The 62008-nt window shown below is 40.0% G+C and overlaps 8 non-coding genes across 8 annotated transcripts; 2 read left to right on the top strand and 6 right to left on the bottom strand.

The window, feature by feature from the left end:
* The first annotated feature begins 8826 nt into the window (after positions 1 to 8826).
* LOC145677593 (5S ribosomal RNA) lies at positions 8827 to 8945 on the top strand. Its single transcript, XR_014129895.1, has one exon. It is a non-coding gene; the product is annotated as a 5S ribosomal RNA (ribosomal RNA).
* Positions 8946 to 9122: 177 nt separating this feature from the next.
* Positions 9123 to 9241, top strand: LOC145677586 (5S ribosomal RNA). The gene has a single exon (XR_014129888.1). It is a non-coding gene; the product is annotated as a 5S ribosomal RNA (ribosomal RNA).
* Positions 9242 to 15864: 6623 nt separating this feature from the next.
* On the bottom strand, positions 15865 to 15983 carry LOC145677590 (5S ribosomal RNA). The gene has a single exon (XR_014129892.1). It is a non-coding gene; the product is annotated as a 5S ribosomal RNA (ribosomal RNA).
* Positions 15984 to 16160: 177 nt separating this feature from the next.
* LOC145677587 (5S ribosomal RNA) lies at positions 16161 to 16279 on the bottom strand. The gene has a single exon (XR_014129889.1). It is a non-coding gene; the product is annotated as a 5S ribosomal RNA (ribosomal RNA).
* A 14821-nt stretch (positions 16280 to 31100) lies between these two features.
* Positions 31101 to 31219, bottom strand: LOC145677591 (5S ribosomal RNA). Its single transcript, XR_014129893.1, has one exon. It is a non-coding gene; the product is annotated as a 5S ribosomal RNA (ribosomal RNA).
* Positions 31220 to 31396: 177 nt separating this feature from the next.
* LOC145677588 (5S ribosomal RNA) lies at positions 31397 to 31515 on the bottom strand. Its single transcript, XR_014129890.1, has one exon. It is a non-coding gene; the product is annotated as a 5S ribosomal RNA (ribosomal RNA).
* Positions 31516 to 55384: 23869 nt separating this feature from the next.
* LOC145677592 (5S ribosomal RNA) lies at positions 55385 to 55503 on the bottom strand. The gene has a single exon (XR_014129894.1). It is a non-coding gene; the product is annotated as a 5S ribosomal RNA (ribosomal RNA).
* A 177-nt stretch (positions 55504 to 55680) lies between these two features.
* LOC145677589 (5S ribosomal RNA) lies at positions 55681 to 55799 on the bottom strand. Its single transcript, XR_014129891.1, has one exon. It is a non-coding gene; the product is annotated as a 5S ribosomal RNA (ribosomal RNA).
* Positions 55800 to 62008: the final 6209 nt, after the last annotated feature.

The following is a 62008-nucleotide window of genomic DNA, read 5'->3' on the forward strand; positions in this document are numbered from 1 at the left end:
TAAGTGTCTGTTTGTACTTAACATCAGTTCAATTGTACACCTACATTTCTGCTGGTGTTACTATTTTTCTTTATAGCAATATTACGAATTATAAGACGGTATCCGTGGTTATTAGCGTGTTCCCTTTTCCTAACACTTTCTCATTACACCAGTATTTCCATCATTCATTAGGCGTAATCACCCGTCTCCTTTATCATAAAAATCATAATAGTACGACGTTAAATTGAAACATAGTCTACTTCACTTTCACGAGTTGTAATAAGTTCGAACATTTCTTTCACCCCAGCCTTGAAAAGAGTTGATTTTAGTTTAGTGTCCCTTTCAGCAGCAAGGCTGTTTCAAACGTGGACCTACTTATTAACGTGCAATGCGAAACATTTGAGCTCCCACCGAGAATCGAACCCAGTCAGCCTGCAAAAGTTTTTCTAACAAATGCATTAAGTGCGTTTTCTGTACTGTTTCGCTACTTGAAGATAGGAACAAGGAAAAAGTAAGTGATCACAAATTGACATTACGTAATGTGTTCCCCATTTTTTTTCGAGTACACCATTCTTGACACCCGTGAAAGCTTTCTTTCCCCACCCTCAATTCCCCTCTGTTATAAAGCACTTACATCAAGAAGTGCTTCGGTTAAAAAGAAAACTCAAAGTCCCTTGCGTGTATACTATACATTGCTATGAATGAACATGTGATAATGATAGGAAAAGCACAATTTTACTCTTCTCAAAGTATTTGATGGCTCTAAAAAGAGCCGTTTTAAAATGTCAGATGATTTACTGACACATTTACTTCTTCTTTGGTGCAGCCTTCTTAGCACTTTTCGGTTTTGCTGTAGCCTTCTTTGGCTTCGGGGCCTTTGGCTTCTTGGGAGTTTTTGCCTTCTTCACTTTAGATGGTGATTTCTTAGGTTTGGGAGCAGCAGCCTTTTTCTTTTCACCAGTCTTCTTGGGACGTTTAGCTGCTGGCTTTTTCGCAGGCTTCTTCTCCTTTGATGCTGATCGTTTCGCCTTGGTTGAAGATCCACCTTCAGGCTTCTCCTTCAGCGATGAAGCACTAAGCTTAAACGATCCAGATGCACCTTTTCCCTTGGTCTGAACCAAAGACCCAGAAGCAACTGCACTTCTCAAGTATTTCTTGATAAATGGAGCAAGCTTCTCGGCATCCACTTTGTAGTTCTGAGAGATGTATTTCTTAATAGCTTGCAGTGAACTTCCTCCCCTTTCCTTCAAATTCTTGATGGCGTTGTTCACCATTTCTGATGTTCTTGGATGAGAAGGTGTTGTTTTTGGTTTCTTAGGCTTTGCAGACTTCTTAGGAGAAGCCTGTGCCGGGGCTGCAGGTGCTGATGCCGTATCTGCCATTGCTTTCTGCAATAAACTCAACGATACTGAAGAATGAAATTTTCGCTAGCAGGCAGCGTTGAGTTTGGTTACGGAGCGCGGACCGGATAGAAAGCACTTGCTGAGGCGGGCTGAGGTAAACAGAAGTTCGTAGTTGCCACAACGATAAGTGTGTTTCCTTCTATTTTGATAAACGATTTTTTTCAGGTATTCAATGAATGCACCAGATCCTATTCTTCCTTACTGGCTAGAAGAAACTTTATTCCACATAACTCAAAAGGCATTTGTTTTTATTCGCTTTTCTATTTTATGTTTCAGTCATTGCTAAGTCGGTCACACTACTTTTTCACCCTCCTTGTGCTTATAATTTTCATAATTTAACATGGAAATACTTATCAATAAATAATTATATTACCATGGTAATTAACTTCAATCCTTCCTGTGATTATACGCAAAGTACCATCTTCGTACTGCTTACTATAGTTCAATGAAGGGAATCTATAAAGTAACGCGTGTCGCACACATCTGCCTTGCAAACTCCCTGGCCTACTTCCAATGTATAGACTTTTATTTCAAATCCTGATTTAATTTCATAATTTTCTGTAGATTTTAACATTTTATTACCCAGCTTCTTAATACGAATGACAATCAAGCCTAAATATTTATTCCCTTTAACTTTATTTTTCTTTTTTATTTTGTGCCTTGTTTCATATTTGTTCTTACGTTAGCAATTAACGCACTTACCGTAGTTATGTATGAACAGGTTGTTTCTATATTTATTTTATTCCAAATAAATTAAATATATATACGGATTATTTTATGGTAGTTGATATTTTCTGTTGTTTCCTACGTGAATTGAGGAAACGCACGGACTTTCGCCTAATTCTTGTGCTACTTTCATATGTCTGTATCTGTCGAATGCTGTCGATCTGTCGAAATGTGTATTACTATCTGTCGATTCATCGAGTGAACTGAATTCGTTAACCATTTCACCAGGCGCGCATGCATTTTTTTTTCTTCTAAGGGATCCAAGCTTCGGGGGGCAAGGTTCCAATACTACAAGCCACTATGTCTATATACTATTATTCTGCATTCGAAAACACGATAAATATTCCACTTACTTTTTCACAAAAACATGATACAGACAGAGTACAGATGAAGTGTAAGATCAGATTTATATTGATGATACATCAATATTTTCCCTGTTAATAACTACATTTAATGAGAAAGTCTGCAAATGTATGTTCACTTAGGAACTTTTGCGAGGAGTCCGCACCCGGTGGACACCCCGTGAGTACGCCTCTGCACTTGACTATACTTCGAATTATACTGCAAACAGTTGTATTTTAGTTTCCCCGTTTAGTTCATCGATATCATTAACACAAAGAAAATAGATGTTATAGATGCGTATTCTCAGTTCTCGCTTTATATCCGGACGTCTGCAAAAATCTACTCCTTTTCTTTCTTTCACGCATCCACCAAACTAACAATGATTTGTATTATAATATTTGCGCATAAAATGTATATCTCATACCTTCCATGTTCTCAAGTATTCATAGACAAAAACGGTTATTTTCTGCGAACAAATTGTCCAAACACAGTGCAAATGTCATCTATAGATTGTCCTGGTTCCGTCTGCGTGTACATAACAATGCGTCATAATCATACATTGCACATTAAGGATATCAATTAATCTTCCCAAATTCCTAGATATGCCTGGCAAAAGTTCCGCGTGTTGTAAGGATATTACATTTGTACTACCGACAAGGTGGTATCTTCCAACATTGAAGTTCAATAAACCCCAAATGTGTCGGATATAGTATTTGATTTCTTGTCTCATTGTTTGCGTCAGAGATGTCTTCTCAAGTTAGGATTTACGATACATACAGGATGAGTTGTATATATTGTTGCTGCCAGCTCTATATTAATCCCATATTTGTAAACGAATAAAAACAGTATTCTAATTATAACAATGTGCTCACAATTAATTTTATTCTTAATTGTTATACGTATTGTTGATTAAAAATGAAAATGTTGCTAAGTGAATTTTATTAATATTTTCTGTTGCGTGATATAGGAAGTGAGTGAAATATTGGAGGAATATAGTGTGCGTAGCAGATGATGTGCAGTGGCTTTGGATCGCCTGTGATAAGGTAAGGCATTTGCTATTTTAATTAACGCATTTTATATACTGTAATCCTAATTATTTTTATGTGAATGTGCTTACTACTTGTGTATTCAGTGGGACCGATGTTTTAATATGTATGGTCAAGCAGTGTCGAGCCTGGTCAGTGTGTGGATAGGTGACCATTTTTTGTAAATCGATAACATTTAACTTTGTAAACACGGATGAAGTAGAAGTATATTTATTTTATTTTTTACCTCAAATATGTAGGACACTTCTCCTTTGTACATCAATTATTATTATTAGTTCAACTTGTTTACAAGTTAAATGAAAAGAATAGTCGTTATCGTGTGATGATTGTGCTCATTAGGCTAAAGAAGACTCGTGATAAGAAAGAAAAGAAGAACGGTGCTCAAGTTTCGTCACAGCATATTCTCAAAAATTTACAGGCAAAATTCAGTGTTCTGCATGAAAAGGCATATTTGTACGAAAAAAAAAAAAATTCTGCAGACGACAGAATTAAATAAAGTAATACACATGTATTTTAGAGTTACTGGTGTAAAATCATTACAAGTGCTTTGCCAGGTGGCCAATAAAAAGCACGAATACTATTTAAGGGAGCCAAAACAGGAGAAAGCTGGGGGCCTGAGCGATAGCAAGAATGTGCGTCCAAAGTGAACAGGAGCGAAGGCGACGCGGGTATACGTATAAGCAAGGGTAGTGGAAACCAGTTAGTTTTCGAGTTTCAATAGCACTTGTCATGCATCCATACTAGTAGCGCCCCGCTTGTAAACATTAAGTACACTATGCAAGAATACACCGCCGGTGGAAAATAGTACCTAATACAGTTATCTTTCATATATACTGACTTATTTTACAGTAGTAACCCAACACTAGTAAACGTAAAATAAAAGTGTATAACTTTATATTTAATTCTATCGCCTGGCTTAGTTTTTCACCTGTAAGATGTACTTATTTAGAGCAAGTTTCTTAACTAGCAAATTAAACCGAGAACCACAGCAACCATATATATATTCTTATGATGTACTTTTCTTTGAGTGGTGTTCTCTGTCTATTGAATAACATTTTCTCAGTTTAATGCTAGCAAAAAACAAAACAAAATCAAAGTGTTTCTATATAAATTTAGTTCACCGTGTTGTAATATCACATGGAATTGAAAAACGAATAGTCGAACCTCTGCTATCTCGATCAAACTTCTCAGGATGATATACTGACTTACCGCAGAAGTTCGACTGAATACGTTTCTCAGTTCCATGGGAGAACCTGGAGAAGCAAAAGCCTGCGCAACGGAAAATACTAAATAAACTTGTAGAGCAGGTCAAGATGTATCATCATGCCAAGTTTCATTCAGATCAGAGAAGTTTGGCTGCAGCCATTTTCATTACAAAGCACAAAATGGATGGTCCCTAACCTCGAGAATCTTCACAATTGTCGACGAGTTGAACTGCACTCATCTGATCAAAATCAAACTTAAAATGACAGTTCACTTTCAACTGTTAAATAATATGATATGCAGGCTTCTGCTTTCCTAGTTACAGTCTATCCACTGTGGTATGCATATTAGTACAAATGTGAGAGTGCATATTTATTAAAGATTTGCTTCAAAAAGCGATGAAAGACATAGGCATTGCCGCGGGCGGTGATAACAAGATGCCGGAAAACGAACAAGCAGAAAGAATATGGGCTGAAGAAGTGTAAACGACGACGCGGCGGCCCGTAAAGGTGTTGCCGTCCTATTAAATGAATAATATCAAAAGAAAGAAAAAAAAAGTAAAAAATTTCGCGCTCGTAATCAAGACAGAAAGCAACTAAAGGAAATCTTTGTTTTACGTCCCACGTTATGCCGCTTAGGCTAAAAGAGGCGCTGATTATGAGAAATGATTGAAATGGTGGTGGAATGAAGAAAGTGGGAGGAAACGGGAGAACCCCGCGGTAACCCACCGCACATAGTTTTTGTCCACCATAAAGTTAACTTGGCGGGGGCTCAAGACAGAAAGACGGTTGGAAAAACAAATAAACGATGTTGCATCCCGTAAAAATGTTCGCGACCTATGAAATCAATATTTTTTCTTAAAGAAAAAAAAGAATTAAAAAGAGAAAAAAAGGTCAAAATTTCGCGCTCGCTTCGCTCGCGATCAGCAGAGAAAAGAGGACGTGACGCACCCCTAAAAGTGTTGGCGACCGATTGAATAAATATTGTGGGTAAAAAAAAAAAAAAAAAAAAAAAAAAAGTCAAAAATTTCGCGCTCGCTTCGCTCGCGATCAGCACAGAAAGAAGGACGTGACGCGCCCCTAAAGGTGTTGGCAACCGATTCAATACATATTGTCGGTAAAAAAAAAAAAAAAAAAAAAAAAAAAAAAAAAAAAAAAAACGCTCGCTTCGCTCGCGATCGACATGAAAAAGGCAACGACGTGACGCCCCGTAAAATTGTCGGCGACCTATTCAATCAATATATTCGGTTGAAAAACAAAGTCAAAAGTTTCCCAATCGCTTCCCTCCCGATCGACATAAAAAAAAAGGCAACCCCTTCACCTCTCCTTATGCATTCATCAGTAAACATACAACCATAGATCACAATACCACTCACATCACCTATCAGTTCTCCACGTCCATCAAGATCCAATCATCGCCCTGGCCCTTTATGATGATACACAACATTACATGTTATTGTGTGCATTGCCCCGCGTTACAATACATGACCAAAAAAAAGAGAAAAAGAGCTGCACTGCCTTCAGTGTAGACATGTTCGTATTCGTAGAAAATGATTTTAGGTACACGATAGTACAGTAATCTATCTTCACATGCTTCAGATGTGAACGATACCTACACATGAAGAGGGCTCCCGAGGTTTCCTTTTCCAATAGGATGGAGCTCCACCACACTTGCAGAATGACGAGAAGTTATGTTAATAAATATATCCCAGAGTGTTTCGTAACTCGCCCTTGGTCCTAATGATGAAGCGTTCTTCAGATGGCCCCGATGTCTCCACACATGATACTATGCGACTTCTTTTCACGAGGCTCTCAAAGATCACGTTTGTGTCCTAACATTCTCTGCAGATATGACACAGCTGCGATAGCGGATCACAGAAGCCTTTCCTCTCCTTACAAGAGACGTGTTCATTCGAGTATGTGAGTAATTCGACTATCGATTAAATATCTCCCGTGTCACGATAGTAGTCACTTTCAATTCTTCTAACGAAGGTAAGAAAAAATGCTATACAAACTTCCTTTCGGTATATAAAGGATTAGGGGCCCAGAGAATATTTTCTTTCAAGAGGATACATTCTTTTTCGAACACCCTGTATATAGATCCTCTAATTATAACTGCAAACAAAATGTTGATTTTGCAATTGCTTCCATGAGAGAATATTCTGTGCACTTTCTTTCTGAAGGGCCGGGCCTAAACGTTTTCCTTAATCATTAAATTTAGTAGTTATCTACAATTACATAGTTTTCCATTGTTCTCAAAATAAAGATTTTTCTCTATGAATTGTTGAATGTTGCTAGGGATATTGAAGTAATTCTTTTTAGTGTTTTTTTCTTTACAATAATGTACTGAACGCCTGCATTAAGGAAGTTCGTGTGTCCATCTTGCAAAATGTTTCGTCTTTTTTCATGCCCACTAAGGTAAATATTCATTTTGCTCTTTTCTCTGTATGCAAACCACATTTCTTAAAGGCAACATTTTCATACAAATGTAGTACTAAAAACTTCTAATTGGCAACATCTGGGCTGCGAAGAGGAAAAAGAAAGAAATCTCGTACGTATTCGCGCGCAATTCGGAATTAGCCAATGAAAAGCACAAAAGCGGCCACCATCTCTCTCTCTTTCTTATTAACGGTTTTGTACTTTCTGCAGTTCTATCAGTGCTGCTAACCTCTTACTATATCATTGAATATGTATGTTTAGATATATATATATATATATATATATATATATATATATATATTTTTTTTTTTACAAAAAATCATACTACTACGGAATAATATTAAATGCCTTTAAACCCTCATTTCTGTTTGCACTTTCTGTTACACTACCTTCCCCGAACTTCTTTCAAGTTATTAAGTGCAGAACGGGGAGTTATACATATTTACTTGCGCTTTGACAATATCTGCACATTGTGTAATAATAGGAGACGTATAAAATAAAACTATATACTAATACGTATATATATATATATATATATATATATATATATATATATATATCAGTACACATTCCACTATCCGAGGCTTTCCTTTTCTTTTCTTGCTGACGATAAATTACGCTTTTAGAAATGTTGTCTGAAAACAATAAGAATATGTGCAAAAAATACAATCAGAGGTAGAGGTCTTTAACAGGAAATAAGCAAGGGAGTTGAAAAATTTTTTATGCATGTAAAAAATATAGACATGAACCAACTTGTGAAATAAAAAGACCAGAAAACTACTCTTTCTAAATTATGTGTAAACTTTTTACCGAAAACGAAAGTTGCACGAAAGACTTTTTGTCCGTTTTTTGGCCTCCGGTGCTTGGGGTCCCTGATTCAATCCCAGCTCGTGCCGTGTGAACTTTGTCGTGCATAAAGACCGTGCTCATGGGTTTTCTCGGGTTTCTCCCGTTTCCTCCCACTTTCTTCATTCAGTACTCATCATCACCGTCTCCTTTAGCGTAACCGGTATAAGTATGCGACGTAAATCTAAATATTTCATTTCATTTCCCTTTTCTGCTCATACTGCTGATTATGCGCGATTATGCCAACATCCAACTCCGCGGATAATCGTGCGATTACTGTATATACAACTAATACAGATACAACTAATTATATTATCAGTTACAGTATCGGTTTTTATTTACTAATTTGCCTCACTTTATTTGCATCCCTGCAGTAAATAATTCTTATCGATAATAGTTAAAATGTATATTACATTTTAGTGCTTCACGACTGAATGATCATCTGCCTTACGTTATCTCGCAGCTGAAGAGAATGCTACACTGAAAACTACCTTGCGTTATAAAGGGTAAGTGAAACATATCTTAAAAATATCTTTCATACATTTCATTGTGTACATTAAAGAATGTAAGTTTGCCTTTTTCCTGTAATCAATACTTAATAAAGGATTTATTTTTATTTATTTATATACAATTTCATACGTGGTTCGTGATAGTAAACTCGATAGGACACAGTGGCACTATGAACATCCGAATCACTCATCATTCGAACATTCAAATATTTATTCGAATATTAGTATATTCCAAGTAATGTTAACGACGTTAATATGCTTGCCTTTATAGTTAATAATGTCAATTCTTACTTAAAACATACTTCCTTAACAGGACATTGAAGAAAAGGTAGTTGCCAACGGCCATACCATGCTGAATATACCGGTTCTCGTCCGATCACCGAAGTCAAGCAGCATCGGGCCTGGTCAGTACTTGGATGGGTGACCGCCTGGGAACACCAGGTGCTGTTGGTATACTTTTTCTAATTTTGTTTTTCACAAAGACGAATATTCTCACATCGTTCACCACGATAATTTCGTAATCATGCATTACTTAAAACAATTAGCAACGCTTTCCACGCGCTGGTCTTTTTGAGTATTCACCGACAAACCTACGTAGCTACAATAACTCACTCGAAGCCATATGCATTCGCCAACGGCCATACCATGCTGAATATACCGGTTCTCGTCCGATCACCGAAGTCAAGCAGCATCGGGCCTGGTCAGTACTTGGATGGGTGACCGCCTGGGAACACCAGGTGCTGTTGGCATCTCTTTTTCAAATTTCATTATCCTTCAAGTACGAAAATACTAGAAACATTAATTTTATAGTACTTTCAAGAGATAATTTATCAACATTATTTCATAGCGATTAATCGATATTCTAAGCGTTATACCCACTATTTCTTACACTAACAGCCTGTTTATTTGCACGGCACATTAAAATAACCTGATTTCCGATCCGTGTGCACCTACTACTATACTTAACACGGAATGTATTACCACTTTTTAAAAGTAAATTATTATGACTAAGTGTAGATCTCCGGCGAGTAAATGCCTTTCGTATACAAGCACGACACATCTCCGCTATGTGCTTTACTTTTTTACTAACAGCATATAGAAATTGGATTTCAACGTGTTTCTACATAACAGAATGAAGCAAATTTCGTGATTTAACTCTTTCGAATAATGTGTTGGTCCTGACAAGGACCGTTTGAAATGAAAAATCTTGAAGAAGATTTTTACTTAGAGCTTGTGTACTTGGTAACAGCCTTCGTACCCTCACTTACAGCGTGCTTGGCAAGTTCACCAGGCAAAAGAAGGCGCACAGCTGTTTGGATTTCCCGGCTGGTGATAGTTGACCGCTTATTGTAATGGGCCAAACGAGAAGCTTCAGCAGCAATACGCTCGAAGATGTCATTAACAAAGCTGTTCATGATACTCATAGCTTTGCTAGATATGCCAGTGTCAGGATGCACTTGCTTCAAAACTTTGTAGATGTAAATGGCATAGCTCTCCTTCCTCCTCCTCTTCTTCTTCTTATCTCCCTTGGAGATATTCTTTTGGGCTTTACCAGCCTTCTTTGCAGCCTTTCCGCTAGTTTTTGGTGGCATGATGACTCACTCGTTCAGCAAAATTAGATGTGTCCGCCGATTTATCGACTTCATTTAAATTACAGTACGTGTTTCAATTCGCGCCAACTGCCTTGCTTTTCATTTGATGCACTCGGGTGCACGCTTGAAGTAGTAACAAAACTGACTTGATTCATGGGAGGCCGCAATTTTTCCTCTCATCTTATTACGAAAGAATATTGAACAATGTCTGGTCGCGGCAAAGGTGGAAAAGTCAAGGGAAAGAGCAAGTCCCGCTCCAGCAGGGCTGGCCTTCAATTCCCAGTAGGCAGAATCCATCGTCTTTTGCGAAAGGGTAACTATGCCGAACGAGTTGGTGCTGGCGCTCCCGTGTATTTGGCTGCAGTCATGGAATACCTGGCAGCTGAAGTTCTTGAGTTGGCAGGCAACGCTGCTCGTGACAACAAGAAGACTAGGATTATTCCACGTCATCTGCAGTTAGCTATCCGTAACGACGAGGAATTAAACAAGTTGTTGTCTGGAGTTACAATCGCTCAGGGTGGTGTTTTGCCCAACATTCAAGCTGTACTTCTGCCCAAGAAAACTGAGAAGAAGGCATAAATGTAAGACCTATATCTCATACAAATCGGCCCTTATGAGGGCCACAAACCCCTTTATAGAGGAGATTTACGATTGAAATGAATTGTTTTCGATATACAGACTCATCAAAAGTGTCTGAGATAGTTGCTTAGTTTCATTCGAAATTCTCGCTGCTATTCGATTAATTAGTATATGTGTAGTCGTCGATCGTAATTGAAGCCCATAGGAAGTCACACTAACTTTAGAATACTCCAAACAGCGATGTGCTTAGTTCCCACTACATTATTAATTATAAGATCATTACCTTTTGTATTGTCGCTAGCTACATTTTTTTGATATTTGCGTACATCGGGCTCATATTACCCAGAGGACAGGACAGTCGAGCCCAGATTCTCAGCAATGGAAGAAAACCTCATACCACATATTCTCATGTACTTCATGCTAGACAAAGGAATTTCCAACATTCTTAAAGCACTCATGTTTCTCTCTTGCGTTGGCTTGGCTGAAATTACTCTGTTCAATATGTTCTCGACATTTATTATTGTTCATTACTATGCCCCAATGACATCATGAACAGAGCGGATCAGAAAACTTTCCTAAATTTCTTTTGCAACATAGTAATGACATTAAATGCACACTTAAGTACGATTTATTCTTTGCAAGGTCGATATTCATATTTGTGTGATATGTGTTATATGTATATGGTTTGTAATACGCAACTACTCTTATTCTCTGATCTCAGAACTCATTTGCTACTGTGCCCAACGAGCGAGCCTAGGTTTCTTGTAACTACTGCCTTTCTTTAGTAAATAATGTGAAGTATACAATGCATTAACCTACATCTCATATTTGTATTACTCTTTATTTTAGTAACCCGCTACGAAGTGTCATTAATTTACATGTAAATCACAATAGACACTACCGCAAAAGAAAGAAATCGAACCCAAGACCACGTAAACAAGATAAAGGACAAGATTCAGGTTTCTAACGCATTATTCGCCCCTCACAGCACAGTATAGAAGTTGTATAAGCCTCTATACGTACATCCTACTGTCAGAACAGAAATTCCGACTTGCGTTTCGCATCTCTCATGCTCGCTACTTCCAACAAATCGCCAATTTCCAACCAGAACCCCTTCTCCAGCATTAATACTGCTACATGATATGAATACGTATACATGAACGTACATAATGTAAAAAAAAACGTATGATTTTCTCAAATTAATCTCTCTACGTCTGTAATTTAGTGTGCATCAAAAGGCTTTAATGTAGTTACACGAATTCTTATAATCTAACAGAAAATCGCACAAAGTAAATCTTTCCCTTTATATAAATTTGTTGGCTCTGAAAAGAGCCGTTTATGCCAATTTTATATCCAAAATAGGAGGAACCCCAACTTAACCTCCGAAACCGTACAGGGTTCTTCCTTGCCTCTTCAAGGCATACACAACATCCATAGCTGTCACTGTCTTCCTCTTGGCGTGTTCTGTGTATGTAACAGCATCTCTGATTACGTTCTCCAGGAATACTTTCAATACTCCTCGGGTCTCTTCATAAATGAGACCAGAGATACGCTTCACACCACCACGGCGAGCAAGACGCCTAATAGCGGGTTTGGTGATACCCTGGATGTTGTCACGAAGAACTTTACGGTGGCGCTTGGCACCTCCTTTGCCAAGACCCTTGCCTCCTTTTCCACGTCCTGTCATTTCGATATGTTACTGCTTCGCTCACCACACACGAGAAATACAAGCCCAAGCAGCCCAAGACTCGTGGTTTTGTTCCTTCGATCATGCAGGGAAAGCACGGAGGAAAAACACAAAACGTGTCTAAGCCAATGAGAACTGTCCTTTTCGACTGACTTTATCCAATGAGAAATAGCTTGATTTAACGGTTTTGCTCTGAAGTCAAGTTATATAAAGAGCAAAACCGTTAAATCAAGCTATTTCTCATTGGATAAAGTCAGTCGAAAAGGACAGTTCTCATTGGCTTAGACACGTTTTGTGTTTTTCCTCCGTGCTTTCCCTGCATGATCGAAGGAACAAAACCACGAGTCTTGGGCTGCTTGGGCTTGTATTTCTCGTGTGTGGTGAGCGAAGCAGTAACATATCGAAATGACAGGACGTGGAAAAGGAGGCAAGGGTCTTGGCAAAGGAGGTGCCAAGCGCCACCGTAAAGTTCTTCGTGACAACATCCAGGGTATCACCAAACCCGCTATTAGGCGTCTTGCTCGCCGTGGTGGTGTGAAGCGTATCTCTGGTCTCATTTATGAAGAGACCCGTGGAGTATTGAAAGTATTCCTGGAGAACGTAATCAGAGATGCTGTTACATACACAGAACACGCCAAGAGGAAGACAGTGACAGCTATGGATGTTGTGTATGCCTTGAAGAGGCAAGGAAGAACCCTGTACGGTTTCGGAGGTTAAGTTGGGGTTCCTCCTATTTTGGATATAAAATTGGCATAAACGGCTCTTTTCAGAGCCAACAAATTTATATAAAGGGAAAGATTTACTTTGTGCGATTTTCTGTTAGATTATAAGAATTCGTGTAACTACATTAAAGCCTTTTGATGCACACTAAATTACAGACGTAGAGAGATTAATTTGAGAAAATCATACGTTTTTTTTTACATTATGTACGTTCATGTATACGTATTCATATCATGTAGCAGTATTAATGCTGGAGAAGGGGTTCTGGTTGGAAATTGGCGATTTGTTGGAAGTAGCGAGCATGAGAGATGCGAAACGCAAGTCGGAATTTCTGTTCTGACAGTAGGATGTACGTATAGAGGCTTATACAACTTCTATACTGTGCTGTGAGGGGCGAATAATGCGTTAGAAACCTGAATCTTGTCCTTTATCTTGTTTACGTGGTCTTGGGTTCGATTTCTTTCTTTTGCGGTAGTGTCTATTGTGATTTACATGTAAATTAATGACACTTCGTAGCGGGTTACTAAAATAAAGAGTAATACAAATATGAGATGTAGGTTAATGCATTGTATACTTCACATTATTTACTAAAGAAAGGCAGTAGTTACAAGAAACCTAGGCTCGCTCGTTGGGCACAGTAGCAAATGAGTTCTGAGATCAGAGAATAAGAGTAGTTGCGTATTACAAACCATATACATATAACACATATCACACAAATATGAATATCGACCTTGCAAAGAATAAATCGTACTTAAGTGTGCATTTAATGTCATTACTATGTTGCAAAAGAAATTTAGGAAAGTTTTCTGATCCGCTCTGTTCATGATGTCATTGGGGCATAGTAATGAACAATAATAAATGTCGAGAACATATTGAACAGAGTAATTTCAGCCAAGCCAACGCAAGAGAGAAACATGAGTGCTTTAAGAATGTTGGAAATTCCTTTGTCTAGCATGAAGTACATGAGAATATGTGGTATGAGGTTTTCTTCCATTGCTGAGAATCTGGGCTCGACTGTCCTGTCCTCTGGGTAATATGAGCCCGATGTACGCAAATATCAAAAAAATGTAGCTAGCGACAATACAAAAGGTAATGATCTTATAATTAATAATGTAGTGGGAACTAAGCACATCGCTGTTTGGAGTATTCTAAAGTTAGTGTGACTTCCTATGGGCTTCAATTACGATCGACGACTACACATATACTAATTAATCGAATAGCAGCGAGAATTTCGAATGAAACTAAGCAACTATCTCAGACACTTTTGATGAGTCTGTATATCGAAAACAATTCATTTCAATCGTAAATCTCCTCTATAAAGGGGTTTGTGGCCCTCATAAGGGCCGATTTGTATGAGATATAGGTCTTACATTTATGCCTTCTTCTCAGTTTTCTTGGGCAGAAGTACAGCTTGAATGTTGGGCAAAACACCACCCTGAGCGATTGTAACTCCAGACAACAACTTGTTTAATTCCTCGTCGTTACGGATAGCTAACTGCAGATGACGTGGAATAATCCTAGTCTTCTTGTTGTCACGAGCAGCGTTGCCTGCCAACTCAAGAACTTCAGCTGCCAGGTATTCCATGACTGCAGCCAAATACACGGGAGCGCCAGCACCAACTCGTTCGGCATAGTTACCCTTTCGCAAAAGACGATGGATTCTGCCTACTGGGAATTGAAGGCCAGCCCTGCTGGAGCGGGACTTGCTCTTTCCCTTGACTTTTCCACCTTTGCCGCGACCAGACATTGTTCAATATTCTTTCGTAATAAGATGAGAGGAAAAATTGCGGCCTCCCATGAATCAAGTCAGTTTTGTTACTACTTCAAGCGTGCACCCGAGTGCATCAAATGAAAAGCAAGGCAGTTGGCGCGAATTGAAACACGTACTGTAATTTAAATGAAGTCGATAAATCGGCGGACACATCTAATTTTGCTGAACGAGTGAGTCATCATGCCACCAAAAACTAGCGGAAAGGCTGCAAAGAAGGCTGGTAAAGCCCAAAAGAATATCTCCAAGGGAGATAAGAAGAAGAAGAGGAGGAGGAAGGAGAGCTATGCCATTTACATCTACAAAGTTTTGAAGCAAGTGCATCCTGACACTGGCATATCTAGCAAAGCTATGAGTATCATGAACAGCTTTGTTAATGACATCTTCGAGCGTATTGCTGCTGAAGCTTCTCGTTTGGCCCATTACAATAAGCGGTCAACTATCACCAGCCGGGAAATCCAAACAGCTGTGCGCCTTCTTTTGCCTGGTGAACTTGCCAAGCACGCTGTAAGTGAGGGTACGAAGGCTGTTACCAAGTACACAAGCTCTAAGTAAAAATCTTCTTCAAGATTTTTCATTTCAAACGGTCCTTGTCAGGACCAACACATTATTCGAAAGAGTTAAATCACGAAATTTGCTTCATTCTGTTATGTAGAAACACGTTGAAATCCAATTTCTATATGCTGTTAGTAAAAAAGTAAAGCACATAGCGGAGATGTGTCGTGCTTGTATACGAAAGGCATTTACTCGCCGGAGATCTACACTTAGTCATAATAATTTACTTTTAAAAAGTGGTAATACATTCCGTGTTAAGTATAGTAGTAGGTGCACACGGATCGGAAATCAGGTTATTTTAATGTGCCGTGCAAATAAACAGGCTGTTAGTGTAAGAAATAGTGGGTATAACGCTTAGAATATCGATTAATCGCTATGAAATAATGTTGATAAATTATCTCTTGAAAGTACTATAAAATTAATGTTTCTAGTATTTTCGTACTTGAAGGATAATGAAATTTGAAAAAGAGATGCCAACAGCACCTGGTGTTCCCAGGCGGTCACCCATCCAAGTACTGACCAGGCCCGATGCTGCTTGACTTCGGTGATCGGACGAGAACCGGTATATTCAGCATGGTATGGCCGTTGGCGAATGCATATGGCTTCGAGTGAGTTATTGTAGCTACGTAGGTTTGTCGGTGAATACTCAAAAAGACCAGCGCGTGGAAAGCGTTGCTAATTGTTTTAAGTAATGCATGATTACGAAATTATCGTGGTGAACGATGTGAGAATATTCGTCTTTGTGAAAAACAAAATTAGAAAAAGTATACCAACAGCACCTGGTGTTCCCAGGCGGTCACCCATCCAAGTACTGACCAGGCCCGATGCTGCTTGACTTCGGTGATCGGACGAGAACCGGTATATTCAGCATGGTATGGCCGTTGGCAACTACCTTTTCTTCAATGTCCTGTTAAGGAAGTATGTTTTAAGTAAGAATTGACATTATTAACTATAAAGGCAAGCATATTAACGTCGTTAACATTACTTGGAATATACTAATATTCGAATAAATATTTGAATGTTCGAATGATGAGTGATTCGGATGTTCATAGTGCCACTGTGTCCTATCGAGTTTACTATCACGAACCACGTATGAAATTGTATATAAATAAATAAAAATAAATCCTTTATTAAGTATTGATTACAGGAAAAAGGCAAACTTACATTCTTTAATGTACACAATGAAATGTATGAAAGATATTTTTAAGATATGTTTCACTTACCCTTTATAACGCAAGGTAGTTTTCAGTGTAGCATTCTCTTCAGCTGCGAGATAACGTAAGGCAGATGATCATTCAGTCGTGAAGCACTAAAATGTAATATACATTTTAACTATTATCGATAAGAATTATTTACTGCAGGGATGCAAATAAAGTGAGGCAAATTAGTAAATAAAAACCGATACTGTAACTGATAATATAATTAGTTGTATCTGTATTAGTTGTATATACAGTAATCGCACGATTATCCGCGGAGTTGGATGTTGGCATAATCGCGCATAATCAGCAGTATGAGCAGAAAAGGGAAATGAAATGAAATATTTAGATTTACGTCGCATACTTATACCGGTTACGCTAAAGGAGACGGTGATGATGAGTACTGAATGAAGAAAGTGGGAGGAAACGGGAGAAACCCGAGAAAACCCATGAGCACGGTCTTTATGCACGACAAAGTTCACACGGCACGAGCTGGGATTGAATCAGGGACCCCAAGCACCGGAGGCCAAAAAACGGACAAAAAGTCTTTCGTGCAACTTTCGTTTTCGGTAAAAAGTTTACACATAATTTAGAAAGAGTAGTTTTCTGGTCTTTTTATTTCACAAGTTGGTTCATGTCTATATTTTTTACATGCATAAAAAATTTTTCAACTCCCTTGCTTATTTCCTGTTAAAGACCTCTACCTCTGATTGTATTTTTTGCACATATTCTTATTGTTTTCAGACAACATTTCTAAAAGCGTAATTTATCGTCAGCAAGAAAAGAAAAGGAAAGCCTCGGATAGTGGAATGTGTACTGTATATATATATATATATATATATATATATATATATATATATACGTATTAGTATATAGTTTTATTTTATACGTCTCCTATTATTACACAATGTGCAGATATTGTCAAAGCGCAAGTAAATATGTATAACTCCCCGTTCTGCACTTAATAACTTGAAAGAAGTTCGGGGAAGGTAGTGTAACAGAAAGTGCAAACAGAAATGAGGGTTTAAAGGCATTTAATATTATTCCGTAGTAGTATGATTTTTTGTAAAAAAAAAAATATATATATATATATATATATATATATATATATATATCTAAACATACATATTCAATGATATAGTAAGAGGTTAGCAGCACTGATAGAACTGCAGAAAGTACAAAACCGTTAATAAGAAAGAGAGAGAGATGGTGGCCGCTTTTGTGCTTTTCATTGGCTAATTCCGAATTGCGCGCGAATACGTACGAGATTTCTTTCTTTTTCCTCTTCGCAGCCCAGATGTTGCCAATTAGAAGTTTTTAGTACTACATTTGTATGAAAATGTTGCCTTTAAGAAATGTGGTTTGCATACAGAGAAAAGAGCAAAATGAATATTTACCTTAGTGGGCATGAAAAAAGACGAAACATTTTGCAAGATGGACACACGAACTTCCTTAATGCAGGCGTTCAGTACATTATTGTAAAGAAAAAAACACTAAAAAGAATTACTTCAATATCCCTAGCAACATTCAACAATTCATAGAGAAAAATCTTTATTTTGAGAACAATGGAAAACTATGTAATTGTAGATAACTACTAAATTTAATGATTAAGGAAAACGTTTAGGCCCGGCCCTTCAGAAAGAAAGTGCACAGAATATTCTCTCATGGAAGCAATTGCAAAATCAACATTTTGTTTGCAGTTATAATTAGAGGATCTATATACAGGGTGTTCGAAAAAGAATGTATCCTCTTGAAAGAAAATATTCTCTGGGCCCCTAATCCTTTATATACCGAAAGGAAGTTTGTATAGCATTTTTTCTTACCTTCGTTAGAAGAATTGAAAGTGACTACTATCGTGACACGGGAGATATTTAATCGATAGTCGAATTACTCACATACTCGAATGAACACGTCTCTTGTAAGGAGAGGAAAGGCTTCTGTGATCCGCTATCGCAGCTGTGTCATATCTGCAGAGAATGTTAGGACACAAACGTGATCTTTGAGAGCCTCGTGAAAAGAAGTCGCATAGTATCATGTGTGGAGACATCGGGGCCATCTGAAGAACGCTTCATCATTAGGACCAAGGGCGAGTTACGAAACACTCTGGGATATATTTATTAACATAACTTCTCGTCATTCTGCAAGTGTGGTGGAGCTCCATCCTATTGGAAAAGGAAACCTCGGGAGCCCTCTTCATGTGTAGGTATCGTTCACATCTGAAGCATGTGAAGATAGATTACTGTACTATCGTGTACCTAAAATCATTTTCTACGAATACGAACATGTCTACACTGAAGGCAGTGCAGCTCTTTTTCTCTTTTTTTTGGTCATGTATTGTAACGCGGGGCAATGCACACAATAACATGTAATGTTGTGTATCATCATAAAGGGCCAGGGCGATGATTGGATCTTGATGGACGTGGAGAACTGATAGGTGATGTGAGTGGTATTGTGATCTATGGTTGTATGTTTACTGATGAATGCATAAGGAGAGGTGAAGGGGTTGCCTTTTTTTTTATGTCGATCGGGAGGGAAGCGATTGGGAAACTTTTGACTTTGTTTTTCAACCGAATATATTGATTGAATAGGTCGCCGACAATTTTACGGGGCGTCACGTCGTTGCCTTTTTCATGTCGATCGCGAGCGAAGCGAGCGTTTTTTTTTTTTTTTTTTTTTTTTTTTTTTTTTTTTTTTTACCGACAATATGTATTGAATCGGTTGCCAACACCTTTAGGGGCGCGTCACGTCCTTCTTTCTGTGCTGATCGCGAGCGAAGCGAGCGCGAAATTTTTGACTTTTTTTTTTTTTTTTTTTTTTTTTTTACCCACAATATTTATTCAATCGGTCGCCAACACTTTTAGGGGTGCGTCACGTCCTCTTTTCTCTGCTGATCGCGAGCGAAGCGAGCGCGAAATTTTGACCTTTTTTTCTCTTTTTAATTCTTTTTTTTCTTTAAGAAAAAATATTGATTTCATAGGTCGCGAACATTTTTACGGGATGCAACATCGTTTATTTGTTTTTCCAACCGTCTTTCTGTCTTGAGCCCCCGCCAAGTTAACTTTATGGTGGACAAAAACTATGTGCGGTGGGTTACCGCGGGGTTCTCCCGTTTCCTCCCACTTTCTTCATTCCACCACCATTTCAATCATTTCTCATAATCAGCGCCTCTTTTAGCCTAAGCGGCATAACGTGGGACGTAAAACAAAGATTTCCTTTAGTTGCTTTCTGTCTTGATTACGAGCGCGAAATTTTTTACTTTTTTTTTCTTTCTTTTGATATTATTCATTTAATAGGACGGCAACACCTTTACGGGCCGCCGCGTCGTCGTTTACACTTCTTCAGCCCATATTCTTTCTGCTTGTTCGTTTTCCGGCATCTTGTTATCACCGCCCGCGGCAATGCCTATGTCTTTCATCGCTTTTTGAAGCAAATCTTTAATAAATATGCACTCTCACATTTGTACTAATATGCATACCACAGTGGATAGACTGTAACTAGGAAAGCAGAAGCCTGCATATCATATTATTTAACAGTTGAAAGTGAACTGTCATTTTAAGTTTGATTTTGATCAGATGAGTGCAGTTCAACTCGTCGACAATTGTGAAGATTCTCGAGGTTAGGGACCATCCATTTTGTGCTTTGTAATGAAAATGGCTGCAGCCAAACTTCTCTGATCTGAATGAAACTTGGCATGATGATACATCTTGACCTGCTCTACAAGTTTATTTAGTATTTTCCGTTGCGCAGGCTTTTGCTTCTCCAGGTTCTCCCATGGAACTGAGAAACGTATTCAGTCGAACTTCTGCGGTAAGTCAGTATATCATCCTGAGAAGTTTGATCGAGATAGCAGAGGTTCGACTATTCGTTTTTCAATTCCATGTGATATTACAACACGGTGAACTAAATTTATATAGAAACACTTTGATTTTGTTTTGTTTTTTGCTAGCATTAAACTGAGAAAATGTTATTCAATAGACAGAGAACACCACTCAAAGAAAAGTACATCATAAGAATATATATATGGTTGCTGTGGTTCTCGGTTTAATTTGCTAGTTAAGAAACTTGCTCTAAATAAGTACATCTTACAGGTGAAAAACTAAGCCAGGCGATAGAATTAAATATAAAGTTATACACTTTTATTTTACGTTTACTAGTGTTGGGTTACTACTGTAAAATAAGTCAGTATATATGAAAGATAACTGTATTAGGTACTATTTTCCACCGGCGGTGTATTCTTGCATAGTGTACTTAATGTTTACAAGCGGGGCGCTACTAGTATGGATGCATGACAAGTGCTATTGAAACTCGAAAACTAACTGGTTTCCACTACCCTTGCTTATACGTATACCCGCGTCGCCTTCGCTCCTGTTCACTTTGGACGCACATTCTTGCTATCGCTCAGGCCCCCAGCTTTCTCCTGTTTTGGCTCCCTTAAATAGTATTCGTGCTTTTTATTGGCCACCTGGCAAAGCACTTGTAATGATTTTACACCAGTAACTCTAAAATACATGTGTATTACTTTATTTAATTCTGTCGTCTGCAGAATTTTTTTTTTTTTCGTACAAATATGCCTTTTCATGCAGAACACTGAATTTTGCCTGTAAATTTTTGAGAATATGCTGTGACGAAACTTGAGCACCGTTCTTCTTTTCTTTCTTATCACGAGTCTTCTTTAGCCTAATGAGCACAATCATCACACGATAACGACTATTCTTTTCATTTAACTTGTAAACAAGTTGAACTAATAATAATAATTGATGTACAAAGGAGAAGTGTCCTACATATTTGAGGTAAAAAATAAAATAAATATACTTCTACTTCATCCGTGTTTACAAAGTTAAATGTTATCGATTTACAAAAAATGGTCACCTATCCACACACTGACCAGGCTCGACACTGCTTGACCATACATATTAAAACATCGGTCCCACTGAATACACAAGTAGTAAGCACATTCACATAAAAATAATTAGGATTACAGTATATAAAATGCGTTAATTAAAATAGCAAATGCCTTACCTTATCACAGGCGATCCAAAGCCACTGCACATCATCTGCTACGCACACTATATTCCTCCAATATTTCACTCACTTCCTATATCACGCAACAGAAAATATTAATAAAATTCACTTAGCAACATTTTCATTTTTAATCAACAATACGTATAACAATTAAGAATAAAATTAATTGTGAGCACATTGTTATAATTAGAATACTGTTTTTATTCGTTTACAAATATGGGATTAATATAGAGCTGGCAGCAACAATATATACAACTCATCCTGTATGTATCGTAAATCCTAACTTGAGAAGACATCTCTGACGCAAACAATGAGACAAGAAATCAAATACTATATCCGACACATTTGGGGTTTATTGAACTTCAATGTTGGAAGATACCACCTTGTCGGTAGTACAAATGTAATATCCTTACAACACGCGGAACTTTTGCCAGGCATATCTAGGAATTTGGGAAGATTAATTGATATCCTTAATGTGCAATGTATGATTATGACGCATTGTTATGTACACGCAGACGGAACCAGGACAATCTATAGATGACATTTGCACTGTGTTTGGACAATTTGTTCGCAGAAAATAACCGTTTTTGTCTATGAATACTTGAGAACATGGAAGGTATGAGATATACATTTTATGCGCAAATATTATAATACAAATCATTGTTAGTTTGGTGGATGCGTGAAAGAAAGAAAAGGAGTAGATTTTTGCAGACGTCCGGATATAAAGCGAGAACTGAGAATACGCATCTATAACATCTATTTTCTTTGTGTTAATGATATCGATGAACTAAACGGGGAAACTAAAATACAACTGTTTGCAGTATAATTCGAAGTATAGTCAAGTGCAGAGGCGTACTCACGGGGTGTCCACCGGGTGCGGACTCCTCGCAAAAGTTCCTAAGTGAACATACATTTGCAGACTTTCTCATTAAATGTAGTTATTAACAGGGAAAATATTGATGTATCATCAATATAAATCTGATCTTACACTTCATCTGTACTCTGTCTGTATCATGTTTTTGTGAAAAAGTAAGTGGAATATTTATCGTGTTTTCGAATGCAGAATAATAGTATATAGACATAGTGGCTTGTAGTATTGGAACCTTGCCCCCCGAAGCTTGGATCCCTTAGAAGAAAAAAAAATGCATGCGCGCCTGGTGAAATGGTTAACGAATTCAGTTCACTCGATGAATCGACAGATAGTAATACACATTTCGACAGATCGACAGCATTCGACAGATACAGACATATGAAAGTAGCACAAGAATTAGGCGAAAGTCCGTGCGTTTCCTCAATTCACGTAGGAAACAACAGAAAATATCAACTACCATAAAATAATCCGTATATATATTTAATTTATTTGGAATAAAATAAATATAGAAACAACCTGTTCATACATAACTACGGTAAGTGCGTTAATTGCTAACGTAAGAACAAATATGAAACAAGGCACAAAATAAAAAAGAAAAATAAAGTTAAAGGGAATAAATATTTAGGCTTGATTGTCATTCGTATTAAGAAGCTGGGTAATAAAATGTTAAAATCTACAGAAAATTATGAAATTAAATCAGGATTTGAAATAAAAGTCTATACATTGGAAGTAGGCCAGGGAGTTTGCAAGGCAGATGTGTGCGACACGCGTTACTTTATAGATTCCCTTCATTGAACTATAGTAAGCAGTACGAAGATGGTACTTTGCGTATAATCACAGGAAGGATTGAAGTTAATTACCATGGTAATATAATTATTTATTGATAAGTATTTCCATGTTAAATTATGAAAATTATAAGCACAAGGAGGGTGAAAAAGTAGTGTGACCGACTTAGCAATGACTGAAACATAAAATAGAAAAGCGAATAAAAACAAATGCCTTTTGAGTTATGTGGAATAAAGTTTCTTCTAGCCAGTAAGGAAGAATAGGATCTGGTGCATTCATTGAATACCTGAAAAAAATCGTTTATCAAAATAGAAGGAAACACACTTATCGTTGTGGCAACTACGAACTTCTGTTTACCTCAGCCCGCCTCAGCAAGTGCTTTCTATCCGGTCCGCGCTCCGTAACCAAACTCAACGCTGCCTGCTAGCGAAAATTTCATTCTTCAGTATCGTTGAGTTTATTGCAGAAAGCAATGGCAGATACGGCATCAGCACCTGCAGCCCCGGCACAGGCTTCTCCTAAGAAGTCTGCAAAGCCTAAGAAACCAAAAACAACACCTTCTCATCCAAGAACATCAGAAATGGTGAACAACGCCATCAAGAATTTGAAGGAAAGGGGAGGAAGTTCACTGCAAGCTATTAAGAAATACATCTCTCAGAACTACAAAGTGGATGCCGAGAAGCTTGCTCCATTTATCAAGAAATACTTGAGAAGTGCAGTTGCTTCTGGGTCTTTGGTTCAGACCAAGGGAAAAGGTGCATCTGGATCGTTTAAGCTTAGTGCTTCATCGCTGAAGGAGAAGCCTGAAGGTGGATCTTCAACCAAGGCGAAACGATCAGCATCAAAGGAGAAGAAGCCTGCGAAAAAGCCAGCAGCTAAACGTCCCAAGAAGACTGGTGAAAAGAAAAAGGCTGCTGCTCCCAAACCTAAGAAATCACCATCTAAAGTGAAGAAGGCAAAAACTCCCAAGAAGCCAAAGGCCCCGAAGCCAAAGAAGGCTACAGCAAAACCGAAAAGTGCTAAGAAGGCTGCACCAAAGAAGAAGTAAATGTGTCAGTAAATCATCTGACATTTTAAAACGGCTCTTTTTAGAGCCATCAAATACTTTGAGAAGAGTAAAATTGTGCTTTTCCTATCATTATCACATGTTCATTCATAGCAATGTATAGTATACACGCAAGGGACTTTGAGTTTTCTTTTTAACCGAAGCACTTCTTGATGTAAGTGCTTTATAACAGAGGGGAATTGAGGGTGGGGAAAGAAAGCTTTCACGGGTGTCAAGAATGGTGTACTCGAAAAAAAATGGGGAACACATTACGTAATGTCAATTTGTGATCACTTACTTTTTCCTTGTTCCTATCTTCAAGTAGCGAAACAGTACAGAAAACGCACTTAATGCATTTGTTAGAAAAACTTTTGCAGGCTGACTGGGTTCGATTCTCGGTGGGAGCTCAAATGTTTCGCATTGCACGTTAATAAGTAGGTCCACGTTTGAAACAGCCTTGCTGCTGAAAGGGACACTAAACTAAAATCAACTCTTTTCAAGGCTGGGGTGAAAGAAATGTTCGAACTTATTACAACTCGTGAAAGTGAAGTAGACTATGTTTCAATTTAACGTCGTACTATTATGATTTTTATGATAAAGGAGACGGGTGATTACGCCTAATGAATGATGGAAATACTGGTGTAATGAGAAAGTGTTAGGAAAAGGGAACACGCTAATAACCACGGATACCGTCTTATAATTCGTAATATTGCTATAAAGAAAAATAGTAACACCAGCAGAAATGTAGGTGTACAATTGAACTGATGTTAAGTACAAACAGACACTTAAAGAAAGTTTAGTTTAACGTTTGCATTCAACAGCAGCGACCTCTGACAAAATAATATTACTTTTGCTACCTTGGAAGAAGTACATATTTCGCCTGCGAGTTCTATCAGATTAATAACGTTGAGAAGGGCAAACAGTGGTTGAATCGAAGTTAAGTTATGCAACATATGGCAAAATCGAACCCTTGACCACATAAAACGAAGATAATCAATCGGTAAACATAGGGGAAAACTAAAGAATATACTTGAAAGATAGGATGATATACGAAACGACAGGAAAACGAAGGTAGATGTATTAACTATGCAACATACGGCGTGAGAATTTAAAAAAAAAAGATAACAAGTATGGACAAGATCCTTGTTAGGATAACAGCATCTCTAAGTAGTGTATTGGTCCTAAAAAGGACCGTTTTTGAACTCAGTGCCAGAACTTCAAACTTAAGCACGTTCCCCACGGATGCGGCGAGCAAGCTGAATGTCCTTAGGCATGATTGTGACTCTCTTTGCGTGAATAGCACACAAGTTGGTGTCTTCGAAAAGCCCTACAAGGTAAGCTTCACTTGCCTCCTGTAAAGCCATGACAGCTGAGCTTTGGAAGCGAAGATCTGTCTTGAAATCTTGTGCAATTTCTCGGACGAGTCGTTGGAAGGGCAGCTTGCGGATGAGCAATTCAGTGCTCTTCTGGTAACGACGAATTTCTCGGAGAGCCACAGTACCAGGCCTGTAACGATGGGGCTTTTTCACTCCACCGGTAGCTGGAGCACTCTTTCTTGCAGCTTTGGTGGCAAGCTGCTTTCGAGGAGCTTTGCCTCCAGTAGATTTCCTAGCTGTCTGCTTGGTACGTGCCATTGCAACTGTCACGACTTGTTTCAAATAATTGCGCGCTGAATGAAGTCAAGTTATATAAAGAGCAAAACCGTTAAATCAAGCTATTTCTCATTGGATAAAGTCAGTCGAAAAGGACAGTTCTCATTGGCTTAGACACGTTTTGTGTTTTTCCTCCGTGCTTTCCCTGCATGATCGAAGGAACAAAACCACGAGTCTTGGGCTGCTTGGGCTTGTATTTCTCGTGTGTGGTGAGCGAAGCAGTAACATATCGAAATGACAGGACGTGGAAAAGGAGGCAAGGGTCTTGGCAAAGGAGGTGCCAAGCGCCACCGTAAAGTTCTTCGTGACAACATCCAGGGTATCACCAAACCCGCTATTAGGCGTCTTGCTCGCCGTGGTGGTGTGAAGCGTATCTCTGGTCTCATTTATGAAGAGACCCGAGGAGTATTGAAAGTATTCCTGGAGAACGTAATCAGAGATGCTGTTACATACACAGAACACGCCAAGAGGAAGACAGTGACAGCTATGGATGTTGTGTATGCCTTGAAGAGGCAAGGAAGAACCCTGTACGGTTTCGGAGGTTAAGTTGGGGTTCCTCCTATTTTGGATATAAAATTGGCATAAACGGCTCTTTTCAGAGCCAACAAATTTATATAAAGGGAAAGATTTACTTTGTGCGATTTTCTGTTAGATTATAAGAATTCGTGTAACTACATTAAAGCCTTTTGATGCACACTAAATTACAGACGTAGAGAGATTAATTTGAGAAAATCATACGTTTTTTTTTACATTATGTACGTTCATGTATACGTATTCATATCATGTAGCAGTATTAATGCTGGAGAAGGGGTTCTGGTTGGAAATTGGCGATTTGTTGGAAGTAGCGAGCATGAGAGATGCGAAACGCAAGTCGGAATTTCTGTTCTGACAGTAGGATGTACGTATAGAGGCTTATACAACTTCTATACTGTGCTGTGAGGGGCGAATAATGCGTTAGAAACCTGAATCTTGTCCTTTATCTTGTTTACGTGGTCTTGGGTTCGATTTCTTTCTTTTGCGGTAGTGTCTATTGTGATTTACATGTAAATTAATGACACTTCGTAGCGGGTTACTAAAATAAAGAGTAATACAAATATGAGATGTAGGTTAATGCATTGTATACTTCACATTATTTACTAAAGAAAGGCAGTAGTTACAAGAAACCTAGGCTCGCTCGTTGGGCACAGTAGCAAATGAGTTCTGAGATCAGAGAATAAGAGTAGTTGCGTATTACAAACCATATACATATAACACATATCACACAAATATGAATATCGACCTTGCAAAGAATAAATCGTACTTAAGTGTGCATTTAATGTCATTACTATGTTGCAAAAGAAATTTAGGAAAGTTTTCTGATCCGCTCTGTTCATGATGTCATTGGGGCATAGTAATGAACAATAATAAATGTCGAGAACATATTGAACAGAGTAATTTCAGCCAAGCCAACGCAAGAGAGAAACATGAGTGCTTTAAGAATGTTGGAAATTCCTTTGTCTAGCATGAAGTACATGAGAATATGTGGTATGAGGTTTTCTTCCATTGCTGAGAATCTGGGCTCGACTGTCCTGTCCTCTGGGTAATATGAGCCCGATGTACGCAAATATCAAAAAAATGTAGCTAGCGACAATACAAAAGGTAATGATCTTATAATTAATAATGTAGTGGGAACTAAGCACATCGCTGTTTGGAGTATTCTAAAGTTAGTGTGACTTCCTATGGGCTTCAATTACGATCGACGACTACACATATACTAATTAATCGAATAGCAGCGAGAATTTCGAATGAAACTAAGCAACTATCTCAGACACTTTTGATGAGTCTGTATATCGAAAACAATTCATTTCAATCGTAAATCTCCTCTATAAAGGGGTTTGTGGCCCTCATAAGGGCCGATTTGTATGAGATATAGGTCTTACATTTATGCCTTCTTCTCAGTTTTCTTGGGCAGAAGTACAGCTTGAATGTTGGGCAAAACACCACCCTGAGCGATTGTAACTCCAGACAACAACTTGTTTAATTCCTCGTCGTTACGGATAGCTAACTGCAGATGACGTGGAATAATCCTAGTCTTCTTGTTGTCACGAGCAGCGTTGCCTGCCAACTCAAGAACTTCAGCTGCCAGGTATTCCATGACTGCAGCCAAATACACGGGAGCGCCAGCACCAACTCGTTCGGCATAGTTACCCTTTCGCAAAAGACGATGGATTCTGCCTACTGGGAATTGAAGGCCAGCCCTGCTGGAGCGGGACTTGCTCTTTCCCTTGACTTTTCCACCTTTGCCGCGACCAGACATTGTTCAATATTCTTTCGTAATAAGATGAGAGGAAAAATTGCGGCCTCCACAGGTTCCACAGGTTATCTTGACAAATTGGTCGAGTTGGAGTTCCGGGCTATAAGCCCCTGCCTCTTATATGAGATGATAATCCATTTGAAGTGACGGCATGTGAAGTGATGACCAAATCAGCCACTGTCGCTGATCGCCAGGGAATGTGGATTCTGGTAGAAGTCCTGTATGATGCCTGGGGAGCTGTGAGTCCGGTCGTTGCTGTTGAGAGAGTTTTAGCGCTGGAAGCTGAGACGAGTCTTGATTGGCAGCAGCGATGACCAATGAGGCGGCCTGGAGTGGCCCTCATAAGGGTGTGGTCCTGAATGTATGGAAAGAACGTGATTAATTGAAGAATTCACTAAGCATGTCAATGAAGATTGACAGCTTGCTGAACAAGTCTTGTTCTTCTTTCAGTTTCGGCATATACTTCTTGAGGAGAGGGAGTAATTTGAAGAGTTCAAAGTCCTTTAAGAGTTGAAGAAGGTCCTTTAAGGAATTGGCAGCAGTGTCTCCCATGAATCAAGTCAGTTTTGTTACTACTTCAAGCGTGCACCCGAGTGCATCAAATGAAAAGCAAGGCAGTTGGCGCGAATTGAAACACGTACTGTAATTTAAATGAAGTCGATAAATCGGCGGACACATCATAGAAAATGAGCTGAGTTTTGACGGAGACGGACGTGTATTCCTTCGCTCTCCAATGTCGAATCAAGCTGATCCTATACAAGAACTCCGTGAGCGCCAAGCTGCGATTAGTTTGTTGCACTCAAAAGTCCAGTGGGCACCGGCACATTTGACACAGCGAGGTTGTGCATTACAAGTGCTTTGGCCGTGGCCAAAACGTTGGCACTTGTAGCATTGCAAATAAGCTTTAGAACGATATGGTTCAATGCGGATCTTCATGTGAAGTAGTAGGTCTTCCTTGAAGATTGTTGTGGCTCGCAAGGTTTTCCTCATTGTCACTAAGAAAAGGGGAAAGAAAGTTTTCCCCAACGGGTCTTGTATGTTCCGTTTAGATAGTTGGGTGACTGAAAGGACTGGGTAACCTTTGTCCTTCAGTTCAGAAATGATGGCATCAACATTGGTGTCAAGTGGCAAATGACGAATCACTGCCTTGACGTCGTCATTCTTTTTCTGAATTTCCGTTGCGTATTCAAGCTTTTCTTCTGAACAAATTTCTTGTATAACAGAAAAGTCTTCCTGCAGACTACACTTGATCTTGATGAAGCCTTTCATAAAGCGAAAGGTGGGGGTTTCCTTACACTTCCGCTGCATCTTGGCTATGAGTTCGTAGCCCCGATAATATGGGCAGTTATAGATGTACATCCAAGTTTTGGATGTTTCGTTGGTAGCATCCATCGGTTCTGGGTCAGTATTGGCTCCTGTAAGAGCCGCAAATTTGTTTGAGATAGGAACCGGAGTGACAGGTTCGGCAGATGGTTTGCAAGTCTTCTTTGGTAAGTGAAAGTCCGCATCTGGTGCATCTGAGCTTGGTTGGCTGGTTGGGGTCGAGGGGGTGGAGTTCCCCTGAGACACAGATTGTATCATTTGGAGAGCCATTTTGCTGTAATCTGGTGAGTTCTGTTGTGCCGAGGGAGCTGGTGAGTTAGTACTGGATGATTCTGTAGGGTCACCATAGACTGCCTTATGATGTATGCGGGGGTGCGGTCCTGAACACCAGGCGCACGTGTCTTCACAGTCCCAAATATCTAACGTATTGAACTGTCTGGGATCCGCTGGTATCTCCCGTTCATAATTGTAAGAAAGACCTGTACGTGTGCGAAGACGCACTACACGTTTTTCGGTTGCCCATGAATCAAGTCAGTTTTGTTACTACTTCAAGCGTGCACCCGAGTGCATCAAATGAAAAGCAAGGCAGTTGGCGCGAATTGAAACACGTACTGTAATTTAAATGAAGTCGATAAATCGGCGGACACATCTAATTTTGCTGAACGAGTGAGTCATCATGCCACCAAAAACTAGCGGAAAGGCTGCAAAGAAGGCTGGTAAAGCCCAAAAGAATATCTCCAAGGGAGATAAGAAGAAGAAGAGGAGGAGGAAGGAGAGCTATGCCATTTACATCTACAAAGTTTTGAAGCAAGTGCATCCTGACACTGGCATATCTAGCAAAGCTATGAGTATCATGAACAGCTTTGTTAATGACATCTTCGAGCGTATTGCTGCTGAAGCTTCTCGTTTGGCCCATTACAATAAGCGGTCAACTATCACCAGCCGGGAAATCCAAACAGCTGTGCGCCTTCTTTTGCCTGGTGAACTTGCCAAGCACGCTGTAAGTGAGGGTACGAAGGCTGTTACCAAGTACACAAGCTCTAAGTAAAAATCTTCTTCAAGATTTTTCATTTCAAACGGTCCTTGTCAGGACCAACACATTATTCGAAAGAGTTAAATCACGAAATTTGCTTCATTCTGTTATGTAGAAACACGTTGAAATCCAATTTCTATATGCTGTTAGTAAAAAAGTAAAGCACATAGCGGAGATGTGTCGTGCTTGTATACGAAAGGCATTTACTCGCCGGAGATCTACACTTAGTCATAATAATTTACTTTTAAAAAGTGGTAATACATTCCGTGTTAAGTATAGTAGTAGGTGCACACGGATCGGAAATCAGGTTATTTTAATGTGCCGTGCAAATAAACAGGCTGTTAGTGTAAGAAATAGTGGGTATAACGCTTAGAATATCGATTAATCGCTATGAAATAATGTTGATAAATTATCTCTTGAAAGTACTATAAAATTAATGTTTCTAGTATTTTCGTACTTGAAGGATAATGAAATTTGAAAAAGAGATGCCAACAGCACCTGGTGTTCCCAGGCGGTCACCCATCCAAGTACTGACCAGGCCCGATGCTGCTTGACTTCGGTGATCGGACGAGAACCGGTATATTCAGCATGGTATGGCCGTTGGCGAATGCATATGGCTTCGAGTGAGTTATTGTAGCTACGTAGGTTTGTCGGTGAATACTCAAAAAGACCAGCGCGTGGAAAGCGTTGCTAATTGTTTTAAGTAATGCATGATTACGAAATTATCGTGGTGAACGATGTGAGAATATTCGTCTTTGTGAAAAACAAAATTAGAAAAAGTATACCAACAGCACCTGGTGTTCCCAGGCGGTCACCCATCCAAGTACTGACCAGGCCCGATGCTGCTTGACTTCGGTGATCGGACGAGAACCGGTATATTCAGCATGGTATGGCCGTTGGCAACTACCTTTTCTTCAATGTCCTGTTAAGGAAGTATGTTTTAAGTAAGAATTGACATTATTAACTATAAAGGCAAGCATATTAACGTCGTTAACATTACTTGGAATATACTAATATTCGAATAAATATTTGAATGTTCGAATGATGAGTGATTCGGATGTTCATAGTGCCACTGTGTCCTATCGAGTTTACTATCACGAACCACGTATGAAATTGTATATAAATAAATAAAAATAAATCCTTTATTAAGTATTGATTACAGGAAAAAGGCAAACTTACATTCTTTAATGTACACAATGAAATGTATGAAAGATATTTTTAAGATATGTTTCACTTACCCTTTATAACGCAAGGTAGTTTTCAGTGTAGCATTCTCTTCAGCTGCGAGATAACGTAAGGCAGATGATCATTCAGTCGTGAAGCACTAAAATGTAATATACATTTTAACTATTATCGATAAGAATTATTTACTGCAGGGATGCAAATAAAGTGAGGCAAATTAGTAAATAAAAACCGATACTGTAACTGATAATATAATTAGTTGTATCTGTATTAGTTGTATATACAGTAATCGCACGATTATCCGCGGAGTTGGATGTTGGCATAATCGCGCATAATCAGCAGTATGAGCAGAAAAGGGAAATGAAATGAAATATTTAGATTTACGTCGCATACTTATACCGGTTACGCTAAAGGAGACGGTGATGATGAGTACTGAATGAAGAAAGTGGGAGGAAACGGGAGAAACCCGAGAAAACCCATGAGCACGGTCTTTATGCACGACAAAGTTCACACGGCACGAGCTGGGATTGAATCAGGGACCCCAAGCACCGGAGGCCAAAAAACGGACAAAAAGTCTTTCGTGCAACTTTCGTTTTCGGTAAAAAGTTTACACATAATTTAGAAAGAGTAGTTTTCTGGTCTTTTTATTTCACAAGTTGGTTCATGTCTATATTTTTTACATGCATAAAAAATTTTTCAACTCCCTTGCTTATTTCCTGTTAAAGACCTCTACCTCTGATTGTATTTTTTGCACATATTCTTATTGTTTTCAGACAACATTTCTAAAAGCGTAATTTATCGTCAGCAAGAAAAGAAAAGGAAAGCCTCGGATAGTGGAATGTGTACTGATATATATATATATATATATATATATATATATATATATATATACGTATTAGTATATAGTTTTATTTTATACGTCTCCTATTATTACACAATGTGCAGATATTGTCAAAGCGCAAGTAAATATGTATAACTCCCCGTTCTGCACTTAATAACTTGAAAGAAGTTCGGGGAAGGTAGTGTAACAGAAAGTGCAAACAGAAATGAGGGTTTAAAGGCATTTAATATTATTCCGTAGTAGTATGATTTTTTGTAAAAAAAAAAATATATATATATATATATATATATATATATATATATATATATCTAAACATACATATTCAATGATATAGTAAGAGGTTAGCAGCACTGATAGAACTGCAGAAAGTACAAAACCGTTAATAAGAAAGAGAGAGAGATGGTGGCCGCTTTTGTGCTTTTCATTGGCTAATTCCGAATTGCGCGCGAATACGTACGAGATTTCTTTCTTTTTCCTCTTCGCAGCCCAGATGTTGCCAATTAGAAGTTTTTAGTACTACATTTGTATGAAAATGTTGCCTTTAAGAAATGTGGTTTGCATACAGAGAAAAGAGCAAAATGAATATTTACCTTAGTGGGCATGAAAAAAGACGAAACATTTTGCAAGATGGACACACGAACTTCCTTAATGCAGGCGTTCAGTACATTATTGTAAAGAAAAAAACACTAAAAAGAATTACTTCAATATCCCTAGCAACATTCAACAATTCATAGAGAAAAATCTTTATTTTGAGAACAATTGGAAAACTATGTAATTGTAGATAACTACTAAATTTAATGATTAAGGAAAACGTTTAGGCCCGGCCCTTCAGAAAGAAAGTGCACAGAATATTCTCTCATGGAAGCAATTGCAAAATCAACATTTTGTTTGCAGTTATAATTAGAGGATCTATATACAGGGTGTTCGAAAAAGAATGTATCCTCTTGAAAGAAAATATTCTCTGGGCCCCTAATCCTTTATATACCGAAAGGAAGTTTGTATAGCATTTTTTCTTACCTTCGTTAGAAGAATTGAAAGTGACTACTATCGTGACACGGGAGATATTTAATCGATAGTCGAATTACTCACATACTCGAATGAACACGTCTCTTGTAAGGAGAGGAAAGGCTTCTGTGATCCGCTATCGCAGCTGTGTCATATCTGCAGAGAATGTTAGGACACAAACGTGATCTTTGAGAGCCTCGTGAAAAGAAGTCGCATAGTATCATGTGTGGAGACATCGGGGCCATCTGAAGAACGCTTCATCATTAGGACCAAGGGCGAGTTACGAAACACTCTGGGATATATTTATTAACATAACTTCTCGTCATTCTGCAAGTGTGGTGGAGCTCCATCCTATTGGAAAAGGAAACCTCGGGAGCCCTCTTCATGTGTAGGTATCGTTCACATCTGAAGCATGTGAAGATAGATTACTGTACTATCGTGTACCTAAAATCATTTTCTACGAATACGAACATGTCTACACTGAAGGCAGTGCAGCTCTTTTTCTCTTTTTTTTGGTCATGTATTGTAACGCGGGGCAATGCACACAATAACATGTAATGTTGTGTATCATCATAAAGGGCCAGGGCGATGATTGGATCTTGATGGACGTGGAGAACTGATAGGTGATGTGAGTGGTATTGTGATCTATGGTTGTATGTTTACTGATGAATGCATAAGGAGAGGTGAAGGGGTTGCCTTTTTTTTTATGTCGATCGGGAGGGAAGCGATTGGGAAACTTTTGACTTTGTTTTTCAACCGAATATATTGATTGAATAGGTCGCCGACAATTTTACGGGGCGTCACGTCGTTGCCTTTTTCATGTCGATCGCGAGCGAAGCGAGCGTTTTTTTTTTTTTTTTTTTTTTTTTTTTTTTTTTTTTTTTACCGACAATATGTATTGAATCGGTTGCCAACACCTTTAGGGGCGCGTCACGTCCTTCTTTCTGTGCTGATCGCGAGCGAAGCGAGCGCGAAATTTTTGACTTTTTTTTTTTTTTTTTTTTTTTTTTTACCCACAATATTTATTCAATCGGTCGCCAACACTTTTAGGGGTGCGTCACGTCCTCTTTTCTCTGCTGATCGCGAGCGAAGCGAGCGCGAAATTTTGACCTTTTTTTCTCTTTTTAATTCTTTTTTTTCTTTAAGAAAAAATATTGATTTCATAGGTCGCGAACATTTTTACGGGATGCAACATCGTTTATTTGTTTTTCCAACCGTCTTTCTGTCTTGAGCCCCCGCCAAGTTAACTTTATGGTGGACAAAAACTATGTGCGGTGGGTTACCGCGGGGTTCTCCCGTTTCCTCCCACTTTCTTCATTCCACCACCATTTCAATCATTTCTCATAATCAGCGCCTCTTTTAGCCTAAGCGGCATAACGTGGGACGTAAAACAAAGATTTCCTTTAGTTGCTTTCTGTCTTGATTACGAGCGCGAAATTTTTTACTTTTTTTTTCTTTCTTTTGATATTATTCATTTAATAGGACGGCAACACCTTTACGGGCCGCCGCGTCGTCGTTTACACTTCTTCAGCCCATATTCTTTCTGCTTGTTCGTTTTCCGGCATCTTGTTATCACCGCCCGCGGCAATGCCTATGTCTTTCATCGCTTTTTGAAGCAAATCTTTAATAAATATGCACTCTCACATTTGTACTAATATGCATACCACAGTGGATAGACTGTAACTAGGAAAGCAGAAGCCTGCATATCATATTATTTAACAGTTGAAAGTGAACTGTCATTTTAAGTTTGATTTTGATCAGATGAGTGCAGTTCAACTCGTCGACAATTGTGAAGATTCTCGAGGTTAGGGACCATCCATTTTGTGCTTTGTAATGAAAATGGCTGCAGCCAAACTTCTCTGATCTGAATGAAACTTGGCATGATGATACATCTTGACCTGCTCTACAAGTTTATTTAGTATTTTCCGTTGCGCAGGCTTTTGCTTCTCCAGGTTCTCCCATGGAACTGAGAAACGTATTCAGTCGAACTTCTGCGGTAAGTCAGTATATCATCCTGAGAAGTTTGATCGAGATAGCAGAGGTTCGACTATTCGTTTTTCAATTCCATGTGATATTACAACACGGTGAACTATATAGAAACACTTTGATTTTGTTTTGTTTTTTGCTAGCATTAAACTGAGAAAATGTTATTCAATAGACAGAGAACACCACTCAAAGAAAAGTACATCATAAGAATATATATATGGTTGCTGTGGTTCTCGGTTTAATTTGCTAGTTAAGAAACTTGCTCTAAATAAGTACATCTTACAGGTGAAAAACTAAGCCAGGCGATAGAATTAAATATAAAGTTATACACTTTTATTTTACGTTTACTAGTGTTGGGTTACTACTGTAAAATAAGTCAGTATATATGAAAGATAACTGTATTAGGTACTATTTTCCACCGGCGGTGTATTCTTGCATAGTGTACTTAATGTTTACAAGCGGGGCGCTACTAGTATGGATGCATGACAAGTGCTATTGAAACTCGAAAACTAACTGGTTTCCACTACCCTTGCTTATACGTATACCCGCGTCGCCTTCGCTCCTGTTCACTTTGGACGCACATTCTTGCTATCGCTCAGGCCCCCAGCTTTCTCCTGTTTTGGCTCCCTTAAATAGTATTCGTGCTTTTTATTGGCCACCTGGCAAAGCACTTGTAATGATTTTACACCAGTAACTCTAAAATACATGTGTATTACTTTATTTAATTCTGTCGTCTGCAGAATTTTTTTTTTTTTCGTACAAATATGCCTTTTCATGCAGAACACTGAATTTTGCCTGTAAATTTTTGAGAATATGCTGTGACGAAACTTGAGCACCGTTCTTCTTTTCTTTCTTATCACGAGTCTTCTTTAGCCTAATGAGCACAATCATCACACGATAACGACTATTCTTTTCATTTAACTTGTAAACAAGTTGAACTAATAATAATAATTGATGTACAAAGGAGAAGTGTCCTACATATTTGAGGTAAAAAATAAAATAAATATACTTCTACTTCATCCGTGTTTACAAAGTTAAATGTTATCGATTTACAAAAAATGGTCACCTATCCACACACTGACCAGGCTCGACACTGCTTGACCATACATATTAAAACATCGGTCCCACTGAATACACAAGTAGTAAGCACATTCACATAAAAATAATTAGGATTACAGTATATAAAATGCGTTAATTAAAATAGCAAATGCCTTACCTTATCACAGGCGATCCAAAGCCACTGCACATCATCTGCTACGCACACTATATTCCTCCAATATTTCACTCACTTCCTATATCACGCAACAGAAAATATTAATAAAATTCACTTAGCAACATTTTCATTTTTAATCAACAATACGTATAACAATTAAGAATAAAATTAATTGTGAGCACATTGTTATAATTAGAATACTGTTTTTATTCGTTTACAAATATGGGATTAATATAGAGCTGGCAGCAACAATATATACAACTCATCCTGTATGTATCGTAAATCCTAACTTGAGAAGACATCTCTGACGCAAACAATGAGACAAGAAATCAAATACTATATCCGACACATTTGGGGTTTATTGAACTTCAATGTTGGAAGATACCACCTTGTCGGTAGTACAAATGTAATATCCTTACAACACGCGGAACTTTTGCCAGGCATATCTAGGAATTTGGGAAGATTAATTGATATCCTTAATGTGCAATGTATGATTATGACGCATTGTTATGTACACGCAGACGGAACCAGGACAATCTATAGATGACATTTGCACTGTGTTTGGACAATTTGTTCGCAGAAAATAACCGTTTTTGTCTATGAATACTTGAGAACATGGAAGGTATGAGATATACATTTTATGCGCAAATATTATAATACAAATCATTGTTAGTTTGGTGGATGCGTGAAAGAAAGAAAAGGAGTAGATTTTTGCAGACGTCCGGATATAAAGCGAGAACTGAGAATACGCATCTATAACATCTATTTTCTTTGTGTTAATGATATCGATGAACTAAACGGGGAAACTAAAATACAACTGTTTGCAGTATAATTCGAAGTATAGTCAAGTGCAGAGGCGTACTCACGGGGTGTCCACCGGGTGCGGACTCCTCGCAAAAGTTCCTAAGTGAACATACATTTGCAGACTTTCTCATTAAATGTAGTTATTAACAGGGAAAATATTGATGTATCATCAATATAAATCTGATCTTACACTTCATCTGTACTCTGTCTGTATCATGTTTTTGTGAAAAAGTAAGTGGAATATTTATCGTGTTTTCGAATGCAGAATAATAGTATATAGACATAGTGGCTTGTAGTATTGGAACCTTGCCCCCCGAAGCTTGGATCCCTTAGAAGAAAAAAAAATGCATGCGCGCCTGGTGAAATGGTTAACGAATTCAGTTCACTCGATGAATCGACAGATAGTAATACACATTTCGACAGATCGACAGCATTCGACAGATACAGACATATGAAAGTAGCACAAGAATTAGGCGAAAGTCCGTGCGTTTCCTCAATTCACGTAGGAAACAACAGAAAATATCAACTACCATAAAATAATCCGTATATATATTTAATTTATTTGGAATAAAATAAATATAGAAACAACCTGTTCATACATAACTACGGTAAGTGCGTTAATTGCTAACGTAAGAACAAATATGAAACAAGGCACAAAATAAAAAAGAAAAATAAAGTTAAAGGGAATAAATATTTAGGCTTGATTGTCATTCGTATTAAGAAGCTGGGTAATAAAATGTTAAAATCTACAGAAAATTATGAAATTAAATCAGGATTTGAAATAAAAGTCTATACATTGGAAGTAGGCCAGGGAGTTTGCAAGGCAGATGTGTGCGACACGCGTTACTTTATAGATTCCCTTCATTGAACTATAGTAAGCAGTACGAAGATGGTACTTTGCGTATAATCACAGGAAGGATTGAAGTTAATTACCATGGTAATATAATTATTTATTGATAAGTATTTCCATGTTAAATTATGAAAATTATAAGCACAAGGAGGGTGAAAAAGTAGTGTGACCGACTTAGCAATGACTGAAACATAAAATAGAAAAGCGAATAAAAACAAATGCCTTTTGAGTTATGTGGAATAAAGTTTCTTCTAGCCAGTAAGGAAGAATAGGATCTGGTGCATTCATTGAATACCTGAAAAAAAATCGTTTATCAAAATAGAAGGAAACACACTTATCGTTGTGGCAACTACGAACTTCTGTTTACCTCAGCCCGCCTCAGCAAGTGCTTTCTATCCGGTCCGCGCTCCGTAACCAAACTCAACGCTGCCTGCTAGCGAAAATTGTACACGGATGTTAGATGTTCATAGTGCAACACGCGTGTGTTTCTGTGCGTGAATATCAGCGCCCTTTCCTCGGAAAAATAAACTTTTCCCTTTCAAAAAAAAACATTGCGAACTGCAAATAAACATTAGTGCTCCTAACTGTGACCCTTTTGTGTGTGTGAAAGTGTTGTGAAAGTGTTCAGAAGTGCATATTGTAGCTAGATTTGTAGCTAGTGTGTGCATGCTGCATGCTACAATAGCAAAGCACTTCTCACAGCCACGCCAAGAACTGTTCCCACAGAAGTCATCTACGAGCGCGGACGGGGTAGTAAGCACTTGCCTGCCATTGGCTGGAAGCTTCAAAATTCCGAGCTGGTGATTGGCTAATCAGTTTCTGCTCCCCAGAGCCGGTATAAAAGAGAACACTCAGACATTCTAAGCCATTCTGCCCTGTGCAGCGGCACAGAGCGTAGTGTGTTACTCTCAATACAATCAATGAATAAAACTTTGAACTCATATTAATAATATTGCAAGTAGGCAAAAAGAAAAATAGGCCTGTTGGGTGCAAGCCCAAAAAGCCCCAACCAGTGAAAATATTCAAGAAAAGAACAGTGGAGAATTCCTATCAGTATTCATCCCCCGCCAGGATTGGAGATCCCCCAAAGGTGAACCCCCCCAGTGTCAATCAAGGGCAATTCCGGCCCTTATTAGAGCCACACCAACAAACTGAATCTGAACTGAGATCAAACAAGTCAGTGTTACAGCCAAATCGACCCACAGATAATCAAACGAACGTAACCATGAAACAAGCCCCCCCCAGTGCTAGAGGGAGCCGCCCCGGGAGTAGACCCCCCAGTTCGACGACCCCCCCCGCCAACTTCCATGACTACGCTCACCAACCAATTAAAAACCATGAAGTTCTGTTCAATAGGGTCCGTACAACGCAGGCGAACGCCCCAAAAACAGAGGCAGCTACCCCCCCTGACCCCCCAGGAATTGGAGGAAGTAGCAACAACCAGCGCCCATCAACAATCTAGACTGAGCGAACCTAATCAAAGAGTGTCGACCTCCCCATCAAGAGCCATGTCGAACGAAAACCTCGTCGACATGAGCGAAAGATCTGAAACAGAAACGGAAACAGATGAGCACGAGTACCAACGTGCAAAAAAGCGCGTTCGACGCAGAGATTCCGCCAACGTCGAATCCCTGATCGAATTTAAGAACAAATTCGCGCCACTAGCCACTGAAACCACTGACGCCGAAGTGCAGCAAACCGACACCAACAACACCAGTGAGACCCAGCAGACCCTCACCGGTAAGAAGGTCCCTCCCATTTATGTGTACGGGGTTGAAAAGACATTTAACTTTGCGAGAACAGTGTCAGCCACGTGCAAAGTCCCCCCTAGAGTGGACCATTGCAAGGACCATATCAAATTCTCCTGCCAATCCATGGCAGACTATGAAAAGATTGAGTCATTCTGTATCCAAACGAATCAATCCTTCGCTTCCGAAATTCCAAAACAGGCGCGCTACTTCAAGGTGGTTATCCGGAGGCTTCCTTTGGACACCCCACCGGACGAGATACAAAGCGAACTACAAGAACTTGACTATCCGGTCACGGAAGTACGTCAACTAAAAGGCCGTTGTGACGCCAACGGAGTGCGACCTCTTTTCCCCCTCTTTCTAGTGTCACTGGAGAAAGTGCCGGGAATCAGTGAGATCTACAATTTGAGAAGATTGTTCAATTATCGCGTTGAAGTGGAAGCATACCGTGGCCAAAGTATGCTTCAGTGCCACAGATGCCAGCGAGTGGGCCATTCTCAGCGTATGTGCCGCGCAACCCCCAGGTGCGTGAAGTGCGACGATTCACACCTCACGACGCTATGTCCCAAAACCACGCGGGACACACCTGCGAAATGTGTCAACTGTGGAGGCCCCCATCCAGCGAACTACCAAGGGTGCCCCACACTCAAAGCCGCACAAGCGAGAAGAACGCCACCAAAGAAACAGGACCCCAAAGGACGCAACGCCGCAGACAACAAACAGGACCAAGGGACCCGGAACCCCCCCCCAAATAAAAACTACGCCGACGCCGCCTCCAACAGGACCAACAACACAGAAGAACAGAACACCAACGCCAAACCACAAGACAATGGACCCCAGGAAGAAACCCAAGAGAGACCACTACCTCCAGCCAAGAAGAACGAACCACCAGCCACCCGCCAAGACGCCAGCGACACCTCCTCGATCCTCACCTTGGTAAAGGATATCAAGGAACTCTTCCAGGGACTGAATCTCAAGTCCTTCCTGGAGAAAATCAAGACAGGTCTGCGCAAAATAGCAGCAGAAGAGGACCCAGTGTCCCGGATAACAACGATGTTCGAAGTGGTCGCATCACTGGTCGATGATGGCACAGACTAAAACATCAATCTCCCGTGACCTCAGGGTAGTCCACTGGAATGCGGATGGTATCCGCACCCAAAAAGAGATCCTCGAAGACTTCCTCAGGCGAGAGCGCGTCGACATAGCTCTCGTCTCAGAAACCAAACTCAAACCACCCATCACCTTCCACATCCCTAACTACACAATTCACAGAACTGACCGCCCCGGAGCCACCTCCCTGGGAGGCACAGCAATAATCATCAAGAACTCCTTACCTCATGATCCACTTCCCCCCATCCAACTCCAGTCCCTCGAGGTCACAGGCATCAAGCTCCACTCGCCGGACGGACCAATTCACATCCTGGCAGCCTATCGACCACCGAACAGGAACTGGGACACCGAAGACCTCAGAACACTGCGACGACTCGGCCACCGTGTCCTGATTGGAGGCGACCTCAACAGCAAACATCATGAATGGAACTCCAGGGTGTCAAACGAAAACGGAAGAGTGCTCCACCGAGCGCTACGGACCATCGACTTTGTACCCTCGGCGCCAACAGAACCTACGCACTACCCCCGTAATGGCGGAAGACCCGATGTATTGGACATGGTGCTAGCAGCGAACCTCGCCCTGCTGGACGGCCCAACAGTGATCCACACCTTGAACTCAGACCACATACCTGTCATCCAGACAGTCGCCATCAGCCACCAGATCCACGCCTCAACCCTTCCCAAGATCAGCACAACAGATTGGGGATACTTCACACAAATGCTGGCGCAAATGGTCAACCCACGCCTCCCTGTGGATACGCCAGAACAACTAGATGCCACGGTCGAGACTCTTACAGCGCAGATACAGTCAGCACTACGACTGGCTACAACAACCACCACAGCTGAAGCAAGACCCAAAAACGCAGCAGAACACCGAACAACAGTATTAGTGCACATGAAACGATGGGCCAGAAAGCAGTGGCAGAGGACAAGACACCCCGAGTTCAAAACACTCTGGAACAAGCTCACTTCCAGAGTGCGTAAGAGACTTCTGCGCATCAAGCTAGCATCATGGAACCAAAGACTCCAAGACCTCGAAACACCAAACAGAGACTTCTGGAAGCTGGTCCGAGTGCTCACACGCCCATCCTCCGGTACAAAGAACTACCCACTACAAGGCCCACAAGGACTGTTGTACGAACCAGGGGAACAAGCTGAACAGTTCGCAGACACCCTGGAGAACACCTTCCAACCGAACGACATACCACCACCAGCAGACATCCAAGAAGCGGTCCGTCACACCATTGAGGAGGCACCGTTAGACGATCCAGCACCACCAGACGCACTTACAACGCCACGTGAGATTCAACAGGTGATTCGACGACAGTCACTACACCGAGCCCCTGGTCCTGACCAAATAACACCTGAAGCTCTCCGGAACATCCCGAGAAAGGCCCTGGTCTTGCTCTGCAGAATTTTCAACTCCATACTACAACACGGATACTTCCCGAAGGCCTGGAAGCAAGCACGAATTTGTATGATTCCGAAACCTGGCACAACCCGGACAAATCCTTCTAACTACCGACCGATTAGTCTCCTTTCACACACGAGCAAAGTGTTCGAAAGGATATTCCAACGGAGACTCCTGAGGATAGTAAACGAACACAGACTGTTGCCTGACCACCAATACGGCTTCAGAAGTGGACATAGTGCGGAGATACAACTAGTCCGGGTAGTGGAACTGATAACAGCCAGGTTCAACGAAGGAGGCCACACCTTGGGCGTCTTTATAGACATCGAGAAAGCCTTTGACAAGGTGTGGCATGAGGGAATCATCCACAAGTTGCATCTTCAGAACTTCCCGCACTACCAAATCAGAGTGGTAGCATCATATCTGTACAATAGAACCTTCTTCATCACCCACGCTGGGCACAAAACAAACCCCAGATCGATCCGCGCAGGAGTCCCCCAAGGCTCCTGCATCTCACCTCTCCTTTACGCACTGTACACAAGTGACGTCCCCACCACTCCTAACACCACCCTTGCAACCTTTGCCGACGACACGGCAATCTTTGCAGCACATGGGAACCAACGGTACGCCACGGTCTACCTGAGAAGACACTTGGAACTTTTGGACGCCTGGACCCAACGCTGGAAAATCAAAGTGAACCCCCGGAAAACAGCGGTAGTGAACTTCACTAAGAACCGAACACTGGAACCAGCAGACTTCCAACTGGGAGGAACACCGCTCCCAGAAGAACATCAAGCCAAATATCTAGGCATTCAGCTAGACCGCAAGTTGACGTTTGCGACCCATCTCACAACAGTCACCAAGAAAGCGACGCAAAGGTTCAAGGCACTCCTACCCCTACTCCTCTCCCCATCCCTAGCTCATAAGACACGCAAGCACGTCTATGAAATGAGCATCCGCCCCATCATCCTCTACTCCCACCCAGCGTGGCAGCACGCAGCAAGATGCCGACTCAGACCACACCAGGTGCTCCAGAACAGAGCAGCCAGGGCCATCACAGGGCACTCCATGGACACACGACTGCAACAAATCCATGAAGACCTCGACCTTCCCTTTCTCGAGGAAGTGAGAAGAAAGCGAGCAATCAACTTCTGGAGAGCCATCAGAAACTCCCCACACCAACATGTGAGAGCAATAGGAACAGCACAACCTCGTAGAATGATCTACAAGATGCCAAGACCGCCAGACTGAACCACAATCAACTCCAGCCAGGGACGCGCGACAGTTGCGGTCCCTTCAGCATCAATTGAAAACAGAAACTAAAACAACAATAACAACACAAGCATGAAGGCAAGGGCCCAGGCCCGAAACTTCCACCATGGAGCAATCCAGCCAAAAGAAGAAGAAGAAGAAGAAGAAGTAGCGAAAATTTCATTCTTCAGTATCGTTGAGTTTATTGCAGAAAGCAATGGCAGATACGGCATCAGCACCTGCAGCCCCGGCACAGGCTTCTCCTAAGAAGTCTGCAAAGCCTAAGAAACCAAAAACAACACCTTCTCATCCAAGAACATCAGAAATGGTGAACAACGCCATCAAGAATTTGAAGGAAAGGGGAGGAAGTTCACTGCAAGCTATTAAGAAATACATCTCTCAGAACTACAAAGTGGATGCCGAGAAGCTTGCTCCATTTATCAAGAAATACTTGAGAAGTGCAGTTGCTTCTGGGTCTTTGGTTCAGACCAAGGGAAAAGGTGCATCTGGATCGTTTAAGCTTAGTGCTTCATCGCTGAAGGAGAAGCCTGAAGGTGGATCTTCAACCAAGGCGAAACGATCAGCATCAAAGGAGAAGAAGCCTGCGAAAAAGCCAGCAGCTAAACGTCCCAAGAAGACTGGTGAAAAGAAAAAGGCTGCTGCTCCCAAACCTAAGAAATCACCATCTAAAGTGAAGAAGGCAAAAACTCCCAAGAAGCCAAAGGCCCCGAAGCCAAAGAAGGCTACAGCAAAACCGAAAAGTGCTAAGAAGGCTGCACCAAAGAAGAAGTAAATGTGTCAGTAAATCATCTGACATTTTAAAACGGCTCTTTTTAGAGCCATCAAATACTTTGAGAAGAGTAAAATTGTGCTTTTCCTATCATTATCACATGTTCATTCATAGCAATGTATAGTATACACGCAAGGGACTTTGAGTTTTCTTTTTAACCGAAGCACTTCTTGATGTAAGTGCTTTATAACAGAGGGGAATTGAGGGTGGGGAAAGAAAGCTTTCACGGGTGTCAAGAATGGTGTACTCGAAAAAAAATGGGGAACACATTACGTAATGTCAATTTGTGATCACTTACTTTTTCCTTGTTCCTATCTTCAAGTAGCGAAACAGTACAGAAAACGCACTTAATGCATTTGTTAGAAAAACTTTTGCAGGCTGACTGGGTTCGATTCTCGGTGGGAGCTCAAATGTTTCGCATTGCACGTTAATAAGTAGGTCCACGTTTGAAACAGCCTTGCTGCTGAAAGGGACACTAAACTAAAATCAACTCTTTTCAAGGCTGGGGTGAAAGAAATGTTCGAACTTATTACAACTCGTGAAAGTGAAGTAGACTATGTTTCAATTTAACGTCGTACTATTATGATTTTTATGATAAAGGAGACGGGTGATTACGCCTAATGAATGATGGAAATACTGGTGTAATGAGAAAGTGTTAGGAAAAGGGAACACGCTAATAACCACGGATACCGTCTTATAATTCGTAATATTGCTATAAAGAAAAATAGTAACACCAGCAGAAATGTAGGTGTACAATTGAACTGATGTTAAGTACAAACAGACACTTAAAGAAAGTTTAGTTTAACGTTTGCATTCAACAGCAGCGACCTCTGACAAAATAATATTACTTTTGCTACCTTGGAAGAAGTACATATTTCGCCTGCGAGTTCTATCAGATTAATAACGTTGAGAAGGGCAAACAGTGGTTGAATCGAAGTTAAGTTATGCAACATATGGCAAAATCGAACCCTTGACCACATAAAACGAAGATAATCAATCGGTAAACATAGGGGAAAACTAAAGAATATACTTGAAAGATAGGATGATATACGAAACGACAGGAAAACGAAGGTAGATGTATTAACTATGCAACATACGGCGTGAGAATTTAAAAAAAAAAGATAACAAGTATGGACAAGATCCTTGTTAGGATAACAGCATCTCTAAGTAGTGTATTGGTCCTAAAAAGGACCGCTTTTGAACTCAGTGCCAGAACTTCAAACTTAAGCACGTTCCCCACGGATGCGGCGAGCAAGCTGAATGTCCTTAGGCATGATTGTGACTCTCTTTGCGTGAATAGCACACAAGTTGGTGTCTTCGAAAAGCCCTACAAGGTAAGCTTCACTTGCCTCCTGTAAAGCCATGACAGCTGAGCTTTGGAAGCGAAGATCTGTCTTGAAATCTTGTGCAATTTCTCGGACGAGTCGTTGGAAGGGCAGCTTGCGGATGAGCAATTCAGTGCTCTTCTGGTAACGACGAATTTCTCGGAGAGCCACAGTACCAGGCCTGTAACGATGGGGCTTTTTCACTCCACCGGTAGCTGGAGCACTCTTTCTTGCAGCTTTGGTGGCAAGCTGCTTTCGAGGAGCTTTGCCTCCAGTAGATTTCCTAGCTGTCTGCTTGGTACGTGCCATTGCAACTGTCACGACTTGTTTCAAATAATTGCGCGCTGAATGAAGTCAAGTTATATAAAGAGCAAAACCGTTAAATCAAGCTATTTCTCATTGGATAAAGTCAGTCGAAAAGGACAGTTCTCATTGGCTTAGACACGTTTTGTGTTTTTCCTCCGTGCTTTCCCTGCATGATCGAAGGAACAAAACCACGAGTCTTGGGCTGCTTGGGCTTGTATTTCTCGTGTGTGGTGAGCGAAGCAGTAACATATCGAAATGACAGGACGTGGAAAAGGAGGCAAGGGTCTTGGCAAAGGAGGTGCCAAGCGCCACCGTAAAGTTCTTCGTGACAACATCCAGGGTATCACCAAACCCGCTATTAGGCGTCTTGCTCGCCGTGGTGGTGTGAAGCGTATCTCTGGTCTCATTTATGAAGAGACCCGAGGAGTATTGAAAGTATTCCTGGAGAACGTAATCAGAGATGCTGTTACATACACAGAACACGCCAAGAGGAAGACAGTGACAGCTATGGATGTTGTGTATGCCTTGAAGAGGCAAGGAAGAACCCTGTACGGTTTCGGAGGTTAAGTTGGGGTTCCTCCTATTTTGGATATAAAATTGGCATAAACGGCTCTTTTCAGAGCCAACAAATTTATATAAAGGGAAAGATTTACTTTGTGCGATTTTCTGTTAGATTATAAGAATTCGTGTAACTACATTAAAGCCTTTTGATGCACACTAAATTACAGACGTAGAGAGATTAATTTGAGAAAATCATACGTTTTTTTTACATTATGTACGTTCATGTATACGTATTCATATCATGTAGCAGTATTAATGCTGGAGAAGGGGTTCTGGTTGGAAATTGGCGATTTGTTGGAAGTAGCGAGCATGAGAGATGCGAAACGCAAGTCGGAATTTCTGTTCTGACAGTAGGATGTACGTATAGAGGCTTATACAACTTCTATACTGTGCTGTGAGGGGCGAATAATGCGTTAGAAACCTGAATCTTGTCCTTTATCTTGTTTACGTGGTCTTGGGTTCGATTTCTTTCTTTTGCGGTAGTGTCTATTGTGATTTACATGTAAATTAATGACACTTCGTAGCGGGTTACTAAAATAAAGAGTAATACAAATATGAGATGTAGGTTAATGCATTGTATACTTCACATTATTTACTAAAGAAAGGCAGTAGTTACAAGAAACCTAGGCTCGCTCGTTGGGCACAGTAGCAAATGAGTTCTGAGATCAGAGAATAAGAGTAGTTGCGTATTACAAACCATATACATATAACACATATCACACAAATATGAATATCGACCTTGCAAAGAATAAATCGTACTTAAGTGTGCATTTAATGTCATTACTATGTTGCAAAAGAAATTTAGGAAAGTTTTCTGATCCGCTCTGTTCATGATGTCATTGGGGCATAGTAATGAACAATAATAAATGTCGAGAACATATTGAACAGAGTAATTTCAGCCAAGCCAACGCAAGAGAGAAACATGAGTGCTTTAAGAATGTTGGAAATTCCTTTGTCTAGCATGAAGTACATGAGAATATGTGGTATGAGGTTTTCTTCCATTGCTGAGAATCTGGGCTCGACTGTCCTGTCCTCTGGGTAATATGAGCCCGATGTACGCAAATATCAAAAAAATGTAGCTAGCGACAATACAAAAGGTAATGATCTTATAATTAATAATGTAGTGGGAACTAAGCACATCGCTGTTTGGAGTATTCTAAAGTTAGTGTGACTTCCTATGGGCTTCAATTACGATCGACGACTACACATATACTAATTAATCGAATAGCAGCGAGAATTTCGAATGAAACTAAGCAACTATCTCAGACACTTTTGATGAGTCTGTATATCGAAAACAATTCATTTCAATCGTAAATCTCCTCTATAAAGGGGTTTGTGGCCCTCATAAGGGCCGATTTGTATGAGATATAGGTCTTACATTTATGCCTTCTTCTCAGTTTTCTTGGGCAGAAGTACAGCTTGAATGTTGGGCAAAACACCACCCTGAGCGATTGTAACTCCAGACAACAACTTGTTTAATTCCTCGTCGTTACGGATAGCTAACTGCAGATGACGTGGAATAATCCTAGTCTTCTTGTTGTCACGAGCAGCGTTGCCTGCCAACTCAAGAACTTCAGCTGCCAGGTATTCCATGACTGCAGCCAAATACACGGGAGCGCCAGCACCAACTCGTTCGGCATAGTTACCCTTTCGCAAAAGACGATGGATTCTGCCTACTGGGAATTGAAGGCCAGCCCTGCTGGAGCGGGACTTGCTCTTTCCCTTGACTTTTCCACCTTTGCCGCGACCAGACATTGTTCAATATTCTTTCGTAATAAGATGAGAGGAAAAATTGCGGCCTCCCATGAATCAAGTCAGTTTTGTTACTACTTCAAGCGTGCACCCGAGTGCATCAAATGAAAAGCAAGGCAGTTGGCGCGAATTGAAACACGTACTGTAATTTAAATGAAGTCGATATTTTTCCTCAGTTCATTCTACATTGAAGAAGTGCTTTAGAAGATGATGCCGCTATTTGCAGAGGAAGACGCCGTGACACACCGGGAAACCTTGCGGTGTTAACGAAGGTGTGTTCAGTAGTGAAGAAGAGGTTACTCTTTTCAGAAAGAGTACAAAATTTAGAGAAGAGTTGTGTGCTAATAAAGGAAACTGAAACAACACACACTTACACACACCGCTTCCTAGAGAAATAAGCATTGCTTTTCCGTCGGCTGGACCCCGTATGGTGCGTCAAGCTTCGCGCTGACCATATAGGTTGTACAGCCTTTGGCGACAGTCGGCTGACGGGAACACAATATTATCTCTTTGGGAAAGCATAGAGAGGCACAAACACAACTTAAAGAGACCCTCTCCACAACTTAGAGAGACCGTCTCCCCTTAACTCGCTTAGAAGTTCGGCCCTTTTTAGAGCCATGCCACGTCCACCTAAGAGAGCACCCACTAGAAGAGAGCCTGGTGAATCTGGACCCCATTGGATCTCCAGTAGAGAGGGCCACGGAACCAGAACTCGCACCCATAATAAAGAAGACATTGATGACCGTCTGAGGGAGATGTACGACCTAGCACAGCAGGCAGCAATGGAGTTTGACATGCTCATGAGGGTTCCTCCAGTGTCCATTAAGCACTTACCCAGCCAATACACAGAGGATGACGTGAGACGAATCATCGGAGATAGGATTGACGTCAATCAATTCCAAGTGAAGAAGGATGGTAACAAAACCAGAGTGTACTTCAAGTCGGAAACTACAAGAAACTTCTTTCTCAAGACTTTTCGTTCAAGAGATTTTGGCTCATCTGCTGTTATACAGGAGACACGAAGGCCACTTGAGAGCTGTGATGAAGAAGTTTCTTCCCACACAACCCAGAGAGAAGACACCACAGAAGATGAACAACGAAAAACCGGCTCTTATGAGGACCATCAATCTCACGTTCCAGAAGAAGAAACAAACTCACAAGAAAACCAAGATGCCAGCGACAATCCACTCCCCTCTGCTCACAAAGAAGACAATGAATATGAAGGAGAATTCCAAGTAGTCCAGCGAAGAGGCAGGAAAAAGAAACCCACAGCAGTAGAACAGCCAAGTCATCACACGCCACCAGATCCTACACAGGAAGAAACAAAACTCACACAGGGAGAGACCACCAACACACAGGTGGAAACATCACACACACTGGTGGAAACCAACACACAGGTGAAAACCAGACTCTCACAAGAGAAACCTAGATATTCCGGCCCTTCTCAGGACCACAGGGAACAACCAGCTACCAATGAGGAAGGAGAAACTAAGAACCAATCAGAAGACAGGAACGATACGTCAAACGACCAATCAGAGGCCAGGAAGCACACACCAGAGAAGCAACAGGGAAAGCAGAATGAAGACAAGCATACAGCTACCAATACAAAATCTTTGGCTAACCAAGTGAAATCTAGCAATACTACACAGAAGAATCAATCCACCAGCCCCAGTAGACGACAGCAGAAGAAGAAGCTTCCCATGTTTACTTGTGTTATAAAAGGCTATCCCATAAACCAGAACGTTAAGGATCTTGAAGACGATCTTCAAAACCAGAACATTAAATTCAACAGCCTCACTAGAATCATGTCAGAGAAAGGACCCACACAACTTGTGAGACTATTCTCAACCAGCCCAGGAGATGTCAATAAGCTAATCACTCACGGCTTAAAAACAAGATCTAAATCATATAAAGTAGAGCAGTCAAGAAGCCAGCCGCGTCCCATGCCCTGCTGGAATTGTTATGAATATGGCCACCTGAAATATCAGTGCACCAATAACAGGAGATGCCACAGATGTGGGAACACACACGAAGAGAACTGCAACTTCCCAATAAATAACAACTTCTGTGCCACCTGCAAACTAGATGGTCATAGAACCGGCAGTAGCAACTGTCCGCTAAGACCAAAAACTCCTCAAACAACAAGACCAAGGCTAATCCTTGAAAGAACACGCAAACCATCTGGCTCTTTTCAGGGACAGAAAGCAAATAAAGAAGAATCAGGCAGCACAACACACGAAACAACAACCGAAACAACGCAAACCACTGAAACAATAGAGGAAGCAATTGATCGAGCCACGCACAAAATACTTACCTGGGTCACATCCATACTGACAATAGTAACACCGCCAGAAGAAAGACCCAAACTCATGGAAGTAATAGCCACAACCAGCAAGAAGATCTTCAGTATATCAATAAATGCATTATCAACAACCACAGGTCAGCTGTATGTCACATATCCACAAAAAGTTGCTAACAAGAAACATAGCAGGGGGACCGGCGGAAAACCAAAAAACAAAGAAGATAGCAGCCTGCCGTGACCTGCAAACCGATGACGACTCACAGCACCGACAATGGACAATGATATAGACAAATTGCATGTTAAAAAAAATAACACAAACCCCACTAACAATACACTCCCCATTACAGACAACACAGATTTGTATCACTAATAATTCAGATAGGTTTTTAAATTTAACAGATAAGCTATATCAATACAGACACGTTTACATGGATTTTTACCACCCTTCCAATGTGGTTTTGCCATGTAAATTCTTATGCATGCAGCATGACCGATATAGGGGGTTTTTTCCTGGTTTCCAGGTTTTTTGTCCCTCTCACAAAACATAATAAATCTTCTCTCGCGCTTTCCTATCTTCTTCTTTACCCTTCTTTCCTTCTATTTATACAACTATAGATCCGCGGAAAATGTCTTCGTATAAGATAGAAGCCGCGACATACATCCCCAACCGACAGATGCTATAGATTACTAACTGCATGTGAGGAGAGGCATGTAGACAGATGGTTGATGCCTTACTCTCTGTCAGGGCGCGGGCTATCCTGAGGGGCGTCCTTATTTTTAACTTTTCTGTTTTCTGTTTCTGGATCTCAATTCATCTGATCTGGCGAATTGAGAGTCAGGATGTTGGAGCTGCCGTCGATAACCTTCTTATGACTGTGGATACCTAACGGTGACAACTAAGCAGTCGCTACTCATTGAGAAGCTTACTGTGCTGCAGAGCTAAGAAGAATGAAGATTTGAAGCAGTTAGACGCTGAAAGAAGAGACTCAATCTAAGTGTTATTAACAGGATAGTCTTTTAAGATAATCCTGCTTTAAAGAGAAGAGACTGTTTTTGAAATAAAAATTGCTTCAACACACACTCACACACACCGCTTCCTGGAGAAATAAGCATTGCTTTCCGTCGGCTTGACCCCCTATTGTGCGTCAAGCTTCGCGCTGGCCATATAGGTTGAACAGCCTTTGGCGACAGTCGGCTGACGGGATCGCTCTGTTATCTCTCTGGGATAGCATTAGTGAAGCACCTACACAAAACTAGAGAGACTTTCCCTCAATTAGTTTCCGGCCCTTATCAGGCCCACATTCACTATGCCACGCCAAAAGAAGAAGTCACCCACAAGAAGACCGGGAAGGGAGCCATCCCAAGCCCGCAGAGACTGCAGCGAGGACTCAAGAAAGAAGAAGACGTCCACATACCAGATGAAGAACACTTCAAGAGAACCCTCCAGGGAAGAAGAAATAGGACGAGAAACTCCCAGCAGGAGAGAAGTAAATGAAGAAAGAAGAAACGACCAGCAACAGCCAGACACTCCATCTGCGCAACAAGAGGCAGTGCCGCAAGTGAAACTCTTCGAAGTCACTTACACAACAGAAGAAGTTCTTGACATTATAGCTGAAAAGATGGACACCTCAGAAGTACGTATCACAAATAGAGGATACAAGAGGTTCAGGATTGACTTCGCCACACCAACAGCACGAGATGTTTTTCTGCGCATCTTCGAAGCCAAACACTTCGGTGACAAAGCAATAATGCTCCAATCCAGAAGACAAGAAACAGCAGAAGCCACCACACCAAAAGATGTGACATCCAAGACTCCCGGCCCTTTCAAGGACCAGACGTCTCCACACCCAAAAGTAGACAATGAAGTCAATGAACCAGTTGCCGAAGAAGAGTTCACACTAGTGAAAGGCAAACGCAATAAGAAGACGAAAGCAGACTCGCCGTCACAGCAAGATGAACCACAAACAAAGAAGAATGAATGCAACAAGAGATCCCACCGAAAGCGACCAATATTCACGTGTGTTATCAAGAAAGTACCAGTCACCACAGATGTTGATAGTTTCAAATCTGAGTTAAGGAAACTGAGAGTCAACTTCACAAATGCAGTGAGGATTCAAACCCAGAAAGGACCAGCACCCTTACTCAGATTGTTCTCAGAAGATCCCGTTCAAATAAATAAATTGATAACCCACGGAATCTCCATAGGGACGACACACCACAAAGTCGAAACATCCAGAGCACCGCCATGGCCGATGCCGTGTTACAAATGCTACCAATATGGTCACCAGAGAGCTCTGTGCAAAAACAGAAGAGTGTGCCATCGTTGCGGGAAGGAACACGAAGACACCTGTAGCAACCCAATTGACAGCAACTTCTGTGCAACCTGCGGGAAAGCAGGCCACAGAACAGGGAACAGCAACTGCCCAAAAAGACCACGACAAACTCGAACCATAGCTGTGAAAATACTAACAGAAGACCAGATTACTCAAAAAGAAGAAACTGCAAAACAGCAAGTTTTAGACGATGGCCCTAATAAGGACCAGAGCAGCAAACAAGAAGAAAGAAGAAATAAAGAAGAAACGCCCAGAGTAACCACTCAGGAAGAGAAAATCGCTGAAACCCTCCAGAAACTTATTGATGACGCCATGCATATAGTCACCAACAGAGTTATCAAATGGATTACTTCAGTTTTAGCCTTGACAATAGAACCGGCAAACCATCAACGACTAAACAGAGCAATACAGGAAGCCACAAAGAAAATCTACCGGCAATCCCTCAACCCCATTTTAACAACAGATGGGCAGTTATACGTTCCTTCTCTGCAGCGCATCACTGGAGCCAACGCAGAATAAAAAAAAAAAAAATTCTGCAGACAGATGACGACACAAGCACCGACCAAAGGATCAAGAAGACGGCCAAACTTGCATGTTTAAAAAAAATAACAGTCTTCCCCACTAACAAAACACCTCCCAAATACAGACAACACAGATAGCTTAACATATACAGATAGGTTTTAAAAATTTAAATTAAAAGCATAAAATAACTTAGTAATTTATTAATACAGACATTTTTACATGGATTTTCACCACCCTTCTCAAGTGGTTTTGCCATGTAAATACTATTGCATGCAGCATGACCGATAAAGGGGGTTTTTTCCTGGTTCCCAGGTTTTTTGTCCCTCTATCAAACACAAATAACTTCTCTCGCGCTTTCCTATCTTCTTGTTTACCCTTCTTTCCTTCTATTTCACACATTGACAGATTCGCGTGTAAATGTCTTTCGTAAAAGATAGAAGCCGCGGCATACACCTACACCCGACAGATTCTTTAGTGTACTAATTGCATGTGAGGAGAGGCATGTAGATAGATGGTTGATGCCTTACTCTCTGTCAGGGCGCGGGCTTTCCCGAGGGGCGTCCTTATTTTTAACTTTTCTGTTTCTGTTTCTGTTTCTGCGGACACATCTAATTTTGCTGAACGAGTGAGTCATCATGCCACCAAAAACTAGCGGAAAGGCTGCAAAGAAGGCTGGTAAAGCCCAAAAGAATATCTCCAAGGGAGATAAGAAGAAGAAGAGGAGGAGGAAGGAGAGCTATGCCATTTACATCTACAAAGTTTTGAAGCAAGTGCATCCTGACACTGGCATATCTAGCAAAGCTATGAGTATCATGAACAGCTTTGTTAATGACATCTTCGAGCGTATTGCTGCTGAAGCTTCTCGTTTGGCCCATTACAATAAGCGGTCAACTATCACCAGCCGGGAAATCCAAACAGCTGTGCGCCTTCTTTTGCCTGGTGAACTTGCCAAGCACGCTGTAAGTGAGGGTACGAAGGCTGTTACCAAGTACACAAGCTCTAAGTAAAAATCTTCTTCAAGATTTTTCATTTCAAACGGTCCTTGTCAGGACCAACACATTATTCGAAAGAGTTAAATCACGAAATTTGCTTCATTCTGTTATGTAGAAACACCTTGAAATCCAATTTCTATATGCTGTTAGTAAAAAAGTAAAGCACATAGCGGAGATGTGTCGTGCTTGTATACGAAAGGCATTTACTCGCCGGAGATCTACACTTAGTCATAATAATTTACTTTTAAAAAGTGGTAATACATTCCGTGTTAAGTATAGTAGTAGGTGCACACGGATCGGAAATCAGGTTATTTTAATGTGCCGTGCAAATAAACAGGCTGTTAGTGTAAGAAATAGTGGGTATAACGCTTAGAATATCGATTAATCGCTATGAAATAATGTTGATAAATTATCTCTTGAAAGTACTATAAAATTAATGTTTCTAGTATTTTCGTACTTGAAGGATAATGAAATTTGAAAAAGAGATGCCAACAGCACCTGGTGTTCCCAGGCGGTCACCCATCCAAGTACTGACCAGGCCCGATGCTGCTTGACTTCGGTGATCGGACGAGAACCGGTATATTCAGCATGGTATGGCCGTTGGCGAATGCATATGGCTTCGAGTGAGTTATTGTAGCTACGTAGGTTTGTCGGTGAATACTCAAAAAGACCAGCGCGTGGAAAGCGTTGCTAATTGTTTTAAGTAATGCATGATTACGAAATTATCGTGGTGAACGATGTGAGAATATTCGTCTTTGTGAAAAACAAAATTAGAAAAAGTATACCAACAGCACCTGGTGTTCCCAGGCGGTCACCCATCCAAGTACTGACCAGGCCCGATGCTGCTTGACTTCGGTGATCGGACGAGAACCGGTATATTCAGCATGGTATGGCCGTTGGCAACTACCTTTTCTTCAATGTCCTGTTAAGGAAGTATGTTTTAAGTAAGAATTGACATTATTAACTATAAAGGCAAGCATATTAACGTCGTTAACATTACTTGGAATATACTAATATTCGAATAAATATTTGAATGTTCGAATGATGAGTGATTCGGATGTTCATAGTGCCACTGTGTCCTATCGAGTTTACTATCACGAACCACGTATGAAATTGTATATAAATAAATAAAAATAAATCCTTTATTAAGTATTGATTACAGGAAAAAGGCAAACTTACATTCTTTAATGTACACAATGAAATGTATGAAAGATATTTTTAAGATATGTTTCACTTACCCTTTATAACGCAAGGTAGTTTTCAGTGTAGCATTCTCTTCAGCTGCGAGATAACGTAAGGCAGATGATCATTCAGTCGTGAAGCACTAAAATGTAATATACATTTTAACTATTATCGATAAGAATTATTTACTGCAGGGATGCAAATAAAGTGAGGCAAATTAGTAAATAAAAACCGATACTGTAACTGATAATATAATTAGTTGTATCTGTATTAGTTGTATATACAGTAATCGCACGATTATCCGCGGAGTTGGATGTTGGCATAATCGCGCATAATCAGCAGTATGAGCAGAAAAGGGAAATGAAATGAAATATTTAGATTTACGTCGCATACTTATACCGGTTACGCTAAAGGAGACGGTGATGATGAGTACTGAATGAAGAAAGTGGGAGGAAACGGGAGAAACCCGAGAAAACCCATGAGCACGGTCTTTATGCACGACAAAGTTCACACGGCACGAGCTGGGATTGAATCAGGGACCCCAAGCACCGGAGGCCAAAAAACGGACAAAAAGTCTTTCGTGCAACTTTCGTTTTCGGTAAAAAGTTTACACATAATTTAGAAAGAGTAGTTTTCTGGTCTTTTTATTTCACAAGTTGGTTCATGTCTATATTTTTTACATGCATAAAAAATTTTTCAACTCCCTTGCTTATTTCCTGTTAAAGACCTCTACCTCTGATTGTATTTTTTGCACATATTCTTATTGTTTTCAGACAACATTTCTAAAAGCGTAATTTATCGTCAGCAAGAAAAGAAAAGGAAAGCCTCGGATAGTGGAATGTGTACTGTATATATATATATATATATATATATATATATATATATATATATACGTATTAGTATATAGTTTTATTTTATACGTCTCCTATTATTACACAATGTGCAGATATTGTCAAAGCGCAAGTAAATATGTATAACTCCCCGTTCTGCACTTAATAACTTGAAAGAAGTTCGGGGAAGGTAGTGTAACAGAAAGTGCAAACAGAAATGAGGGTTTAAAGGCATTTAATATTATTCCGTAGTAGTATGATTTTTTGTAAAAAAAAAAATATATATATATATATATATATATATATATATATATATATATCTAAACATACATATTCAATGATATAGTAAGAGGTTAGCAGCACTGATAGAACTGCAGAAAGTACAAAACCGTTAATAAGAAAGAGAGAGAGATGGTGGCCGCTTTTGTGCTTTTCATTGGCTAATTCCGAATTGCGCGCGAATACGTACGAGATTTCTTTCTTTTTCCTCTTCGCAGCCCAGATGTTGCCAATTAGAAGTTTTTAGTACTACATTTGTATGAAAATGTTGCCTTTAAGAAATGTGGTTTGCATACAGAGAAAAGAGCAAAATGAATATTTACCTTAGTGGGCATGAAAAAAGACGAAACATTTTGCAAGATGGACACACGAACTTCCTTAATGCAGGCGTTCAGTACATTATTGTAAAGAAAAAAACACTAAAAAGAATTACTTCAATATCCCTAGCAACATTCAACAATTCATAGAGAAAAATCTTTATTTTGAGAACAATGGAAAACTATGTAATTGTAGATAACTACTAAATTTAATGATTAAGGAAAACGTTTAGGCCCGGCCCTTCAGAAAGAAAGTGCACAGAATATTCTCTCATGGAAGCAATTGCAAAATCAACATTTTGTTTGCAGTTATAATTAGAGGATCTATATACAGGGTGTTCGAAAAAGAATGTATCCTCTTGAAAGAAAATATTCTCTGGGCCCCTAATCCTTTATATACCGAAAGGAAGTTTGTATAGCATTTTTTCTTACCTTCGTTAGAAGAATTGAAAGTGACTACTATCGTGACACGGGAGATATTTAATCGATAGTCGAATTACTCACATACTCGAATGAACACGTCTCTTGTAAGGAGAGGAAAGGCTTCTGTGATCCGCTATCGCAGCTGTGTCATATCTGCAGAGAATGTTAGGACACAAACGTGATCTTTGAGAGCCTCGTGAAAAGAAGTCGCATAGTATCATGTGTGGAGACATCGGGGCCATCTGAAGAACGCTTCATCATTAGGACCAAGGGCGAGTTACGAAACACTCTGGGATATATTTATTAACATAACTTCTCGTCATTCTGCAAGTGTGGTGGAGCTCCATCCTATTGGAAAAGGAAACCTCGGGAGCCCTCTTCATGTGTAGGTATCGTTCACATCTGAAGCATGTGAAGATAGATTACTGTACTATCGTGTACCTAAAATCATTTTCTACGAATACGAACATGTCTACACTGAAGGCAGTGCAGCTCTTTTTCTCTTTTTTTTGGTCATGTATTGTAACGCGGGGCAATGCACACAATAACATGTAATGTTGTGTATCATCATAAAGGGCCAGGGCGATGATTGGATCTTGATGGACGTGGAGAACTGATAGGTGATGTGAGTGGTATTGTGATCTATGGTTGTATGTTTACTGATGAATGCATAAGGAGAGGTGAAGGGGTTGCCTTTTTTTTTATGTCGATCGGGAGGGAAGCGATTGGGAAACTTTTGACTTTGTTTTTCAACCGAATATATTGATTGAATAGGTCGCCGACAATTTTACGGGGCGTCACGTCGTTGCCTTTTTCATGTCGATCGCGAGCGAAGCGAGCGTTTTTTTTTTTTTTTTTTTTTTTTTTTTTTTTTTTTTTTTACCGACAATATGTATTGAATCGGTTGCCAACACCTTTAGGGGCGCGTCACGTCCTTCTTTCTGTGCTGATCGCGAGCGAAGCGAGCGCGAAATTTTTGACTTTTTTTTTTTTTTTTTTTTTACCCACAATATTTATTCAATCGGTCGCCAACACTTTTAGGGGTGCGTCACGTCCTCTTTTCTCTGCTGATCGCGAGCGAAGCGAGCGCGAAATTTTGACCTTTTTTTCTCTTTTTAATTCTTTTTTTTCTTTAAGAAAAAATATTGATTTCATAGGTCGCGAACATTTTTACGGGATGCAACATCGTTTATTTGTTTTTCCAACCGTCTTTCTGTCTTGAGCCCCCGCCAAGTTAACTTTATGGTGGACAAAAACTATGTGCGGTGGGTTACCGCGGGGTTCTCCCGTTTCCTCCCACTTTCTTCATTCCACCACCATTTCAATCATTTCTCATAATCAGCGCCTCTTTTAGCCTAAGCGGCATAACGTGGGACGTAAAACAAAGATTTCCTTTAGTTGCTTTCTGTCTTGATTACGAGCGCGAAATTTTTTACTTTTTTTTTCTTTCTTTTGATATTATTCATTTAATAGGACGGCAACACCTTTACGGGCCGCCGCGTCGTCGTTTACACTTCTTCAGCCCATATTCTTTCTGCTTGTTCGTTTTCCGGCATCTTGTTATCACCGCCCGCGGCAATGCCTATGTCTTTCATCGCTTTTTGAAGCAAATCTTTAATAAATATGCACTCTCACATTTGTACTAATATGCATACCACAGTGGATAGACTGTAACTAGGAAAGCAGAAGCCTGCATATCATATTATTTAACAGTTGAAAGTGAACTGTCATTTTAAGTTTGATTTTGATCAGATGAGTGCAGTTCAACTCGTCGACAATTGTGAAGATTCTCGAGGTTAGGGACCATCCATTTTGTGCTTTGTAATGAAAATGGCTGCAGCCAAACTTCTCTGATCTGAATGAAACTTGGCATGATGATACATCTTGACCTGCTCTACAAGTTTATTTAGTATTTTCCGTTGCGCAGGCTTTTGCTTCTCCAGGTTCTCCCATGGAACTGAGAAACGTATTCAGTCGAACTTCTGCGGTAAGTCAGTATATCATCCTGAGAAGTTTGATCGAGATAGCAGAGGTTCGACTATTCGTTTTTCAATTCCATGTGATATTACAACACGGTGAACTAAATTTATATAGAAACACTTTGATTTTGTTTTGTTTTTTGCTAGCATTAAACTGAGAAAATGTTATTCAATAGACAGAGAACACCACTCAAAGAAAAGTACATCATAAGAATATATATATGGTTGCTGTGGTTCTCGGTTTAATTTGCTAGTTAAGAAACTTGCTCTAAATAAGTACATCTTACAGGTGAAAAACTAAGCCAGGCGATAGAATTAAATATAAAGTTATACACTTTTATTTTACGTTTACTAGTGTTGGGTTACTACTGTAAAATAAGTCAGTATATATGAAAGATAACTGTATTAGGTACTATTTTCCACCGGCGGTGTATTCTTGCATAGTGTACTTAATGTTTACAAGCGGGGCGCTACTAGTATGGATGCATGACAAGTGCTATTGAAACTCGAAAACTAACTGGTTTCCACTACCCTTGCTTATACGTATACCCGCGTCGCCTTCGCTCCTGTTCACTTTGGACGCACATTCTTGCTATCGCTCAGGCCCCCAGCTTTCTCCTGTTTTGGCTCCCTTAAATAGTATTCGTGCTTTTTATTGGCCACCTGGCAAAGCACTTGTAATGATTTTACACCAGTAACTCTAAAATACATGTGTATTACTTTATTTAATTCTGTCGTCTGCAGAATTTTTTTTTTTTTCGTACAAATATGCCTTTTCATGCAGAACACTGAATTTTGCCTGTAAATTTTTGAGAATATGCTGTGACGAAACTTGAGCACCGTTCTTCTTTTCTTTCTTATCACGAGTCTTCTTTAGCCTAATGAGCACAATCATCACACGATAACGACTATTCTTTTCATTTAACTTGTAAACAAGTTGAACTAATAATAATAATTGATGTACAAAGGAGAAGTGTCCTACATATTTGAGGTAAAAAATAAAATAAATATACTTCTACTTCATCCGTGTTTACAAAGTTAAATGTTATCGATTTACAAAAAATGGTCACCTATCCACACACTGACCAGGCTCGACACTGCTTGACCATACATATTAAAACATCGGTCCCACTGAATACACAAGTAGTAAGCACATTCACATAAAAATAATTAGGATTACAGTATATAAAATGCGTTAATTAAAATAGCAAATGCCTTACCTTATCACAGGCGATCCAAAGCCACTGCACATCATCTGCTACGCACACTATATTCCTCCAATATTTCACTCACTTCCTATATCACGCAACAGAAAATATTAATAAAATTCACTTAGCAACATTTTCATTTTTAATCAACAATACGTATAACAATTAAGAATAAAATTAATTGTGAGCACATTGTTATAATTAGAATACTGTTTTTATTCGTTTACAAATATGGGATTAATATAGAGCTGGCAGCAACAATATATACAACTCATCCTGTATGTATCGTAAATCCTAACTTGAGAAGACATCTCTGACGCAAACAATGAGACAAGAAATCAAATACTATATCCGACACATTTGGGGTTTATTGAACTTCAATGTTGGAAGATACCACCTTGTCGGTAGTACAAATGTAATATCCTTACAACACGCGGAACTTTTGCCAGGCATATCTAGGAATTTGGGAAGATTAATTGATATCCTTAATGTGCAATGTATGATTATGACGCATTGTTATGTACACGCAGACGGAACCAGGACAATCTATAGATGACATTTGCACTGTGTTTGGACAATTTGTTCGCAGAAAGTAACCGTTTTTGTCTATGAATACTTGAGAACATGGAAGGTATGAGATATACATTTTATGCGCAAATATTATAATACAAATCATTGTTAGTTTGGTGGATGCGTGAAAGAAAGAAAAGGAGTAGATTTTTGCAGACGTCCGGATATAAAGCGAGAACTGAGAATACGCATCTATAACATCTATTTTCTTTGTGTTAATGATATCGATGAACTAAACGGGGAAACTAAAATACAACTGTTTGCAGTATAATTCGAAGTATAGTCAAGTGCAGAGGCGTACTCACGGGGTGTCCACCGGGTG

Source organism: Thermobia domestica, unplaced genomic scaffold (assembly GCF_964235325.1).
Source record: "Thermobia domestica unplaced genomic scaffold, izTheDome1.hap1.1 HAP1_SCAFFOLD_1067, whole genome shotgun sequence".
In the NCBI taxonomy this organism is placed as follows: Eukaryota; Metazoa; Arthropoda; class Insecta; order Zygentoma; family Lepismatidae; genus Thermobia; species Thermobia domestica.